The sequence below is a fragment of the Olea europaea genome, chromosome 12, assembly GCF_002742605.1.
Source record: "Olea europaea var. sylvestris chromosome 12, O_europaea_v1, whole genome shotgun sequence".
NCBI lineage: Eukaryota > Viridiplantae > Streptophyta > Magnoliopsida > Lamiales > Oleaceae > Olea > Olea europaea.
Genome location: NC_036248.1, coordinates 28,969,142 through 29,041,230, shown reverse-complemented (window position 1 = coordinate 29,041,230; position 72,089 = coordinate 28,969,142). Strand labels below are relative to the sequence as shown.

The following is a 72,089-nucleotide window of genomic DNA, read 5'->3' as shown; positions in this document are numbered from 1 at the left end:
TACCCCTATACTTTGTGTGAATCTTTAAGTGCTCACAAAACCACATGTTTTCTTATATATATGCATCCATCATAGAGATATAGGCTGGTGGTATATGAGAATAGATTCAATACTGCTCAAGAGAGAGTGTTGGATAGATTTAAGAGCATTTATTCTTCAATAATTCAATCGTATTGTCATATTGTAAAACTAGGGTTTAAGGTGATTATTGCATGGGAATTCGTGATCCTGGTGCGTTTAATTTTCATTGAATAAAATCAATTTGCGTTCCAACATTTACTTTGCATTTTAGTTTGCTGAAACATCGTTTGCATAATTTGTTTATTCCAATCATCACAATTGCACAATTAGTGTTTTCTCTAAATTAGGATTTTCGTAGGGAGAAAATTTCATTTTGGATAAATTGGTTTCAGTAAAGGCTACATTAGATAAAATTCAACTACTCAATCTCTGTGGGATGATATTCGGAGCTCTAAATTCCACTTTATTACTTGTTACGAACCGTACACTTGTAGTGTGTTAAATTGAAAGAATATTTTCGTAAACACCTTAAAAGCTTTTAAGCAATTTTGTGAGAAAGTTCAAAACGAAAAAGGTTATACTATTACACTTATTAGAAGTGATAATGGTGAAGACTTTGATGATGCTGCTTTTGATAATTTTTGTAATTGAAATGGATATGAACATAATTTCTCGACTCATAGAACTCCTAAACAAAATTGTGTAGTAAAAAGGAAGAATCATTCATTGCAAGACATGGCTAGAACCATGCTTAATGAAAATGACCTACCAAAATATTTTTTGGCCAAAGCTATTAACACCGCTTGTTATATTATCAATAGAGTTTTGATTAGTCAAAAGAAAAATAAAACTCCTTACGAACTTTGGAAAAATATAATTCCCAATATTAGTTACTTTAAGGTTTTCGGTCGCAAATGTTTTATTTTGAACACAAAAGAAAATTTTAGAAAGTTTGATTCAAAATCTGATGTTGGAGTTTTCTTGGATATTCATCGACGAGCAAAGCTCATAGCGTGTTCAACAAAAGAAATCTATTAGTTGAAGGTATTGATGATGATGTAGGTCTAGAAGTTCCATTTGAACAAATGGATATTCAAGACCAAGACAAGAAAGCTTCTAACAAAGAATAAATGGAGGAGCCCAACTTTCAAGAAAGTGGAGAAAAATTAATTGAAGTTCAAAGTGATCCCTTACTACCAAAAGAATGGAAGTTTGTTTCATCTCATCCAAAGGAAGTAATAATAGGCAATCCATCCAAAAGTATAACCAATAGAACCCATTATAAAAATCATCTAAGTAGTTGTGCGTTCATTCTGTAAATCGAAACTAAAAATTTCAAAGAGGCCGAGTTTGATGAATTTTGGATACTAACAATGCAAGAATAACTAAATCAAATTGAAAGAAATCATGTTTGAAATTTAGTTGCTAACCCAAATGATCAAACTGTAATTGGTACAAAATGAGTTTTTAGAAATAAAGAGATGAAAATGGGATTATTATACGTAATAAGGCTAAATTAGTGGCCCAAGGTTACAATCAATAAGAAGGCATTGATTATTAGGAAACTTCTAGTTGCTAGGTTAGAACCCATTCACATGATTCTTCCCTTTGCTTTTCATAAAAATTTCACTCTTTATCAAATGGACGTTAAAAGCGCCTTTTTAAATAGATTTATTGAAGAAGATGTTTTTGTTAAGCAACCCCCAGTTTTAAAGATCACAAGTATCCAAATCATATTTTTAAACTTAGAAAAACTCTTTACGATTTAAAACAAGCTCCTAGAGCTTGATATGGACGTTTGAGCCCATTTCTACTCACAAATGGCTTCTTGATTGGAAAAGCAGATACTACATGTTTTAAAACTCATAGGGGAGACATGTTTATCATTCAAATTTATGTTGATGACATTATTTTTTGTGCAATTAATATTTGTCTTTGTGAATTTTCAAAATGCATGAGTATGAAAATTGAAATGAGTATAATGGGAGAACTTAAGTTCTTTATTGGCCTTCAAATTAAACAAACAAGTGGTGGAATATTCATAAATCAAAATAAGTACATATTAAACATACTCTAGAGGTTCAAAATGGATGACCTAAAGCCAATGAACACTCCGATGAGTACATCCATAAAGCTTGACAAAGATGATCAAGGTACTCCCGTTGACGTAACTAAATATTGAGGTATGATTGGATCCCTTCTTTATTTAACTAGAAGTAGACCCGATATTATGTTTAGTGTATACTTATGTGTTAGATTTCAATCAAATTCGAAGGAATCTCATCTGAAAGCAGTAAAAAGAATATTCAGATATCTCAATGAAACTCGAACTTTAGGACTTTGGTATCCAAAAAAAACTCACATTGACCTACTTAGCTATTCGGATGTCGATCGGGCCGGTTGCCAATTTGATTGAAAAAGCACTAGCAGTGCATATCATTTTCTAGGTTTTATACTAGTATCATGGTTTTGTAAGAAACAAAATTTCGTAGCATTATCTACCGTTGAAGCCGAATATATCTCAACCATAAGTTGCTATGCACAAGTGCTATGGATGAAACAAACCTTTAGTGATTATCACTTATCTTACGATCATAATCCCATTATTGTAATAACACTAGTGCCATTAACTTGTCCAAAACTCTCGTCTTGCACTCTCGAACAAAGCATAATGAAATTGGACATTATTTTCTTCGAGATCATGCACAAAAGGGAGATATTACATTAGAATTTATTGACATGAAAAATCAATTCGCCGATATCTCCACCAAACCGCTAGCCCTTGATTGATTCTTATACATTAGAAGAGGTTTCCACATTATTGACGAATTCAATGTGCATAATTAAAATGGATTTATGCTATTGCCTTTGCATAATTTAAAAAAAGGTGAACATACAGAAGAGTCAAGACTAGTCCAGACAGCATCGTTCGGTTTAACAGAAAGATTAGATCATTTTGAGTTCTGTCAATCCGGACGTCTGGATCAACACGAAACCAATTCTCTTAAAATGCATACTAGTTCTTTCTTTTTCAATTTCTTCCACTTCTCTCCTTAGATCCTCTCTATATTCTTTATTTCTACCATTAAACTCGTCAATTGTGTATCTAATCCAAAAACCCACTACTTCTATATCCTCTCTTCAACAACAATTTAAAATTCTGTCTATAACACTTCAAAACCACAAAAATTTGAACCCTATCATCTTTTTCTCCATTTGATTAATCTTACATCATGACGAGATCCAAAAGGGTTGGAAAACAAATGAAACAAACCATTAGACGCTTCCTCCACCTTCCTCTGGCAAAGAAATGGATTTGGAGCTCGAATATCAATGAACCCGTTGGAGAAATCACCCATTTTGATAGGTAAAAATGTTGCTTTTGTTGATTTTTTAATGAAGCACCTGCATTTCATCTAGAAGATTTTTGAAAATATGGGGTGGGTATCGGTCGCCACTATGGAAGAACCCGTATACCCATGCCTAATGAAAAAAAATTATCAAAAAATACACGTTGCGCCTCATTTCAACGAGATTACATGTCAAGTTAAAAATGTACACATCACGATCACGAAAGCATTAACTTGTGATATTCTCGAGCTCGAACCGTGTGACTTACAAATCTTCTTTATAAAGCTCAACCTACTTTAGACGGCTATAATCCTTCCAAGGTATGTCGTCAAGTCATCGGGAAGAACATTGAAAATATCACCAAATTAAGTGCTAATCAATTGAGTCTTCCATGCTAAATTTTACAAAATATTATCCCACATATCAATTTTCCATGAAAACGTCATTGAGACGAAGTGAATAATTTCAATCTCTTCATTCTTGATTCATTTTTCGTTGGGCAAAAACTTGATTTTCCAACTAGGACTTATGACACTTGTTCATTCATTACGTCACGCTAAAACTTTATCCTACGAAATGCTTCTCAAAAATTGTTAAACATTTCAACGTCACACTAATTGACGAAACTAGGAGCTAATTACCTAGATAGTCACTAAACTTTGCCAAAAGTTCCTAAGAGGTCACTGAACTTCAAAACTTTCCTAAATAGTCACTGAACTTTGCCAAAAGTTCTCAAGAGGTCATTGAATTTTAAAACTTGCCTAAACAATCATTGAACTTCGCAAAAATTTCCTAAGCGCTCACTCAACTTTAAAAATTGTGACCTCATACATCACTGATTTGGTGATCTTCTTGAAATTTTTTGCAAAGTTCAATGATTATTTAGGAAAAGTTCGAAGTTCGGTTATCTTTTGAAAACTTTTGGCAAAGTTCAGTGACAATTTGGGGAATTAACTCGATGAAACTAGTGTTAAACTTTGCCCTATCGATACTATCAACATCCAAACTCTTAAATGGATGAAGATTTTGAGGAACATGGGCAACGGGTGACGCACCAGAAGGGTTCGACCTCTCCTTGGGTCCCTTGACTCTACCTTTTGAGGATGATGAAGAAGAGGAAGGAGATGATGTACCACCTATTCCGAGTCCTCCTCAGCACATATCAGGCTCTAGTGCTCCTAGTCCCTCGGGTAGCGGCTTCACGTTTATTGAGGATCAATATAATATCCTAAATGGGCACATCAATTGCTACAACTTTAAGGTTGCAAACCCAAGTGCAGGTTGTCACAAGTAGTAAATCTCGGAAGTCCGAGGTCGAACCACAGGGAATTGGAAGGAAATAAACTATTCTGTGAGTAATGAACGGTTGGTGAAAATACGATTGAGACGAACACTAGAGCATCGGGGATTCACTTCGGATAAATGAGTAGAAATTGCACTTGATCTTTAATTTAACTCATATGAAAATCAACTAAGGAGTGATCTCATATGGAAGATAAAACATTAACCACAAATATACTAAAAGATAGATCTTGATAATTGTTTGAGAGAATATGTCAAAATAAGTTGTTGGTATGTAGAGATTATCTAAGCATTTATTGTGCCAAAATTGTCAACAATAAATCAAAGTCTTTAACAAACCAAAACCATTTGTAGAACATATACTTCAACCAAGTAAGAAGATGAACATTGAAGAACAAAATGAAAGATCAAAGACAATACTAAACATTCATCAAAGTTTCACCCTTAGCTCTAGCTAAATGTTTAGAAATACATAGTGAAATGTTACAAAGAAAATGAAGAAAACTAGAATATGATGGAGAGGAATTGATGCTTCAAAATCGTGGCCAAGGTCCCCTTTTATAGGCAAAGGAACATCCAAAATTCAAGTAGGCAATGCAACTTGTTTCTGTCCAGCTTCAAGACAGCTGGAACATACAACTTGATGCCAATTTTCAGATACATTTTGCAGCTAATTTGGACTTATGATCAACAGAAAAATTATTACCACTTGAGTTAGCTTTCCATTGGTTCAAATATCAGGTTCATTGGATCTATATAACTCCAGATATGACAAAAACAATAAGTGCTGCTTCACAGGTAAAGCTGTATCCGGCAGGTAACAAGCTGGACATTGCACGATAATTTTGGCTGCCTTGTGTTACGAATTTGACTTCTTTCAAAACATGAAAGTTGTAGAAACGTTCCTTATCTTTCCAACGCAACTTGAATCACCTCGATCCAATGTCTGTAGCTCAAGTTATAATTATTTTACCAACAGCTGCTTCTTGCTTGAGGCAGTCACTATTTTTGACTTTTCAACATTATTTTCCTCCACTTGCTCCACTTGTAATAAATTAGAAATACATGTGAAATACATCAAATAGATACTCTTTCAAATGTATAATACTCATGCCACCATGTATGTAAATACGTATTTCAATTAATTGCATTTTTAACCATGTATTTATGGAAATTGAATTTACGGCATGAGAATTGGAATTAGAGACTAACATTAGTGTTTTTAAACAAAGTGAATGTAAAATGCCTTGTAAATGATATATCTTTGAAGCACTTTTAGACACTAATCATCAATTCTCTCACATCTTCGTGGACAGTCTCCACAGTTTATTTCATTAGATTCAGGCACGACAGAATGATATCTAGGCCCGACAAGTGGAGTGCAGGCACAACAGAAATCTTTTTTCGTCGATTTCTACGCTCGTTTCTCACCACCGCCACCTTCAACACCTTAGTTTTCTTTTGTTATTAAACATATTTTAGTCGTACTTCAAATATATTTAATTTCAATAATATTATTCTAATGCTTAATGATCCGTGTCTTAATTTCATTGCTATGGTCGACTTCCTTCAATCTCTATTCTCGCATACATTTTTTTCTTATGACAAAAGGAAGAAGATAGATAGATGATTATGCATGGTAGGAAGAACATATGACTTATCACATGTATGTAAATTGGGGGAATATATGTGAAAACAATAGGGGGAATATATGCATCAAATGCTAAATATTAAATTTTAAATTCCTTGTCAATTTGTTCAATTCCTTATCAAGTTGTTATATTGAGGATTATCTTTTTTGTCATAATCAGAAAGGAGAAAATTGTTGACCTATGGTTAACTTCTCGTTTTGATTATCACAAACAAATTACGTTTATTTCTAATAAATTGAATTCGAGTGTTTATAGCAATTATTGCAAAATCAATAAAAATGAAGACACGAAGATCGAGATCAGGAGACTTGCAAATTGAAGATCGATATAGAAACAAAATTGGCAACTGATGGACATAAAAGACAAAAACCTTGCTTTGAAGAAAAAGTCAAATGTCAAATACGGAGACATTAGATGTAGATGCTTTGAACTCGTTTGTAAAAGTGAAATGCTTTAATTCTTAGCATCGAATCAACAATAACTCAAAAAGAATTTTTATACACGAGAAAAGTTCAAGTTACAAAAACGGTCACATAAAAGTTATTTTTCAAAAGGCAGGTATTTCAACTCGACGATCCAATTGTTACAAAATCACTTACTTAGAGAAATTAAATAAGAAAATCCTTCAAAGGCCTACATTGACCAAAATTAACACAAAGGAAAGCGTCTCGGGATACTCTGTCTATCCGGAAGTCCGAATCATCAACCGAACATTCAGATTCTTCAACGGTCAAAAAATTGTCCGCTTTGAATCTGACGCATAACGACTACTTTTGTATTGTCCAGTTTAGATCCGGACGACCGGATCACTCGTCCAGATCAACAAAATTACTCGATTTGAATGGCATTAATGTTATGATGGGTGATTTAATTTGTATATTATAAAAATTGAATATATGATTATTGTATAGGGTAATATGAATTTTGGTAAAAAGGAAAAAGTATTTGAAAAGTTAACATAAAAACATATCTTCTTACCATTAACAAACTCTAACTTATTATGCATCTTCTTCATTCTTTCATCAAGAAGATATTATTATTGGATTCATCATCCATTTTAAGAGGTTAACTATTAGAAATTGTTTATATTTTTATGTATAGCTTACTATTTTGTAAATGTTAAATACAATATGACCATATTTATTTGAAATTTTAGAAACTCTTATTCACTAATTTGTTTGGTTTTTGAAATAGTGCCATACACATCCAAGAATTTCATGATATCAGTATTCGGACTATCGTTTGGTCTTCCAAAAAATTGCAAGACATTTTGGAATATATGGATTACTTCTATCATCAAGTGGAAATTCGCATGCCTGAAAGCCGGATAAGCAATACTTGACTGATTCTCGACCACTGGTGGAATCATATATTCATCCATGTCTCTCATTCTCATTAACAATCACATTAGTCAAATTTTTTGCATTTTCATTGATTACCTAGGCACCTGGATGTGTTATATCCTCTGCCATTATTGTTTCTTGCTATTTTTGATGCGCTTCTATCTGTTCTTTTATTTCAAATGAGTGTTTGTTCGACTTTTGGAGCAAATAGAGCAAAATCACCTTATTCGAAATTAGCATAAACTATCTTGAAAAGAAAGAAAAGGGACACTAAATTATTTGTATATGATAAAATTAGAATAAAGCAATAAAGATTCAAATTAAAGATATAATTAACTAAAACTAAGTAAGTACTATAGTCCCATGCATGGCACAAAAAACTTGATCTTCAAAATCTCACAAGTTAGAGTATCATAGATAAATAATAGAGGTGTGAATAAAATATCGTCTCACGGATACTTTGTACTTACTCTAGTTCTAATCAATAACAGTTCTAATTGAATTGCCATGTTTTGATGATGGATTTCCGAAACTAATTATCTAACTAAAATAATGAGTAATCAATAAAGCTTTGCATAGTTGGTAGGGAATGCCATGTGATATTTCAGTGGAGGTGTGTGTCTCGAATGCATGTCTACCACCCTTACAGGAGAAGGCGCAATGTATATGCCTTCATCCTCGTCCTCATTATTATTCCTACGATCTTTGCATGGCACTGCCATGCATCCGTGATAGCACTTGTGTGTTTGAATGAGAAAATTGGTGTAAAATTTTTGGAGATCAAGGAGAATTTTCTATGATATATCTCTACAAAGAAACCTAGCTATATAAGGACAGCTACCATAACTAAACAATGACTCGTGCAACCAACGATAGTGTGATACGTGGATTAGGACTACATGCCTAATATCTAGTCCACAAGTATCCTTCACGTATAAATACAACACATGGGTAAAGGTATAAGTTACGCTTTAGATTTTACTCTCTGAACTCTGGCCAAAACTCTGCTTGCTTGTCGCTCCCACACCTGATCCTCCATAACTTTGTATCAACAGTTGATTAGACCATAGAAGTGTCAACGGTCACCTGTTCCTTTTCTCCTTAGCTTGGTGATCTTCGACCCTAATAGTTTATGCACGTGTGTTCACATAACATAGTTTGGAAGAGGCGTTGTTGGAGATCCACTGGTAATCGGATTCTAATGAATTTTTAGGTCAACAAAAATTGAAAAAAATTAAATATTAACTATGAAAAAGTTTGCACATAACCTAATAGCTTTAAAATAATAATATAACTTTAACAATATTGTAGGCGGTTTTTTTTTTTTTCAAATCGTCTCAATATATTGACTTAGCAAATTGAATTGTAATGCAAAACGAAAAAATTTAAAAATTATATCACTAGTTAAATAAAAATTAAAAAGATAATTACGATTTCAAAGGAGAAGTATTTCAATAAAATTTAATTTTTCGGTGAAATAACCTCAATTAATTAGGTAATTTGAAATATAAACTTAAATATTAATGAAGAATAATATTGTTGGGAACACTATAAAAATTGTAATAATATAAATAAATTAATAAATAAATAAAAAGAAATCTTAAGTTAGTGATAATATTAAAAAGAATAAGAAAATGGGAATAAAGAATAAATTATTCTTCTTCGGGGAAGAGGAACCAAAAAGGACCGTCTGTGACATCGATGGTATTTTTGTGTTTAATTCATTTGAATCGTCGAAAATTACAGGTTTTTGCTAAGTTCCATAGATAACTCTGGCTGTCCTTATTTTTTTTTCATTCAAATTATTTTTTATTATTAATTTTAATAATACCACCTTAAGTTGTTTTATCTAAAGCCATCAATTATTTGACTCGCTTCCAGCGGTTAGGCCATTGCTTATAGAGATTTACAAATACTTGAAAGAGATCACCGTGGCGTTGCTACTTATTGTAGAACATCATGAGAATGCATATACACAATCAACAAAAGTTTGGAAATCAATTGTTAAAGAACACAAAATACTTTTTTAGCCTGATCCCCAGACGATCAGTGACTACTTTCAACATCTAACACCTATTCAACATCTACAAAAGTGAATAATGCTCATAGCACAGTAACCAAGCCACAACGGCAATGAAGGTACAAAAATGTCCAAGATTATAGATCTTTAGTCACTCAAATTATTCTCTAAACAACCAAACAAACCCTAAAGCTACTATTCACAAAGAACATTGAAAACCTAATATGTGCGCTTTTTGTATCACAAAGATCATAGAAAAATGAATTCTCAATCTATCAAAACCAAGTAAAACCAGAAAATTAGAAAAATACGAAGTAAAACACATAAAAATTAGGGTTTCTCAAATAAGGTGTTCGAGAGATAAGAGAGAATAGAGAATAAAAGTCTCTAAAAAACATGTTGATCCCAAAGGCGATGCAAGATTGAGATTTAATGATAATAATAAAATATTTAAGATCGCATCATGAAAACAATATTAAAGTAACGTAGAAAAAGAGAAACTAAGCAAAGGAACGATGAATTTTATTATACTCGGAAATATGGAGAGAATAATATAGGACAGCAATAATACTTCATCTAAAACTGATAAATGAGTCTCTAATTTATAGGTCACGTCCATAAATTTAATGGAGTCCTAAAAGGCAAGAAAATATACTAGAATTAAGTTAAACCACGTAAAAGGAAAAAATCTTAGATGTAATTTGATTTCTTTTCAAATTCAAGCCAAACGTAATCTTCCAAGATTTCAATCCAATTTTGAGGTATTAAACCTAACAATCTCCACCTTGACTCAAAATTCCGGTGCAAGAAGAAATTCCAAAATTTCAAATCCGTATGCTTTGAAATAAATTGACCAATCTCCTCAACACAGTAACCAAAATCTCCATTACCAAACCATCGTCCTCTACACGGCGTCCCAAGCGACACCCGAACCCAAATCCTGGGTTCCCAAAATTTCACCAAGGAATTACTGTTGACCAAACAGGGTTGACGCACACCCTATAGCGGAAACCATACCACATACTGAATCAGAAGGCCCCTTAATAGAACTGTCGCCTTTAATATCTCCTAAAGCATTCGAAACATTATTGACACCACCGTACCTACGCTCTACGAGTCCAACCCTAGCAACTGAACAGAGTGTATCTGCTGAAATTGGTGACAAAGTAGAATCACTAACGCTCTCTCTAGCAGTGTTATTAACAAACTCAGAGCTCGCCACAAGAGGTATTGCACAAACTGAATTTCCACCATGGTATTGAACGTGTCCAAATGTCTCTTAATTGTTTCTGCGTTCCCCTGCAAGATGTACAACTGAGACTTCTTCCATCCCTCTAGTATAACCCGAACACCCCTTCGGACCTTCAAGACTCCACCTCCACCAGAGAATTTTTACCCTTTTGCATCCAGGGTACTCAGCGATATAAGATTCTTTGTCAAGTCTAGAACATGGCGAATTTGATCAAGTGTCCTCACTGTCTCAACTTGTAGCCTCAATCTGACCCAAACGATTCCTGCAACCCAATAAGATTAGTTGTTTCCCATGACAACTCCACCTTACTTCACCGTCTCATATGTCTGAAACAAAACCCTATTGGGACACATATGATACGAACATGCAGAATTCAGAATCCATTCCTCAGGTTTGGATTCCCCATCAGATACAGCCAACATTACGTCTCCATCATTCGAAAAATTCTGAGTAATGTTAGTTTCGTTACCTGATTGCCACGCATGATTTGCATGTAAATCACATTTACTCTGCAACTTGTCTCAATCTTTCTTAATATGTCATTTTCTCTTGTAGTAATAACAATACACATTGCTATACCTCAACTTCAATCTACCCCTTCTTCGATCACCATGAATAACTACAGCATCTCCACCCTTAGATGTAGGATCTCCAACCAACAGCTCTATCTTCTCCTTTGAGAGCAAGGCGTCATATACCTCCTCATTAGTCAGCGTGTCACGACTATACAATATAGTATCACAAAACGACCAAAAAGAATTGGGCAGCGAATACAACAGGATCAAGGCCAGATTCTCTTCATCATATTTTACCACCAACATCTCCAAATCTGCAACAATCTCCTTGAACACAACAAGATGGTCCTGCAGTGACCCTTCTTCCACCATGCGATGGAAATACAACTTCTGCTTTAAAGTCAATTTGCTCGTCAGAATCTTTGTCATGCACAACTGCTCCAGCTTGAGCACAAAGCAGCCGTCGTTTTCTCCTTCAAGACAACCTACAGAATATTGTTGGATAAGTGATGATGAATCTGTGCTAGAGCCTTTCGATCCCTCCATTGTTTCTCCTCCATAGACAAATTTGCTGACATTCTCTCAAGACCCAGCAAAGCATCGTTAAGATCCATCTGCGTCAACATAACCCTCACCTTTACTTGGCACAACGAAAATCTTGTATTGCGATCCAGCAGCGGAATTTCATACTTCAACGAATTCATCCTTGAAAAATCTCAACCAAATCACGAAGAACCTGCAATCCGTGCTCTGATATCACTTGTTGATCCCAAAGGCGATGCAAGATTGAGATTTAATGACAATAATGAAATATTTAAGATCGCACGAAGAAAACAAGATTAACGTAAAGTAGAAAAAAGAAATTAAGCAGAGGAACGATAAATTTTATTAAACCCAACAATATGGAGAGAATAATACAGGACAACAATAATGCTTCATCTAAAACTGATAAATGAGTCTCTAATTTATAGGTCACGTCCATAAATTTAATGGAGTAAAAAAAAAATACTAGAATTAGGTTAAACCGCATTAAAGGAAAAAATCTTTGATGTAATTTGATTTCTTTTCAAATTCAAGCCAAACGTGATCTTCGAAGATTTCGTCCCAATTTTGAGACATTAAACCTAACAAAACAAAACCAACATACCATTCAGATGATCAGATCAAAAAGGTTAAGCCAACAGAAGAATCCAGAAGCCTAATCTAGTGGCCAAAAATCTACCACGTGTCACAATCTCAACCATTAAAAAAAGTGTCGCTTATAAATATGACTTCTCCAATTTTTGTAGCACCTCTTGACTACTCATCATCTTCAAAATTTGATACCGAATAAGTTAAAAAATCATATGTAACTTGTAAGGAATTAGGCCTTGTTTTAAATTGGAGGCTATTGTTTGTTTTATTCAATTCATAAAAGGATATAGGCATCGTTTCTCTTCTGTGATCAACATTCGCTCGGTTTTTTGTTAGTCTTGCAAGATTTGATCATGATAAACCTGTATTCTTCTCCCTTTTTGTGTTAGGCCTCATGAGATTAAATTCGTGGCTCCTCCTCTAGTCTATATGTAATTGAATTACGTTAATGGATTAAATAAAGAATGTAATGTAGCAAACGGCAGAAAACGGACAATATTATAGGCTCTAAGCAAGAAGGATTATCCATTGTCAACAACGATGACAAGTCTAACAAAATGAGAAAGTGGCAAACAATCAAAAACCAATCATTAGTCAAGAGGGACAAAAACAAGAATCATCCATTTTTTTCATCTCAACTCTTCAGGTGGTTAGCCTTTGTCACATAATTTTTTCCAATTATATATTTAGTCCAACGTATTAAAAGTAGTGTTCTAAATAGAGCGCCAATAACACTAAGCAAAGTGGTTGACACCTTATTTGACGGTCAACTGATGCGAGGCGTAGCTAATGTGCCAATGTGCGCCTAGGCGCGCATAAGGCGCACATTATTAGGTTTTTTTTCATTTTTTTTATTTTTTATTTTTTTACAATTCTTTTAAGTTAAAACATATAATTATTAAAAAAAAATTTATTGATTAAAATTTTAAAATAATATTAAAATAAAAAAATGTTTTTTAACGCTTTGTTACACATTTGTCTCGTCTAATCTCGCATTGCCTTTAACTTGGTATCAAAGCATCGCCACGCATTACGCCTTTTAGAACACTGATTAAAAGCATATTAACTTAACTTATGTTCTTTAATTTATCAAGGCACTCCATTTGAGTGCACTTCTCTTTCTGTCCCTTGGAATGGCATGGATAAAGATACTGTCTCCAAAAAAGGTCGGTGCATAGAAGAATCTTTGTATCTTTTGACCAAAAACAGTCCTTTCCTATGGTTAATGGGACCTTAAGGTGCTAGTAAATAAATATGATTATTGTTAATTAGACTCACGTGAATTATGATGAATAATCTCTTCAATAATATATCTTCATAGGCACGCTTTACACCTTGTTAGCAATATCAATTGAAGCTAGCATAGATAAACTGTGACAAGTGAGAAAATCTTATACATGGTATAACTGACTAAGCTTAAAAAATAGAGTGCTATATGTATAAAAAATAATAATAATAAAAAAATAAAATAAAAATCTAAAATTTATATTAAAAAGTAAGTTTTTATATTACAAATCACAAGAAATTATTTTTTAAGTACAAAAGGACAAAATAATCACTTAAAATTAAGTCCGAACATATATTCTCAAGCTCGAAATATCATGAGTGAATTGAAAATTTGATCTATATTAAAGTTCATTGAAACCCCTTATTTATCTTCCTAAAAAAAGGTTAGGTACTTCAAATTTATCTAATATTATTATCTTTCTCTCTCCATTGTACATCATTCTTTAAGTACTCTAATAATAACACCTGGTTCTTAGAAAATATTCAAACAAAAGAAAGAAATTAGTGTTCCAAACAATTTCTTTTAATTCAGATTATTTATTTATTTATTTATTTATTTTAATTGAAAATTTGATCTATATTAAAGTTCATTGAAACCCCTTATTTATCTTCCTAAAAAAAGGTTAGGTACTTCAAATTTATCTAATATTATTATCTTTCTCTCTCCATTGTACATCATTCTTTAAGTACTCTAATAATAACACCTGGTTCTTAGAAAATATTCAAACAAAAGAAAGAAATTAGTGTTCCAAACAATTTCTTTTAATTCAGATTATTTATTTATTTATTTATTTATTTATTTTTATTTTGTTGGGGGTGGAGGGTGCAGGGAGGATATATGGTCAGAAATCATCTAAACTCTTTATTGCATCAAAATATGAAGCATCTCGAAATAAGGAATTCAAGCGAAAATCTTAAAAACCCGAAATTTGGAATCCACCAAATTATGAATGAATATAATCTTACGAAATTTTATTAATAAAAAAATGAACAAAACAACGAAATAACCCCATATTTATATGGTTTACATGAAAACCTAGTTTAAGATGACTAATATAAATGAAAACAAAGTTTAAACAAACTAAAATTGAAAAGAATTCAAAATAAATTAAATGGCAGAAACAATGTTAAATTTTAAAATTAGTTTTTGAGTCCTAAATGAACTCGAATGACTAAAATTCATCATACATCATGGCAGAGCAATGAGTATTACTCATCTCGTCGTCCTCTTTTAGAAATGGTATTATGAACTCAAACTGCAATTTGAATGTTCTTTCTCCACCATTACTTTTTTCCCAAATTTTGATCTAGTTCTTCTTTCATCTATTCAATAATACGTTATACGTTAGTTCCTTCAACCTCCGAAAAACTCGACTCTTAGTTATAATTTGAATACAAAGGCTCATCATCTTTATGGAACTCTGTGACCTCAACTTGCAAATAAATAATATTGATGATAGGTAATTAATTAGCGTCGCATGAATTTTAATGAAGAATCTCTTTAATAATAGATCTTTATAGCACGCTTTACACCTTGTATATTAAAGGTTGAACCCCAACCATAAGGGTCCCCCACCGCCCCTGTCCTGGAGTATCGTGAGGGAGGTAAATCGCAGGTTATGCCTCCAAGGGTATAGGGTGGAAGGCTGCTTGTACACTTGCACTTACCAAAGAACCAAATTCATATTTCAGGATTCGAACCCTTGACACGACAGCCTCAAGTAAAGTTGGATTTCTCCACCCTCCCCTTTTACCACTTGGAGATGTGCCCTGGGGGCACTTTACACCTTGAATATTAGTACTATCTCAACGTATTGGTGAGATTTTTAATTTTTCCAATTGAAGCTAACTTAGATAAAATGTGATGATACAGAGAAAAAAATTACACGTGACATGATTAATTAAGCTTAAAAAAGTGAAAGTACTTTATTTAAAAAGCAAGTAAAGATTTAATTAAGTTTTTCTATAAAAAATCTCAAAAAATTAATTTTAAAATACAAATTAACAAAAGAATTACTTAAAAGTAAGTCGAAACATATTCTCTCAAACTATTAATATTACGGGTGAATCAAAAGTTTAATTTATATTAAAGTTCAAGGGAATCCCATATTTATCTTACCAAAAAGAGGTTAGGGACTTCATATTTATTTAATATTATTTTCGCGCTCTCTCTCTCTCTCTCTCTCTTTCTTCTTCTTCCTTTTTATTTTTTTTAATATCATTCTTTTAAGTACTCTAATAAAAAATATGTATTTTAGTTGTATTAACTCGTAAGATCACTTGCTAGTTATGCCGTCTCCCCCTTCCCTTTTAGAAAATTAGTATTTCCTATCTCTTAGCCAATATCGCATCCTACAATTTTTTAAGAGCATATTTGATGTACAATATCAAATGTTAACCTCAAAAAATATACGTCCAACATGGTCAACAAACCCCAAAATCACTCACATCCACGGAAGCCGTACTCATGAACACTAGAACAAAATGTTAGTCACAACTCACACAAGTCCTTCTCTAGTGGGGATGGAGTTGGTCGCGCGTACTCCGACAGTCAAATGAATTGGCGGAGAAGATATATAAATATGGGAGGGTTTTCAACGTAAGGCTTTAATAAGAAGATGGTTGCTTTTGGAGAGTAAAGTAGTGCTATGTCTAAACTATAGTATAAGAGACTAAACTTGCATTACCCTGAAATGAGACAAATTGTGAGCTTTTATAGTAGATGAAAGTGAGTAAGAATTGTTTGATGGACATTTGGCCTTATCTTAGTGGCTATGACTTCTTGTCATAGACATCAATTCATTTAATGCTATGACCACTTACATCCGTAGGTTTGATATGTAATACTAGGATTGACTCATTGATTGATTAGAGCAGCCTATGCAGTGTGTTGTCACATCATTCACTTGGTAAGAAAACTTGTATGAAGATATTCCCTGAAATGCCTCTACCAACCTTACCTCATCTCTGGGGGCTCAATCCTTTATGGGGTTTGGTCAATAGGGGCTCGATCAATTTGTCACTGCAGAATGATGTGGAGTGTGAGCCGAGGGCGCTGTGCGGCTGCCACTTGATAAGATCCTGAGCCTTATTAAAATAGACGTAAAACCAAACATTAACAAAATTTCAATCACTTTTTTAATTTAATATGTTCTGTACTATTCATCTAATCTATCAAACGTGTCCTTCAAGTATTATGTTAAAATGACTGCCTTCAACAATCATTATTAATTAATATGTTCTGTACTATTCATCTAATCTATCAAACGTGACCTTCAAGTATTATGTTAAAATGACTGCCTTCAACTATCATTATTTTCTCCTAAATAAAGCAAATAAAATCATTAGTTAAAAGTTGCATAAATCTACCAAAAAGTTTGTCTACGGGTTGGTCAAATCTTCACAAGATATGTACATGTTTTAAGCCTATGTAAATATAACACATAATCATTATTATTTAAGACCTTAATTAGAACATTATTTTGGTCGGGCTCTTTTAATAATGATTATACTCATATTTTAGAGGTTTGTCTGTCAACGTGGCGCAATGATAATTGTGTTTTGTGCATTAGAAAGTCAATGAGTAAAAAAACTGCCCAGAATATCTTGATAAGGAGGAGGCAATTTTTTGAAAGTCAATTATTAATGAAATCTTACGAAACATTACTCGACAGGCACTATTTGTTGTCCAAGGGTATCCATTGATCATGACCAATTAGTATCAACTTAATAAGGCATGTTTGTCTAAGTTTAAAAGTTTTACTCATAAGTGGAGAAACATGTTGTAGAATAACTAATATTTTTTTGTGGATGGTCAAAATTGAAAGGGGGTCAAACTTCTTGCAAACTTCTTGAATTAAAAAAAAATACAATTTCAATTAATTATATTAATAATATAAATCGCCCCGAAGAGAGTCTCTCGCCACACCAGAATAAATAGAGTTTTCCGAAAAAACCTGCTAGTGGAGGAAGACCTCCTAGGGATAAGAGACATAGGGCTAAAGAGAGAGCCAAAAAAGGATCTTTCGTAAAAATAGCAAACTTTTGTATGAGTTAAAAAGTAACACACACACGGAAATAGAGATTTACTTCTTAATTTACTTATAAGCCCTCATTGATTCCCTCTTTGAAAAAATAATACATTTTAAATAGTAGATTGATGGAGAATGTGTGGTTAAAAATTAGAAAAGTTTAGAATTTGCGTACAATATTATTTTATTGAAAATAAATTTTTAAAAGAATGAGATTCAAACAATGGTTAAATTTAGCCGAACATATTATTTTAAAATTTTGGTCAAAAGTGTCTTTTTATTGGCTATTGAAGTTTAAAATTTCAATTTTCAAATATATCTTTAACAAAAGAGACTTGCTCGACCAACTTGACCAGTTAGCCATCTGAGTATTTGATTTAAATTGCCGTTATATATAGTCTATTATTTTTATTTTTATATTCTTTCTAATGCAATTTGAAATCTACACCAAATTTTGATCTCTTTTTTTAACTTTTTCTATCCTTTCCAAGTTTTAAATGGAAAAAAAAATTATATAGTGTTTCAAAATTAATTTTTGTCAAAGGCGCCTAATCGAAAATATACCAAGATAGCCTTAATAAAAAAGAATTTTTACAATCAACTTGACAAACTGCGTATTAATATATTTTTAAGGATTCATTTTGTTCATTTGCATCTTGCTTGGGCCAAATGAAAGTAGCTCATCACTTTTGTAACATTGAAACTCAAATATTTGTATCCCTAAATTATGAAGAGTGAGTGCACTATTCAGCGATACATAATGCTCTAGCATTACTTTCGGATGTATTTCTTGTGCAAATCGATTTTTTTTTTCAATTTTAATCAACTTTTATGTTCAGAATAAGATTTTATTTAAATAGACAATGAATAATAAACCTGCGAAAAAGCTTTATGCACAAACTGTCAAATTTATTTGTGACTTATAACAAGATAATAACTTTTTTTCCTCCTTTATAGGGCTGTCTGTTTGACTAACCCCAATTTTAGCCACATTTCCACAATAATTGATACGTGTTTCCGGCAAGTTTTTCACCTCTTGATTTCCTTTTTCTGGGTGGGAAACATGCCTTTAATTAAATTTTATTATCTCCTCAATTGTGATTATTATCATCTATCTTCAACGATTCTCCTCAAGAACCCAATAAGCCAAAGCGAATGATAGATGTCGCAACAAAAATGATGACTAATAAGACAATGAGATAGTTAAAAGTCTAATTACATTCAACACCCAAAAAATAATAATAAATAAATAAATAAAGAGGAAAAATTGTTTAAGTTAGAAGCCAAACTCTAGCTTCGAGATGTCATTGAGATACAAATTTGCAACTTATAATTAACTTAACACTTGTGGATGGCCATAATGGTTGACTAGAAATCATCTTTACAAGATCAACAGAACATCAAGATAATGCCTGAAATAAAAACAACATATCATCTCAAAACTGTTCAGTTTATCCCCTATTTGGTATTTTAATCTAATTTAAAGTCAACAATTAATTTTAACAACATATTTTATAAGTCCTAGAACTTTTCGACCGCACATTTCACCAACTTATATTAAAATTTATTAAAAATTTGATTTTAATCCCCTCCAAAAGAGGGCTTCAAAAGTATAAGGTCTTTTAGCAGAATTACATTTACACAAGACACATGTCCTCTATATACATTTTAAGTCGTCATTTAATTAATGTTTTACCCTCATTTTTTTAAAAACTTATTATTATTATTTTTTTCAAACTCATTTTTAATTTTACGTTTAATATGATCCACAATTTTTATCAATTTTTTAACATATATTTCAATAACTTCTATTAAAATTTACTAAAAATTTAATTTTTATCCCCACCAAAAAAAGACTTAAGAAGACAAACATACAACACAAAATTGAGATTAAAAAAAAAGAAATACTGAACGAGAGGTCTAAAACACAAAAATAGCATCATTCATTACTCCTAAATCAAGTATCAAGATTCTTTGATTTTGTTAAAAATCAAATTTAGTAAATTTTGATAAGTTGATAAAAATTATGTCTCAAAAAATATGTGACTAAAATTGATTTTTGACTTTAACTTGATTTTTTATTAACTTTTTTAGTTAAAGTAATCAAAAACTTTAAAGTTAACTTAAAGTCATAAAATAAATCAAGGATTGAGGATATAAATTTTTTCGTTAATATGTGGATTGAGGGTAAATTTTTCGTTATCCCCTGAAATGAAAATTAAAATTAAAATAAAGAAATCTATTACGTTTTACTAGCTTATATTTATAGAATAAATAGCATTAACATCGTTGCGAGTTCAAATTTGTCGCTTATAGTTTATGTTTTAACCATTCAAAATTAATTTAACACGTTGCAAAGGATTGTTTGCACTTTTCTGTGGAATAAAACAAATTTAATGCTTAGAAAGTTTTAGAATCTAATCTCCACACCAACTAAAGTCGACACAGGATTTTGACTTTCCTATAAGAACATCTATAAATGCATCCATGGAAACCACTGCAAATCAACCCCAAGTATTATTCTACTTCCAAATGAATGACAATTAATCCCTCTGCAAGTTATAGAAAACCAAAAATGGCAGAAGGTGCCCAACTCCAAGAACAGAGCCTCTCCATACAGGAGGATAAAGTTGAAAGCTCCAAACCAGAGATCAGGTACATGAGTATTTTAAGTTGAGATTTATTTTATACAGTTCCAACTTCGTGAGTTTAAAGGATATCCATTCTAAAGATAGTAAGGAACCTACCAACTGCGAGATAAACAAATAATTGCCCTGTTTGATTTAAATAAAAATTAAATTTTTAATATATTTTGATAAAAGTTGACGAAACGTATGGTTGAAAGATTTTGAGTCCTATGAGATGTATGAGTTTAATCATTTTATTTTAATTAAACCAAACAGGAACAATATATACCGTATGGACATTATATCTAACGATCAAAGTTTCATCGATAAAAGTACTACGGATGTTGGTTAAAAGTAAAATTATGTACGTATTGAGATTTGAGGTGCATGAAAATTGCATACTAGAGGAAAAAGCGGTCTTAGTTCAGTTTGGTAGAACGTGGGTCTCCAAAACCCGATGTTGTAGGACCAATCTCCCTCACAGTGGGAATTTTGGCATCAATCCGATTTCCCTTAATAGACGTCCTAATTCTCCTTCTGATGATCGATTCAACCTCTGATCAAATAGATATACCTTGGTTATATTTCACCTCTTCAACAAGTTGTATGCATAAACTAATAGTAAGCTTTTGATTTTGATTGATTTTAAAGGTCAAACTTATTGAAATGAGCTCAGAATATTCCTAATTAGGGATGACAAAAAAATCCGTTCACCCTGATACCCGTTGGGGCCCATCTCGAATGGGACGAATAATACCCACCTAACCGAGTACATGAGATGGGAATGGGACGAGAATCATTGCCCCGGAGCGGGTATAGGATAGGTACGGGAAATATAGTCCCTGCCTCGTATAATATTAATTTCAAATTTAAATTTTTATCAAACAAAAATAATAGATTTATCATCCTTTTTAAAGAGAACATAAGTTATTTTTAACAAATTAGTAAAAAATTAATACTATTTATTAATTAAGGGCATAAAAAAATGAAAGCAAAAAAAAAAAAAAAAAATGGGGCAGGAGATTTGCCCCGCCCCGCCCCGCCCCGCCCCGCCCCGCTCTGCTTTAACCGGATATGAATATAGGGCAAGATAACAAAAATGCCGGACCAGACAGGGGTGGAAATGGTCGACCCATCTCATACCCTCCTCATTGCCTTTCCTATTCCTAATTATTGTTTTTAATTTTAATCTATTTTATTATATCACTATAAGTATCTTGTTTTATTAATATTGAAATTAAACATAGGGGGTCATCGATGATGATTAAAATTAGATTTTTTTAGTAGGTTGTGATAGAAGTTTTTGAAATATGTGGTCGAAAAGTTATGGGATCCATGAAAAATGTGGTCAATATTGATTTTTGACTTTGACTTTAACTTTAACTTAGATTAAAATCAGATTTTTATCCGTACCAAATGGACTCATAATATAGATCTAGGAGGTAGCTCGATCTAACCTTCAACTATAAGTGCAAAAGAAAAAACATAAGATAAAGATCTACACTAAAGAGACATATACGGGTGTTTAGGAGAGTTTTAAGTTATATTTAATTTATAGATCTCTCGGATTGTGTGGATGAAACAAGATGTAGTTTTCGGTCTTGTAAAATATGTGAATAAAAAGTATTTTGATCAAAAGTGATTATAATTTAAATTCACTCAAACAAGCACGTAATCATACTCTTCGTGATAATTCATTGAGTGTATCATTTCTTTACCTCCTAGTCATTTTCATGGCTTCCTCGTAGTCAAAAGTGTCATCAACATATTCTCTAACCATCAATTACAAAGATGGTAATTGTGCCTCTATTCTGAAAGATTTCATATCTAATCTCATATTGCTCAAATTATTAATCAGTTCAATATACAATTTCATAAGAAATACGTGAAACTTTAATATAAAAGAATTACATATTTAGTCATAGTTGTTTTCTTATCGTTAAGATATACACATTTTAACAATGAGATAAGAGTTTAAATGTCTACATGTAAAACCAAAAAATAAAAATAATAATAATAACCCGTTAGTTTTTCTTAAGCTACATGTAAATAATTATAGATAAACATGCAATTAATAAAACATTTGATATGTTGTATAGAAATAATTCTTTATGCAATTTCAATTAGGAAAGTATAAATTCAACGAGTGCTATTTGAAAAAAAAAAAAAACATGTAAGATTCTCTATTTAATTTAAGGTTTTCCGTTTAAAATTTGAAAATTCAACAATATATGTAAACATGCATTAAAATTTAATAAATTTTTTGTTAGTCAAAATTAAAATAAATGACTTATATTAAAAGTAACGTCCATTTAAAATTACCAAATAATGTTTATTTGTAAGTAAGAGTAAAATTAACATATAAAAGTATATTTAAATAAGCTACTTTAAATTAAAGTTAGAAAAATAGTAGTTGGGATCCTATATTATTGTTCGTGTTACATTTTTGAAAAAGCAATAGTTCGACCCAACCAACATCTAGAGGGGGGTGAATAGGTGTTTATGCGGAATTAAAATAATTAATTAACTGATGCAACAAGTCACATCAATTATGCATTACCTAGATTCGTTCACATACTTTATCTACCTAAGTTGAATTACCGGTTGAAAAAATAAATAACAGAAAGCAGTAAAAACACAACAAAATGTTGACGGAGAAAACCCAACTGGGTAAAAACTCCGGACACAAGCCAGTAGAGATCCACTATAGAAGATATTGACTTACAGTACGTCAGACATTATTGATTCTAACAATATTCTGACCTCCTTACTGTATCGACCACAGCTATCCTGGATTTTGCAAATCTGTGCCAAAATCCCAACTTTGAATATCTTCTACCTCCTGTGAATCACCAAGCACTCCAGCTCTTCAAGAAATTTCCTTCCCGGATCTTCAAACAGATGATCTTCTGGAAATTTATATGGAGTTATGAAAGGGTGTTTTGGTTTTGTGAGGGTTGATGTTTTTATTCAAAGAACCATGAGAATCAAAGATGAAAGGAGTGAATTTATTTTGGCTCTTGATCCTTTGTAAGTTGAGAGGAATTGTTGTTTTAATGTTTGCCAAAGGTCACGTAATGAAAATCGACGTTTTGTTTATATAGTAGGTCGAATTTGGTAATATAGAGCGTTAAAACTTTGAATATCTTCTACCTCCTGTGAATCACCAAGCACTCCAGCTCTTCAAGAAATTTCCTTCCCGGATCTTCAAACAGATGATCTTCTGGAAATTTATATGGAGATATGAAAGGGTGTTTTGGTTTTGTGAGGGTTGATGTTTTTATGCAAAGAACCATGAGAATCAAAGATGAAAGGAATGAATTTATTTTGGCTCTTGATCCTTTGTAAGTTGAGAGGAATTGTTGTTTTAATGTTTGCCAAAGGTCACGTAATGAAAATCGGACGTTTTGTTTATAGTAGGTCGAATTTGGTAATATGGAGCGTTAAAAATTCGCGAGGCATTAAAATTACCAAAGGCCAGATAACACAGTCGCTCAAGCGAGGTCCTGGCGAAACTCGAGCGACGTACCTTCGCTCAGGCGATATATCAGCAAAACTCCAGCGAGGTCAGTTCTGAAATTTTGGCTCTAGCAAGGTCAGGGCGAAACTCCAGCGACATCAACGCGCCGTTTGCATCTTCAAAGCATCCCACTTTACCCTAGACCTATGCTATGACCTTTACTAAATTGCAACTTTAGTCCCTGAACTATTTGACCTATACAATTTAGTCATTGACTTTACAATTTTGACAAATAGGTCCTTTGATCACAGATTGCCAATTACACATTTTCCTAACAATTTTTATTCTCAATCTTTAAAAAGGAATTTGTTCCACCCTTTAACTTCTCTGGCTTGTATAATACCAGTATTGAGACTTGGAGTTCAATTTTAAAAGAATAATCTTGTTAACAAAAGTTGGAAGAGTAACTCTAATCCTGTATATTGACTAGAAATTTGCTATATGTACACGGACAATTGACACTCTCATCACATGAAGAGGGGCTATGCCCAATAAATAAATAAATAAATAAAAGATCGACCCCCCTCTTGTGAGGAGAGTACGCCAATTTACACATATCACGGCTCATATTAACTAATATAAAGTTAGATTGTCCTAGAAATAGACTACGAGAATCCTTTTGATCTACCTCAAAATTCTGAACATGTGATAGCGAAGTAAAATAAATAGCACAAAAGATAGAGCGTCAAAGTAGAAGCCTAGGTTTCTTCTATGATTTCGTATTCAAACCAAGTGAAAGTCAACCTTAATGTGCTAGTTTGTCTAAAAATGGTAATCTCATTTAAATCCAACTGATCTTCCCAGATTTTAGACAAATGCTTCTTCAGCTTATAAACCCTAATGAGTTTTGATATTCCATATTACAAAGTCAACTTTATTAAGAAAAAGTCAAAATCTTTATGTTTTGATTATTATTTCTTTTTAAACTATGTAAAATTTAACAATAAATAAAAAGGTCGAAATCGTTCAAAAAATTTCATCAAAATAGCATGTGAGACACGTGTACATGCTCCATAATACGAAAGCTAATTTGAAAATGCTAATCCTGAAATTTGATTCACATTTTAAATTTAGATGGATTGAATTCACTCAAGATTTTACTACTTCAAAAATAAATGAAAAAGGTCAATATAATTTTTTGATAAATATCGAGAAAAAGTACTAGACATAATAATATTTTTCCTTTTGAAATCTCGTTGCAAATAATATTCAATGGTATATTGTCTCTTGGATTCCATGTCTGGTGATGGTTCACGATAGAATTTTATATGAATAAACCGATCAGAGGTTGGATATGGAGTAGAGAATGATCCAACATTGTAGACTAAAAATAGACAGCCTTAGATGCCAAGAACATCAAATGAAATCAATCAATCATGTTCGCTTGTACAGTCCAGCAAACTTTTCAGAATAGCCAATTTTATGTTGGCCAGTGCTACAGTACGCAGCGTCATGTACAGCCCTTTCACAATTCGAGGGATTCACGCACAATAAAAAATTTGTTAGCCCCTCCCGCCTCCCCTCACTCCCACTTATGAGGAGGTCGTAGCCCGAGTTGTACAACTCGGACTGTACAAATAGCATTTCGATTTTATGTTTCTAAGCCTAGGTTTTTAGCCCTTCAGTTAACCCCAAAGGACTGTTGGAAAACCCAAATTATTTTTGCCCCATTTGGTTTAGATGAAAATAAAATTATATTTATAAATTAAAATCAATCATTAATTTTAATCATAAATTTTATGAAATTCAAAATTTTTAATCATATATTTTATCAATTTTTATCATAACATAATAATAATATAATTTCAATATCCACCAAATTACACACCAAATTAAATTATATAAAAAAAAAGTTATATATAGACCATATGTACATCAAGAGAGTGAATTTTTATATAAACAATGCCACCGTTTGATCTCCATTTGTTCCAAATTTTAATGGTTTGAATAATGTTTTTTTTTTTAAAAGATGTGTTTAAAAAAGAATGAAATTTTTTTTATTTGCGTATAATATTATTTTACAAAAAATTGTGTGGTTGAAAATAAAAGAGAAAGAAAAAATAAGAAGGAGAATGGGGGTCAAACGGGGGCAATATTTATTAGCTTTGATTTTTTGTTATACTACAAACAACAAATTATAAATTCTCAATTAATATAGTAATATTTAAAAAAATAAAATGATTTCCTAGTATTTGGGTCATTAAAACAAGGAAAAATTGTAGTAATGATCTCAAACTTTTGAATTTTTATCAAACTTTACCCTAACATTCAATTTATACCGTTGGAGATCCCAAACCTTTGAAAAATATCAACTAAAGTCCATTTAACCATGAGATAATGATGATGATGATAATACCAATAAATCAAAGAAAATTAAAAAATAAGGTTGCCTCCTTCATAAACCCCACTCCACTTTCCCACCAGCATCAACACCTAACATAACCACCCGACGTCGGCACCACTCCTGACAAACAGATACAATGCACTTAGAGATGGTAATTCGAACTATCAAAATCAAAAATCGCGGTTGACCAAAGTAAATGGGGCCAAAAAAAAAAGTTGAACCGATGGCACAATAAGATGGATATGGTATTTGATTTTAATGTTTCGGTTCGGAGCGGGATGGGTATGGTATTTACGCCGTTGTCCCGTCCTGAACCAATTACACGTTAAAATAAATTAATTGGACAATTGGGTTTTCCATTATTCTTTCTATGATTTTGTCCAACCCAAAAATCTGGCCTATTATCAACCTGCTAGATGCAACTAACCTAACCCAGTAAACCTACACCTTACTACACAAATATTAAACATATATGAAAATTGTTTGTTAAATTCGAATTTTACATTTAGGAATTGAAATATTGTTTATGTTTTTATTTCAAATATTATTTGCTAAATTAGCTTAGTGTCGTGTTTTTATTTTCATCGACTTCTTTTTCCATAATTTTTTTTTTCAATTTCATGGCTGGACCTATAAAAAAATATTTTATTTTCATAGCTATTAACCGTCCGAATTGAACCAACTTACGTGGTTATGGTGCGGTTATGATATAAGAAAAAAATTGATGGTTCAGTGATGATTTTGATCGAACGGATCCTAAACAGAACCGTTTGCCAACCCTACATGCACTTCCTTCAAGCACACTTACTCCAAGTACCTCCGCCAATGAATATTCGCTTTTCTTTGACAAGTGTGCTCTCAAATTCACTGTTTCAATGGATGTCCATGCTAAGCTATACAATTTTGACAATCGTGATCGTGTCAAGGAACTTTTGTTTGCAGAACAAGCAATCAGTTCATCGAAATCCATTACTATTTATTCTTTAAAAGCCTGAACAGCGAAAGGCACTCTATTCACACCCAATTCCAATAACAACTTTTTCGCTCAATCAAAAGTGCAAGGGTCCATTTCACTGATATTTTTGCATTAGCATACAACCCCAAATTCCAAACTCAAAGTGTCGAGAACCAAAGAAACAAGCTTTGGTGAATAAAATTTAATTACAGTAGTGTCCTTCCCACTTGCTAGTTAGTAGCCAATGTTCTTTGCTTTACTTCTCCATTTCTTCAGGGTTCAAAATCTTCCTCTTATGGTCGATTCTACCACTTAATTGGAAATGGGTTTTGTTGGGATATTTTGTTTGTTGACGAAATTTCAAACTTAAAGCGCCAAGATTCTTGATTGAATTGAACAGCTATAAAGGCTCTAAACTACAGGTGCTAGGGCTTTTTAATTTATGTGTTTACCTTAGGCAATAGTGATGACCTCATGAATTGGACCCCATACGTGGCCAACCGAGAGCTATTACACGTGTTCCTTCCTGCGATCAATAACTAACGGTCAAGAGTATATGGTCCGTACTAGCGGTGGTGGTGACGACCACATACACTCCGACAATCAAGTCAGCCGGAGGTGCCGGAATGCACAATCTCAAGGGGGAGGAGAAAATGTGAAAGCCTGATTATGGAATGCTTACCTTTGTTTATGGCCAAGTCCTTAGTACTTATAAGCAAATGGTACCGCTAGACGTGAGAAACGTGTGCTCATCCGATGGTGTGAGACGTCTGCTCGTAGGCATCCATCAGCCGCTTCCTAGGTAGGCGGGTAATCGATTCTTTTGATTATGAATTAACATATGGTAGGGATGTCACATAAATCAATCCTTAAAGATACAGAGCGAATTCTGACCAAAAGATCCATTTATAAAACTAGAGACGAAGAGATGTTTCTCCTCTTCTTCTTCGCATAACGCCTCGGCCACCCCCACGCTTCGAAAGTGATGCCTCGGGATAAACGAACTTCGAACTACATTGCTTAGGTGATATCGCACCTCGGCCAACCTGACGGTTCGGACTAAGTGATATAATTCTGATTCATCCCCTCTCTGACACACTTCGACTGGCGTTTGAGCCATGTGCCGAGGTGATGGATGTAACAGTGGTTCCCCCAAATTCAGGGAGAAATATTTATATCATTCGTTGACTTTAAGATCGGTTATGGGTACATGGTTGCCGTTGCTCTCAACCGAGGCGTTGACCTACAGGGAATAAAGCATGGAAGTTAGCAAAAACTTTGATAAACTGATCGGCTGCTCTCAACCAAGGCGCTAACCCACAGGGGACGACTAATGGGAGTTAGCAGAAGCTTTTAAGTAGATAAGCTCATCTTAACTAATGCATTGACCTACAGTAGACGACGCATGGAAGATGGCCAAAGTTTTTAAGTAGTTGAGCTTATCTCAACTGAGATGTTGACGCACAGGAGGCAACGCCTGGGAGATGGCCGAAACTTTTAAGCAGTTAAGCTCATCCCAACCAAGGCACTGACCCATAGGGAGTGATGTGTGGGAGATGGCCGGATCTTTTAAGTAATTGAGCTCATCTCAACCGAGGCGCTAACCTACAAAGGATGACGCATGGGGGATAGTCGAAGCTTTTAAGTAGTTGAGCTCATCTTAACCGAGGCACTAACCCATATGGGACGACCCGTGGGAGATGACCGGAGCTTTTAAGCAGTTGAGCTCATCTCAACTGGGTCATTGACCTACAGTGGACGACGCATGAGAGATGGTCGAAATTTTAAGTAGCAAATTGGAATGCGTGTTGCAATACGAAATAGACAGTGATTTGAAAGCTCTCGCATGTTTCCAAGAGAAACAGTTGGATGTGACGCCTATTCCTTAGAAAAGGTTGCTCCTGCTAATTATAGCAAACAACTGTTGAGGCTTGAAGCGACGCATCTTGGAGGTTTGTGAAAGTCACTGCTAGATCGTAGACGTTAATTAAATCTGACATTTGGTTTCAACGGTTTAGATTTGGAATGTGATTAATGGTCCAGATCAATTGTTTTTGAACTCAATGGTGGATATCGTCCAAGTTTCCTATAAAAGGTTTGTTTTCTCATTTAAATGCTTTTACTTTGTGGCAAATCTTCACTTTGTCTTGCTCTCAAACCTTTTACAAATTTTTGGCAACCTTTTTGTGCATTGCAACTTTCTTTGGTGACTATCATCAACATCTCTTAAGTTTTCGGCGGTCTCAAGCGCTTCCCATCCATTTTTGTAAGTAATTTCAAAGTGTTTTCGCCTTCATTTTTCTTTAGAAATGGCTTCGGAAAGAATTGGGGTTACTGGTAGTGAGGTTGAGACAATTAGGGTAGACAAACCAATTCTGCTTTGTTCAGTCGAAGTGTCAGGGACAATAATAAGGGGAGAAAATATCTGGAAAAAGGCTAGATAGCCATGCAGACACTTCGATGCATTACGGGCTGTAGATTACCCGTCAAAAGTAACATTTGCTGACCTGATAAGGCTCCAAACGGAGTATAGGATTCCGAGTAGTGTGGGTTTGATAGTGCCTAACCTAGATGAGAGCAGCATGCTACCAACAGCCGAGGTGAGTGGCTGTGAACAAAGCCATCCTTAGGGCAGGGCTAAGATTACCCATTCACCCCTTCTTCCATTATGTCCTTAGGTCTTACGATTTAGCCATGACCCAACTTAACCCAAACTCCTGGAGTCAGATCGTGGGGTCCTAAATGTTGTGGAGGGAGGCGGTATATGGGGTTGAGATGCCTTTCTCCATTTTTCAGACCCTCTACATCTCCAAGGTAACTGCAACGGGTGATAAGACAAAAGGGGTGGTATTATCTGACGTTATGGAGGGATCTTTTGCTTTTCTCGTATAGTTCATTCCGCCTTTCAAGTATTGCCCCCCACACGAGGGCCTTCGATGATTGTGTCAATTTCACAAATCGGCTTGCCCTTGATGACTACAGCCTGATCTCTCCTTTGTCTGGGCTCTTCTTAAGCCCTATTCTCTTTTTTCCCTTCTTCTTCGAGATGTGTGGTCCCTCTGACATCTCGCATCTCTGTTGGGTGAGGTAGACCGTGAGGGGTTCTCAAGATTCTAGTCTACTCTCAAGGACCGTGGGACGTCCCAGCATTCACTAGTGTCATGATTGTAGAAGCGATGGAAAGTGCAATAATTTGCCCCTCTTCTCCGGACTGATTTCTAAATCTTCTCTTGCCNACTAGTGTCATGATTGTAGAAGCGATGGAAAGTGCAATAATTTGCCCCTCTTCTCCGGACTGATTTCTAAATCTTCTCTTGCCCCGACCTCTGGACATCGTTTTCCTTGACGGTCTCCTTCGAAATTTGCATTTAGATCGGCATTCTCATATGCCAACATTGGTACTGCGTCCAATGTAGCAAAAGCTAGAGCTTGCCCAGATGTGGGTGCCACAACGTGTTTAGCCTAGGTCCACTACTGGGTGACAAAGTGTGCTGCGGGTTCTCGCCTTACTTGCCTCTAAGGCGGTGGGAATCTCTGTGCTGCACGGTTCCTGTGGTCAGTCATCTTTAATTGATGATCTATACCCTCATTATCTCCACCAGTTCATCATAAGTGGTTGGGCTCTTACTCTGCACATCTCGCCAAAATAAGGTGTTCATATTCAGACCTCCTTTCAAGGCTAAAAGGGCCTCTTTATATATGACTTGTTCGCAGTAGGTTATCTCATCGGTGAATCTAGTGAGGTAACTTTTGAGTGTCTCTCCAGGGACTTGCCTCATGTCTTGTAAGCGTTAATAAGATAAATAAGTTCATTCATTTACATTTATAATTTAACGCACCACTTTTTTAAGGAGCAGGCATCATCATCAAAAAAGACCCAAGAGAAATAACACTGAATTCATTTTCAGAAATTAATAAGAAACAACACTTGATTTTCTACAAGTAGGCCGTTTGATATACCTATTAGAGCTATAGTTTTATGAGGAAGGGCATTTTTCCCACTAATTTAAGGAGAGTATTTTTCTTATTCTAATTTTATGCGAAAGAGAATTTTTCCTTGACAGCATATTATGCCATATTCATGCAGATCACTTAATATATTTAAATAATCTCAAGTAGAATAACTTTATGTTACAACTTCTCCTAACTCGTTTGAAATAACTGTATTTAATTCTTTAATTCAATTTTTTTTTTAAAAATTAAAAATTGGCATATGCTAAACCCCCTTCTCTTTCGCTCTTTCAGATTTAATTACGTAGTAATCCCATATTTATTTTCTAGTTAGAAGTAATAGAGAGAGAATAATAGAGCAAAATTGCTTATCCAGTAGGAAATATATTACTAATTAGATATTCTTGTTAGGACTTTTATTATACTTCTAAATCTTTGAATAATTTTTACTTATTTGATAATTAACATGATTATTTTGTACAATTTTAATATTCATCATGCTACTTTTTTCTTCCGACAACTCTATCCCCACCTCAACCTTTCTTGTTTCGCTATGCAATGCAAGTGAACCTACGAACACTGTAGATGTACCTATATTGCTAGGCCTCTGTGGATGCATATATTGGAGATGTATCAAAAGTGTCATTCTGTGTAAGGTGAGAGAAGGAATGATCTTTATTGGGGAGATGGAAAAGATGGTAGAACTATAATTTGCAAGTGAAGAGAAAATATTTTGCCGTAAGTTTAGATAATAATTATAAAATTTTATTTCGAGAATTGGATAAAAATGAATAGGCATGAATTCAAACTCAGTTTTTATCACACAAGGAAGTTGCTTCCATTTCTGACCATTTAAGGGGGCAATTTTCAAACTTGAAATTTTGTGCCTTAGAAAGCTTCTGTGCATGTCAATATAATCTGTTTCCCATAGTATTCATTTGAAAATAAATTGTCATTTGTGGAATTGTCAAATTTTATCGTTAATGCAAGTATTGTGAGTAGAGGGGTAAAAAAAAAATAGGAAAAGTTTGGAGGTGTAGAGCGAGATTTTTTAATCTTTGAATTGGGTTCAAATTAAATACTGTTTCTCAATAATTTGGTTCCCAATAATCATTGTGTAGTACTTCATAAGTCGACTTTCCATAGAATTAGGATGACTTTGGTCCGAGTAAAGAGTATTGTGGAATATCGACATCTTGAACCAAGTTTAAAGGTCAGTATGCTTTACCTTTTTATTTTTGGGTTGGTCCAGTTTGTCTAGCCTAGTCAAAATTAATCGCGTACTGCACATTATCCTAAAATACATAATACATAATAAGTGTTGTAAAAATAATATTTTATAAAAATTTTGTTGGGAGAATTTGAGGAGTTTCAAATGAACGAAAGAAAATAAAATTTAGCTTCTATTTGAGCCCCATTTTTTTCAACAACGTATCTTTTCAAATCTCATTATATATGCATTTCAAAAAAAAAAAATCTTACTTTTTAGCCAGACATTCTCAAAAAATCAGTATTACATAACACATTTTACCTCAAAAATTGGGATCAAACAGGGGCTTAAGATAGAATTTTAAGAGAAAAAATTGTACTCTCAAAACTCAACTTTTGTTATTCAATTTTTTTCTGAAAATGAAATATTACAAATGAACAATATTTTTATACTACATTTGGTATATAAAAATTAGCTAATACATAAATATAAACACCCATTAAAATTATTAGAATATGAATAGAAATAAATTCATCTATAATAACTCTACATTCATGTGATCAAGATTCATTAAGTCAAAATTCATTAAGTCTAGAAGATTAATTGTGAATTAATAATACGGAATTCATACATGATAAGAATTTTATAATTTTGAGCTGTCTATTAACTTGCACGTGGGCGTAATTCGATTAAGTTAAGATCAATTGTAGGAGCAGTGGACTCTTAATGAGCTCATTTGTGTGTAAGATGAAAAAAGTCTAAAGTAAGAGAAAACTGAAAGTACTCACTTGACAGGTACTTTTAAGAACAAGTTAAAGAATAAGAAAGTTGCATTTGATTTAGTCAAAAAGAAACAACAAAACCCTGAAAATGATTAATCATCTGGCTAATATTTTTGTGAAAATTTGGAATACATAAAAAGAAATTGTACTAATTACTACGCTTAACGTGTAAAGTTAAATGCATTTATCATTTCGGTCCGTTTGGAGGTTAATTTAGTTTCAGTAACTAAATACATTTTGTGGATAAATTTTGATGTCAATATTCAAATAAGCGTATCTATGCGAAGTTGTCTAAACAACCTCAAATCAATTGATGCTGAAATATTCATCTATTTGGGGTGATGGTAAATCAGTTGAAATTGAGACTATAAGGACTTTTAGGTTATTACTAAAGTCTAATTATTATTTGAATTTAAAAGAGACATTTGCAATACTGTCTTTTTTGGACGAAATTTGGTTTCTATTTCTAAATTAGACAAATGCTGTTACTTTTGTTTAATTGAAAATAGTAAGTGTATTCCTTTTCTTAATTCAAATATTACGGGTTCCAATTTTTTATCCGGTTATGATACACTATATCTACTTAATACAATTGCCTCTTATAAAGAAACATTGCATGTGAATTCACATGATATTAAATATAAATTAATCAATGAAAATTCCACTTTGTTATGACATAAGTGTTTTCCTTTGGCTTCTGACAATGGTCTGCAATAATTCATTATGCTCATAAACGAATTTTTCTCACTTTGGTTACCTATATCTCATCGATAAGAAATCTCAAATACTAAACATGTTCAAGGCATACGAGACTCAGGTTGAAAATCAACCCAGTAAAAGTATTAAATAAGTCAGATCTTGCCATAGTGTTGAATACTATGACAGATATGATAGATCAGAAGAATAACTTTTATGGGGCTTTTGTTAAATTCATAAAGGAATGTGGAATCATCCCACACTACACCGAATCTATCTATAAAGTTATAAGTAAAACAATTGTTAAGGAGTTACAAGTTTTAAAAAGATCCCACCATTAGGCAAATTCTTGAAATGAAAAATGTTCGATTTTTTGAGAATGTAGAGTTTGTGGGGAGAAGATAAAGTTTTAAGGTTAAGAATTTTGTCTGTTGCAATTGACAATGATCAGGACCAGAAACAAATTCTCGCTCCAAATCTTGTTCAAGAAACAATTTCGAATCAAGACAATGTTACAAAACCTCCCATACATAATCAAAAGATTGCTTCAGAAAAATAAACTCAACAATCTCAAGAACAAATGCTATGAAGAAAATTCAATAAAGAAAAGAGAGACAATTCGGATAATTTTATTGTCTCTTTTCAAGAAAATAAGTATGACATTGGATTGTAAAAGAAGATATGATCAATCAATTTTCATCAAGCTACCCAAAGAAATAATTCTCAAGAGTGGATTGATAACATAAATAAAGAGATAAAGTCCATGAAAGATAATAATGTTTGTGAACTCATCTGATTGTCTAAAGGTGTGAGAGCGGAGAAGCCCATTGGTTGCAAATGAATATTTAAAATTAACATGGATTCGAAAGGGTGATGTGGAGAGATATAAAACTTGTCTTGTTATGAATGACTTTACTCAAAATGAAGGCGTTGATTTTAAAGATATCTTCTCTTCGGTTTCTATGAAAGAATATTTTGGAATTATTATGACATTTGTCACATTTTGATCTCAAGCTACATCTGATAGTTTACAAATTAAATAAATCTATCTACGAGATTAAGTATATTTCCCGTCAATGGTAGCATAAATAATATTACACGTAACTCCAAAATTTTTCTTTAATTTTTAACCACACATTATTCATCAATCTACTATTCAAAATACATTATTCCCTCCAAAATGTGAATCAAACAAGGGCTAAATGGGGATCAAACATGCCCATAGTTGATAATTGTGTATTCCTCAAGTTCAGTGTGAGTAAGCATATTTTTCAGGTATTGTATGTCAATGATAAACTATTTGCCTATAATAATATAAGCATATTGCACGAAACTAAGAGATTTCTGTCATAAAAATTTGAAATGAAAGATCTTGGTGTCGCCTCTTTTGTGTCAGATATACAAATACATTGGGATCGTTCTCGAGGTATATTTGGATTATCAATATCGGTAAAACTTTTAAAAGATTTGGATGTATGAATATAAACTAGGTGATACCCTATTTTAAGGGAGATAAATTTAGTTTCAATTAATGCCCCAATGGCAAACTTAAAGAAAAGAAATATAGAAAATTTTACGTGCTTCAACAGTTAGGAATTTAATGTATGCTAAGATTTGCATATGTCTGGATATGAAATTTATTGTTTGAATGCTAGACGGATATTTTTGTAACTCTAAGATGGTTATTTAGAGAGCAGGCAATTAAGTTAGTATTTATAGAGAATTAAGGATTATATGATCACATCCAATAAATCAGAACAATTGGAGATAATTGAATATTTTAATTTTGATCACGGAATACTGTAAATTTTTGTTAATGGGTTGCATATTTTGGATGGATTTGAAAGACCATTTTAGTTATTTTGTGACAATAGTAATATTGTATTGCAACAGAAGTTTGATGATGTTAGAGTTCGTAGATATTAAGTTTTTATTCGTCAATGAAAGAATTCAGAGTATTTCAATGAAAGAATTCAGAGTATTCAAGTGTCTATGGAATATATTAGGACAAATTCTATAACTGCGAATCCACTGACCAGGAGGCTATCACCCAAGATCTTTCATGAGCATACTGCTTACATAGGTGTTGAATATTTTGACGATATACCAATTTAGTGGGAGTTTTTATTCTGATATCGTCAATTTTAGACATATATTTTTATCCATGGATATTTGATTTATTTCAGAAATAAAGTATTTAGTTTAATTTCACTTTGATTAAAATTTATAGTTGATCTCATTAAAAAAACTAAGGTAGGACTAGTTGAAAATATGCATTTTTTGATCAGATTGCATGAAATTATCATGCTACATATTCACACTTGATCTATTTATTTGATCGTGTTGATATATGTGACTAATGGGGGTTTAGAAATGATATTTATAACGAAGACTGCTTAATCATATATTCACATAATTGATTGATGAGATTGTTCGGAGATGTTTTTGGGTATGATAGCAAAAGTTATGACTTCATAAAATTATACACATTTATTCGGTAACATATGTTGTCCAAGTGGGAGATTGCATGAGGAAATTTCAATTTGTAATATGGGCCTACATATGTAATTAATTATGCACAAGACTATCTTAAAGTTAAGCCCAAAATTAAAGTGATCTAATAAAAGAATTAAATTATTGGGTTTAGGACATGTAAATAAAGTGCGGGCTGAATTATATGTGTAGAAACCAGATTCTTTTAGAATTGAATATCATAATAGACGAAAAACTTATGAATACATATACGGGGTTATGGTCTCTAATAATATGCAACTTTTCATTCTTTGTGTCATTCCATCAATACAAGAATATAAGAGAAAGCATATTAAAGAATGAATATCCAATATCCACAGTCAAAAATCTAGAAGGAATTGAAAAATGAAGTCTATGGACCAAGAAACAAAATTAAGAATAAGAATTAAAGAATCAAATGAGGCAAAATTCAAAATTAAAAGTGAAAAAGTCAAAGATGAAAAGATTTCAGTTCAAGTTAAGATTCAAAATCTGGAAAATAAAAATTTATTTTCAAAGAATTAAAGATATGTTCCGTATTATTAATTTTCTTGGTGATTTGATATAGAAATTTTGGAAATGAAGGAATTTAGATCTTCAATTTCTAAAATTTCTAATTTTTATAGAGTTAAGAGTTTCTACATTGAGTTCATTAAATACATGATTAAAATTAATTGGTGATATTAATTTAAGATTTAATCCTAATCAAAATGGGACTATAATGTAAATGCTGTTTAGAAAATATTAAAATATGATCTAAAGATGAGGAATACTAGGACTACTACTAAAAATTCAAAAAACAAAACGATGGAAGTACCCGAGTAATTAATAATGGAAACAATGGGCCTTACTCTCAAGAATTGAGCATCTCTTCTCACCGCCACCCCCACCCCCACCCCCGCTACCATCTCTCTCAATTCATCAGACTCTGCTAAAAATCCAGCACATACGTAATATAAACTACCTTATAAATTTAATGTTGTCGGGTTAGAGAAGAAAAGTGTTACCTTTTTGATAGTTCTTGTGATTTTAGAGGGTCATATGGACGAAATATACGGCCTTCATTCGACGTGTGACTACGCAGACAAGGCGTTGATGTCACCGGATAATCTGATAATACCGGCGGAGTACCATCAGCACTACTATGGCCTTATTTCTTCTTCAGTTGATCATCAATATCATCATACAGAAGTGTTTGGATCCGAGGATTTTGGTGGAAGTGGGTTCCATGGTTCTTTGGTGTCAGATGTGGCGTCCGTTAATATTCAAAGGGAAACATGTCCTGGAGATGTTGAAGATGAACAGGGTTTGAGCTTAATCAAGGCTAAAATTGCTTCTCATCCTTCGTACCCCAAGTTACTTGATGCTTATATTGATTGCCAAAAGGTTTAAGCCTTCAGAACTGTCACTCTTAAGTCTTTTCTTTTTGTTTGATTCTTTGTTTTCTTTTCTAGTACGAGCTATTGCTTATGATCATATATTAACCTAAAACTTCCTCCTCAAATGGGAGTTTTAAGTTATTCTTGATCATTAACACGAATTCAGCTGCATAATTTTTTCAATTTCAGGTTGGAGCACCCGTAGAAATAGCATGTCTGCTGGATGAAATCAAGCGAGAAAACGACTTATGTGATAGAAACGAATCTTCTACGTGCCTTGGAGTTGATCCTGAGCTCGACGAATTTATGGTCAATCGCTCTAGCCAGCAGTTTTATATATTTTTCATTTTTATTTTCTGGCCTTAATTTCTCTCTTGAACTTTTGGTTTCTCATTCAAGAATTTGTATGAAGTATTGTATTCCTCTTTCTCTAGGAAACGTACTGTGAAATATTGGTTAAGTACAAGTCGGATCTATCAAGACCTTTTGATGAAGCAACTTCATTCCTTAAAGAGATTGAAACGCAACTTGGCAATCTTTGCAAAGGTTTGTCCCTTACTTCAGTTTACTTCACACAAACACAGTGCTTCAGTTTAGTGTCTTCTTCTTCTTCTTCTTGAGCAATTGGCAGAGAACTTCGGTGCAAGTTTTACAATCAAAATCCTTGCACTGTGAAATAATAAATCACCAAAACCCTAAGATTGAATGAGATCCTACTTCTTGAGTTACGGACTGCTTATTTCTTACAATTTTTACTCTGATTAAAATTGTGAATCTGAAGTTTATTGTTTGGCTATTATTCCGAGGGTCCTTCCTATTAGTATTGGAAAGAGTTCCTTAGAACCAAAAAGTCAAGGTAGTCTTCCTTGCAACAGTGGTGAAACCTTTCCCTTTTTTCAGTTTAGCTTCATGTTGATGTAGGGGTTGGTTCACTGCTGTTAAAAATATAGAAATAATTCCATGATATTCTTAGGATCATAAGTTCTATCTTTGGTAATAATTTTATTACATTTTCTGTGATATTTCCAAAATAGTTTCGTTGTGTGCTTAGCTAATGGTCTCTTGTCCTTTAGGTGTGTGTTCCTATTATAATCCTATCTCCGGTGCTCACTCTTTTATCGTACCAAATTTTACGCGAATACATGCCAAAGAAGACATTTTAATTATCCAAAATTGGATATATTCCATCCAAGGGTGGATGAAATATGCAAGTCTCTTAAAAAAATTTCGGTTTCATTTTGAACTATCTCGACCAAAGCTTTTGCCAAAATGATTTATGCTAGTCAAAAATCATGATGCATTTGAATAATCACAGACGGATGTTCATTTTTTTATTTGAATGATCACACTATAGTCAATTTTAACACTTCTCCTTTAAATTTCTTCATCATTTTTCATATTAAGGACTTGTTGATGAAGATCTCTATGTTTTGCTTAATGGTATGTTCATATTGCACCACTTGTCCACTAATTATAATAATAAATATAATCTTCCAGTTTTGAAGTAATGGAGCTTATCTATTTCTTCGAATGTGATGTAAAAATGATGTCTGATTACTCTAAAAGGAGTTCCAATTTCCAATGAAGCATGTATTGGGTAAGTGTGGATGCAATATATATATGAAATAAACATTGGAATATGTCTAATTTCCAATCTGTTGGCAGTTAGAGCTATGTCTTCTTGTAAGAAAAGTTACTTGGGCAGTTATAATTTATAATAAAATAAAAAGAGAAGATTGCATCTGACTGGTCTCACGTGACATTCTTGATCTTGTGCATGCGCTAGGTTTTGCATGTTTTACATCTAATTTGCTATTTTCTTTTATCTTTATGATCTCCTTAATTTTCTAGCCTGGCATCGTTTTTACAGTTAAATAATGTCGACAATCTGTACTTTTAAGACTGCTATTCTGCTAAGTACATTTAGGAGATATATTTAATTTGGGTGCTTATGCAAATCTTCATTTGGTTTGATCTTTTGATCTTAATGAACCGTGTAAAAGTTGCACTGTTTTATGCTTCTTCCTCTGAAAGAAAACTGCCATTTTTGTCTATTGTCGATTAAGGTATAATTAAGGCTCTTAATGTTTGACAACTATAATCAATTCCTTCTGTTTTAAAGTACAAGTTAACTTCTCAGCCAGCCTCATGTGTCCAGTTTTTGTCCCCCGTAATCTTTATGCTTTAACTTGTCACCTTTACCATTTTAAATTTTATGTGCAAATGTAGATATTCACTGAATGTTGATGTACATGTTCGTGTGAAGGTTGCATAATTTGGGTCTAGGCTGTGGTTCTACTTTGGTGGTCTTCTAACAGTCGATTTATTTTAGAAGCTTTACGATCTTGTGGTTACAACATGTATCAGAAATGTCGTCTTAATATTCATTAATTTGCAATATTTTTGCTCTTCAATCGACTGTTGAGGAGAAAGCTTCGGAGGGATTCTTATTGTAAGACTATAGTTCTAAGGATTTGGTGAAAGTTGTGAGTTGTTGAATTCAACATGACATGACCTTAATATTGCTTTATTTATTGCATGATACCTTTTATGTCCTCTGAAGAAGCTAAAATCTTTGAGGAAACTAGGATTTACTGGCAAGCTCTTGAAGCAATGCCAAGTCCATTAGCCAAAATTTTCCTTGTGTTATTGAATCATGTTTAGACGATCCTCTAGGATAATTGTGTTACTAAGTTTCGAATTTCACAAGGATATGATCATTGTTTTCTGCACAAGTTTCGCTCAGGCAAGTATTGTTTTCAAGCATCAAACAATGCATGTGAGTGAGAACTGCAACAAGAAATATTTATTGATACGATATTAGTCAAGTGCTCGAAACCCATTAGAGTAGTCGAATTTTCTGCTGTTAATCATGCTGTTAATGAAACTGAAATAAACATGAAATACCTGTGCCTATGGACTAGAGTGGCTGATTATCATCTCTGAATCAATGTTTTTGTTTGCAAATGGGTAATTGGAAGTTTGTTAATGCGACTAGAATTGTGTTTGTTTCTCATTTTTGTAAAAAGGAGAATGAAAGATATAGCCGTTATGGGTCCTATACAAGTGATAGAAATTCAAATTTGTTGGCTTGATGTGATGGATAACGATCATATTTTTCATTTTAATGAGAAAAAAATGAAAACAAGCAGGGGCTAGGTATTTGTTGCAGTTACAAGCTCAAGAACATGATACTTAACCCCCCCCCCCCCCCACCCCCCCCCCGCCGCATGTGTGGTTGAAAAGAAGAGAGAGAAAAATGCATTTTGAAAAAAATGGATATTAAACGGGGGGCTAAATGAGTTTTCAAGTTTTTTTGTAGTTATTAATTTTTGTTTTCGTAACTTCATTGTAATTTAGAGTCGGTTTCTCAAACTTTTGTTGGTTTGAATAATCTATACATCGATTTAGTTAACGAAGACATATTTGGTGTGCCGTTGACAATATAGTGTGTTTGAGCCGCATTATTTTGAAAAAATGTATTTTGGAATAGTAGATTGATGGAGAACGTGGTTAAAAAATAAGTAAATTTTTTGGATTTGTGTGTAATACCATTTTATTAAAGAATGCATGGTTAAAATAATGTCAAATTAGTATTTAAGAATGTATTTTATTTTTCAATAAATGCGGCTCAAATAGGGCCATAATAAATAAGATCTACGCTTAATTTTTCTCTTCATATAGTCGGGGTGCAAGACTGGAAGCTTTTAGTATCATTTAATCATTTGTTCTCTCAAGAAAAAAAAAATTCAATTGTAAATCAAATTTGTAACTTCATCCATATGATTTATACTTGTAACTCCCTCTGTGATGGGTCTTCCATTTGTTTTTATCGATCAAATTGGACTTATTTTCAATCAAAATGTAAGTATTAACTAGCATGTAAGCCATACTTCAATGTCAAAATAAGTGACTTCTTTCCACTTCCTTTCATATTATGAGAAGTATAAACTTTTTTAAGTAAAAAGCCAAATATGTGAAAGTAAATAACTTATTTGATACCCCACGTATCCATATTATTCTTTTTTGGTAGGAACGATGAATTCGCCAAAATCATCAAGCACTTCACTGGGCCTTGAGATAAAGAAACTCAGTGGGTCCATAGAGGTTATGGAGTTCCAAACAATTAAATTTCTTTTGCTGTCACTTTGATAAGATTTATCTTACAGTCTGCCCGGGCAAGGCATAGTTTTCTAAGAACTGACGATATATGACTGACTCATAAAATAGATAATTAAAATTACAAAAAATAAAAAAATAAAATAAAATAAAATAAATCTGCCGAATAAAAAAAAATTATAATATAATTGCTGATACAGTGACTCAACGTGGCGGCTAGTAGGCAAGTAGTTATGGTACGAGAAAGGGTCCTAAGCTTAAATTTTATCTTCTCTTGTTTACAAAATTCGTGTTATGTGTAAATAGTTTCGATGGATTATGATTTGTGCATGGCAGTTCAACAATAATACAACTTTCATAATTTAAAATGTATGCAATGATAATTCAAACATCGTTCAAATAAACTTGAAGAGGAGCTCGTGCTCCTCTTGGAATCAAATACATGTTATTCATAAAATGTAATGTTTTTAGCTCTTTCATTATTTTTTCATATTTAGCCCTTGTTTGAGCCTCATTTTTGTGAAGAAAATGAGTTTTTGAATAGTGTATTGATGGGAAATGTGTGGTTAAAAAATAAGGAAATTTTTTTGATTTGCGTATAATATTATTTTATTGAAAAATGTGTGATTGAAATGATATCAAATCATTGTTGAAAAATGTATTTTGGTTTAAAAATGGGGCTCTAAGGGCTTAGCTGGAGGTTAAGCCGGGCCCTCCCAAGTATGTCTAATAAAATGTGCCGTGCATATTGGTTAAGAATTTATCTTTTTCAATTATATGGCCAGATGATGGTGGTTTATCCTCGGACGAAGAGCATAATGGGGGAGAAATAGAAATACAAGATACACAGGCGAAAACTGAAGACCGGGAGCTCAAGGATAAGCTCTTACAAAGGTACGGTAATCACCTAAGTAGCCTAAGGCTAGAATTTTCAAAGAAGAAGAAGAAAGGAAAGCTACCTAAAGGGGCAAGGCAAACATTACTTGAATGGTGGAATTTTCACTATAAATGGCCCTATCCAACCGTGAGTATTTTTTCAATCTTGCATTTCCATCCACCAATCTGATTCTTACTCTTTGGCGAAATGCAAATAATACTTTCAGGGCATGTTTGGATAGGACTGAACAGGATTAAGGCATTCAACAAAACTTTGCAAATGAGTTGTCTCGACCTATCTAGTTTAATTTATTAAACATAGAACTACTCATGTTGTTATGTGGTTTTCTAATGACAAAAAATAACTCGTAAAGTGAGAGTCCTACACCATATGTAATATTGGTCGCCATGCTTGTTGAATAATGTTCATGCAGATGTTAAAAGTGTCACTATCAATGAATAAAAATGTATAACTGCTCGATTAATTCATGAAAATGGGGGCAAATTATCAATTTTATTAAATTATACATAAGGTATAAAGTATTTTATTAAATTATACATAAGGTATAAAGTAAACAAGAAAATAATTATTCAGTCTAATTCTTACAAGCGAGGAACACAAGGTTGTGGGCAGGTAAATTCATTTTTCCTTTGTATTGTGATATTATTGATTTCTATCTTTTCTATGTATTTAGACTTGTGATCCATCTCGAAGAGTAATAGTGTATTGTTTATTGTTTTCATATTTTAAACGATATGAGAATTATACCCCATCTTGAACTTGAAATGTTTGTTTGGGATTTTGGGTTCTAATACTATATTGAAACTTGGGGGTTAAGAGGACTAACCCAAATTGTTGATTATTGTTTTCATTTTTAAGTTTGCAATGTGAACTATTTTACCCTTAATATTTTATTACGCGTTCAAAATCATATCCAGGAGGCAGATAAAATTTCATTGGCAGAATCAACGGGTTTAGACCAGAAGCAAATCAACAACTGGTTTATAAATCAAAGGAAGAGGCACTGGAAACCTTCAGAAAAGATGCATTTGGCCGTGATGAACAGTCTTTCTGGGCATTTCTACACTGAAGATTGAGCAAACATGTTCTCATTTAACTGAAAATATATATGGATTCTGATGTTTGGCTCATGTATATTCCTGAATAAATTTATCACCAAATAACTGATAGAAATGTTATGCATCTGCGTCATTAATACTTGGGAAAAAGGCTTTTCAGTATCTTCTTGATGAATTTCAATTGAAGCTTGACTCTTTTGACGAGTGGTGCTTTGATCTGCTTCGAAAGCTTTTTCGACCCTATTTGCATATTTCAGTGTCCTATGTTAAGAGAATTTGTAAGAGATAATTTGTAAATAAGTAATTCACTTAATTTACTATGATCATGAAATTCTTTGAATTCAACAAGCGTGCACAACTATTCCAGAAAAAGAAAATTGTTGAAAATAATTTTACAACCAAGATGAAAAACGTGTATAAAATGCGTCCCTTGACATTTGTTAGGGTCCACCTTTCAGAACCCGAACTCTACTCTTTACTGCTACTCAAGGTCTCTCTTGTCGCTTGTTTTTGATTAATCTCTGTAAATTATTAAGTTGCACTGCTTGAGAGTGTTAATTCGTGGAAATTGTTTAAATGATTGAATCCTTTGTATTGGAATTTACAATATAATTTTTATGTGTGAATTGGAAATTTTTTTAATTAATGCATTGAGTTGGGACTCTTCAAATGTGAAGGGTGTATGTCAAAGAGTCATATTGTTTCGTACAACTTCTCGAAAATGTATATTATGAAAAGTCATGATCTTTTGATAGAGTACAGTTTATATCATTAAATATGGATTTTATTTTTTATTTTTTATTTAATGGTTCATATTGATTTCTGTTAAAAGATGTAATTATTTTGAAAAAGACGCTCAAAAATTTATAAATTGGAATCTCTTAATTTTAAGATATAAAATGCAAAGGCAAAAAATAAAAAATAAAAATGAAGAAGAGTAAGATAAAACTATCCCTCTAGGATGGACTAAACTCATCCTTGCACTAATATAATTAGATTAATTTTGAATTTGTTGTATCTCTAGAAATCTAATTTACAATTCTCATGTTGGAGCTTGATAATTGTTCACGACATAAATATTGGTTCATTTACACCACTACTTGCTCTCTCCCTCTTTCTGGATCATTATTTACCAACTTGGGGCAATAATAAAATGTGTGTGTGTATATATATATTATGGTCACCAACGAGAGAATTTTCTATGTCAAAAAATAATAGAAGTTTTCCTATAAGTATGGAGAACTTCAAATCTTTGTGGTCTCAAGATAACAACAATGAACGTTTAAAGCAAGAAAATAGGGTCTAAGGATGATACAAATTCCAAGGGAAAGAGTCATTCCTCTCTAATCCACAAGCGCAAGACTCCAAAGGAAGGAAAATGAAAAAGACAGGAACCTTTTGAGGGTGAAACTAAAAAAAGGCAAGAAAATATTTCAAAACCATGGCCTCCAAAAAGTTCAACTCTTTCTCATTTCTTCTTCTGACTATAATGGCATCTGTTTTCGTCCAACGTGCCGTAGCAACTCGAATCCAGGTCAGCCCTTTTTGCAGAACTGCACGGCGAAGCAGAGCCCTTTGCAATACCGTGATCAATGGCGCTACCAACTGGCATGACGCCATAGGAAATGCAATTAATGCAACACTATCTGTGGCTAAGGAACTCCAATCAAGGAATGAGTTGATTGCACCAGCAGTTGCTAATCTGTCACCTGCAGCCAAAAAATCCCTTCAAGGAACATGCAAGGAGTCTTTCCAGACCGTCATTGATATGCTAGAGGAGGGACAAGTTGCTCTTGCAGCTGGTGACATTGCCACCTTGCAAACTGCCGTAGCAACTCGAATCCAGGTCAGCCCTTTTTGCAGAACTGCACGGCGAAGCAGAGCCCTTTGCAATACCGTGATCAATGGCGCTACCAACTGGCATGACGCCATAGGAAATGCAATTAATGCAACACTATCTGTGGCTAAGGAACTCCAATCAAGGAATGAGTTGATTGCACCAGCAGTTGCTAATCTGTCACCTGCAGCCAAAAAATCCCTTCAAGGAACATGCAAGGAGTCTTTCCAGACCGTCATTGATATGCTAGAGGAGGGACAAGTTGCTCTTGCAGCTGGTGACATTGCCACCTTGCAAACTAAATTAAGCGCTGCCTTGGATACCGAGTGTGATGATGAACTTTCTAACTTTGGTGCTACGTTCCCTCTAGCAAATCTGTCTAAGCAACTTACAAAGAAAGTGTCCGTCTGCTTGGCTATAACGGCTCAAAATGTGGTTGCATAAAAGTTGTAATTGTGGATCATATGTTATTTTATGTAAGCGTGAGAATCTGGATTTGTTAGTGTATATGCATGCACAACAGATTTTGCACTTGAATAAAAAGTGTAGAAATGAGTTTTAAAGCTTCATCATTTGTCTAAACATTTGTTTTTTTTTTAATTTCGCGAAGTACTTTTTCTGAGTATTCATGCACTATGGCGGACCAATATTACTTGCTAATTTCTATAGTTACATAAAGAATTAATTTCTTTTTTGATAAAACATTCCAATCTTTGAGTTTACATAATCGCTTGCACACTATAACAAAAATGTCATTTTGCAACATATAAAATGCAACATTTGTTAGTTGAATGTTGCTAAAGGTCTCTATCGTAACAAAAATGTAGATAAATGTTGCCATTGGTAAACATAATTGAGATTTGACAACATTTTTTAAAACCATGTTACTAATATAGCCTTTTTGCAATGTTTATTGAGTGTTGCGAAAAGTTTTATTTTTCGCAACGTTTATTAGCCATTTTTAAAAGTTCATTCTATAGCGATGTTCAGTGACTATTGCAAATACTTAGATATATAGTTTTTCACAACATGTAACTTTTTGCAGCATTTCTTTTTGCAACGTTTAGTAAGCGTTGCATAAAATAGCAGGTAAAGTAATTTAAAAAAAAAGTTAAAAGACGTTGCAAATTAATTAGAAAAACAACAACATTCAATAAAACATAGCAAATAAGTTAAAAATAACGTTCAAAAAATGTTGCAAAAGAGTAGTGATAGCATTTGGAAACATGAAAATAAAAGTAAAGACAACATTCGAAAAAATGTTGCAAATAGGATAAAGGCAACGTTGAAAAAATGTTACAAAAAGATTAATAACAACATTTACAGACAGTTTGAAAACATTAACACAAGTTTCGGCAACATGTTTAAAGTGTTGCTAAAAATATATTTTGCGAAAAGGTTATTAGTAATAGTTGAAAAACGTTGCTAAAAGGTTATTAGCAACAGCCGGAAAATATTGCGAAAGTGTTTTTTTGCATTTTAAACATTGTTGTATACTTCTACTCTACAACAACATCCATATTTATAACATATGGCCGAACGTTGCAAAAGGTTTCGACACGTTTTTTGAACGTTACAAAAGGCCATTTTTGTTGTAGTGACACATAAGAATTAATTTATAACTAATAGGGATTTTCTATAGTATTTCAATTAGGCTTGAAATTAACCAATTAGATGATTTTATGTTTATCTTTTTGGCTAAAGCCACTCCAGCATGGGCATCAATTTTTAAGCATCACCTTCAAAATTTTGTCGACTTAGGATACCCTCATCATTCTTTAATATGAAAAAAATTACACAATGAAATGAGAAGACTTTAGAGCCTTTACCTAGATTAGGCTATTAGGCCGACCCCATTCCTTCTGAGAGGCTGATCGCCAACACGGAAAAAGATGGAAGACTATAATTTATATCCAACACTTGGCAAAAAAAGTGTAAAAGTCAATGGCAAGAAGCCTGGGCCAAGGACTAACCAAGGCCTAGTCCTATGCCCTTAAGTTCATGCTTAACAAACCCACTTAGATGATCGCCTGGAGAACCCTTAATCAAAATCCTCAAAATTGATAGAACTACAAACCCCGCTATACCTAGGAGCCACTATACCAAACTTGCCTTTTGTAGCAGTGAAAAAACGTTGTCAAAACCCTTTTGCAATGTCCAGGCGCATGTTGTAGGATGTGGTGTTTCCGTAGGGTCTTTTGATACTGCAACGTTCATTGTACGTTGCTGTTAATGTTCTAGCAACATTCATTGCACGTTGTCATCGATGTTTTAACAACATTCATTAAATGTTGTCGTTTACGTTTTAAAAACATTCACTGCAAATTGCCATTGATAATTTTAGCAACGTTTAGAGTGCGTTGCCATTGACTTTTTAGCAACGTTCATTATGTGATGCCATTGACTTTTTAGCAATATTTATTGCATGTTGTAGTTTTCTATCTATTTAAAAAAAATTATTGCATGCATTATTATATTTATATATATTACTTTACATATATAAAAATCATTTTACATTAGTCGTTAAATCTATTTATGCAATAAAAATGAGTAATAAATTTGTCATCATTTTATGAATATTAAAAATAGGAATTTGAAGTTTCTGAATAATAGCGAAAAGTTTTGGACAAATCTATGTTAAAATATACATGTTTGTAACTGTCAGATAAGGTAACAAACTAATAGTGAGCAAAATATAAAAGACAAAATCTTGATTTTGTATAAGTTCATGCAACTTAAAAGCCTAAACACTCATCCATGCTTTCATTATCAGCTACATCTGTATGATCTTGTGAGATTCGTAGCCTTTCACGCTCATCTTTTTCATTTGCCTCCTTCTTACTATAAGAGTATGCTACAAACTCCAAAGGTCGAATGTAGGTAAAAAGTCCCAAAGGCATGACAGAGAATATAAATAGAGCAGACATGAAATTGCATAAAAACACACAAGCATCTATAGGAATGCAACATGCAGGCATCAACATATAAACATACACAGTTACACACATGTATCAGGTATAAAGACAAGAGGAAGAGTTATCACACCACTTTGGCAGGAAGCTAGTCTCTATTTATTGTAAGAGCCTTGCCAATTTTTCTCTGTCTAGGCCTTCCAGTTTATTTATTTTCTTCAAAGACTCAAGATAAAAGAGTGTGTTAAATGGGACTGTGGACCTAAATTGAACCGTTGATAAGGGCCATTTTACTATATCACACCAAAGTAACATTTTTTTTAAAATTTTTAAGATCCAGAATCATCAAAAAAAAAAAACAAAAGAAGAGGCACAGATACTGGGGAAACAAAGAAAACATAAAGCATTAAAGTGAATACTAAATTAGAACATTAATTTGTTAGGAAGAGAGACAATGATTTTATAAATTTCATTAAGTCCCAAAACATCAGGAAGGCATAATATTTCAAAAGATGTTCTCTTAATAAGGAAGAGAGAGAATGATTTTATAAGTTTCATGAAGTCCCAAAACATCAAGAAGGCATAATATTTCAAAAGATGTTCTCTTAATAATGAACTATGACCTAAGACATCTCAAGTCAAGTTAAACATTGATTGGAATTCTAGTGAAATAATACTAAAAGTTATGATAGTCATATATAAGATATTACATATATCATTTTCCTTTTATACCTAGTTACTTTATTTGATAAGTAAAAACATATACATATATTAGTTCTCAAAACCAAATGAGCATGTCAAAGATTAAACAAATTGAGATAAACCAAATGAAGTTCTGTTGTTAAGCTCACAAATATCATGGATGAATGTAAAGTTGAGAGATCATAATCAACTTTTCCTTGAATACAAAACACAAATTGAGGTAATTCTTTAAAAGATTAAATCATTTATAAAGATGTTGTCATCATTCATCTGTCACTTTTCATAGTATCTTTTGTAAATGTTATGCCCTAAGTCCAATCAACCTTGGACAGAAATACTTTTAATATATAATTAATGCAATTTAATGGCAGATCTATTATTTAAATAAATTAAATAATAGAGTCTGTAGATTCAAATTTTTGTTATTTGTTAATCACAAGGCATTGTGATTGTGAGATACAAATTACATATGATTGCATCTTAAATTATCTGTGGTCGTAAGTAATAACGAGATACGAATATCGTTATTATGGATAGACCATCACGTGTGACATTTCTTACTTGAAAAGTAAGTCGCTGATCTCACAAGCTAATGTGTGGTGACACTTGAATGAATACGTGGATGTTTTGTTATAGAACAAAACATTGGAGACTCGCCTAGAGATTCCACATAGATAACTCTCTGAGTGTCGGTGGTTAATCTCTAACGTTCGATAGTGAGAATGGTCTTTTGATTTGAGGTCGTCATATTACCTTATATGAGAACAATCATACTTTAACAGTGCTGGATGTTGTCCTGCCAAGGGCCGCTGCATGTCAAGAATCGTATGATGGTTGTGAGTGACCAATAGAGAATTTGCCACTCTTAGATAGTAAGAGATTATAATCTGCATTTCATTTAATTAAGTCGATAACGAAATCCTTGGTCAATGTGTACTGATAAGCTGAAAAGGAGTTTTCGATTTATATTGACTTAATAGTGGAGTGAAAGATATTATCGATAATCGGGACTGATACACTTCCATATCTCGTAATTGATTGGATTATATTGATGAAGGGATTATACTTTCACGGTAAACGAAAGAGTTTGATTTTGTCATACTACATGACATTTCCCGTCACATGTATTGCCCTCACACATTGTTAGATGTCAATCTGGGACGGCGAATGTGAATTTGTGATAAATTAAAATGGTGTTTTAATTTATCAATTTTGATTAGATCAAAATAATATTTCACGTCGTTAGGTATCGTGATCCATTGGAAGATTGCAATTTATCAATTAACTAATTTAACAATCATTGGATAAATTAATTAATTGGATTGGTTATTTATAGGCCCGAATTAATTAATTGGATTAATTAATTCACGGATCGAATTTAATTAAATGAATTAATTAAATGTTGGATCAGGTCAGGCCATGCCCATTTTGGCTTATATAAATAACTTATTATGGTTTACAATTTGGTAGAGAATTCATTATTCTTACCAGCACAAGAAAAATTCTAATACTACAATCTTGTTCTCTGTGTGGATCACAATTGGAGGTTAGACAATTAGACAGTTGTGGGAGACAGATCCAAGTTGCTGGAACAAAAATAAGGTAAAGGAGTTTATAGATCGTGAAAATGTATCACTTTTATCACTATTTCTATCTAAACACAAAGACGATTCCTGGTGGAAATTAAAATTTGTTTTAATTTTCTGTTGTGCATGTTAAGTAGATTCCCAAAAGTGGTATCAGAGCCTACTTTGTGTTTGTTAGAAATTGTTTCACGAATTGAATAATCAAAAGTTGATTTTGGTAATTTTCTTGTTTCTAGAAATAGAAAATTTTGATTTTCAAATTTGATTTTTGAAATCTGATTTAACACAAAAAAAAAATGGTTTGGAACATGGCAGGCGGCGAGATACAACTCCGACGATCGTCACGTCGCTGCATATATTACAACGCGCCTACGGGGCACTACCAGCAGCGACAGTGGGGTAGCAGCGCTTTCGCCTTGTTGTGAAACGGGCTAAAGCCCGCCACCTCTAGGCGGTAGGTTTTACTGGGCTATAGGGCGGCGTCGCCAGCCAAAAAGAAAGTAAAAAAATTATAGGGTAACAGTAAACGGTTGAGGGAAAGTTGGAGGCGGGGGGTTGTTGTGCAATTTGTGAAATTGCAAGCCCCCTGCTTGCAATTAAAATCAGGGGTCAATGGGTAAATTTTAAATGTAGGGCTGCCATGTAATTTCATAAATTGGAAGGGCTTGCTTTTAATTTTAAACTTGGGTCAAATTCCAAATTTTGAAAGTATTTAAATTTAAATTTTTAAATGGTTTTAAATTTGAATTTCAAATGGGTTTGACCCATAATTTTAATTTTGACCCAGAATTAAAATTTTATTTAAAATTGACGACTTTTATATTTTCTTTAAAATTATATTTTAACTTAAGTATTAAACTTTGACCCCAAATTGAATTTTATTTTACTTAGCAATGTTATCCTAAATTAAAATCTTAATTAAATTTAAATTAGAGTTTGACTCTAATTTAATACTTAGTTAAAATTTGATTTTAATTAATTATTCACCCGAAATTAAATTGTCTTGCCCTAAAATTTTTCTTGAAATTAGAGTTGGACTCTAATTAAGTATTTAATTAAAATATTATTTTAATTAAATTGTCTTGCCCTAAAATCTTAGAATTAGAGTTGGACTCTAATTTTGATATTTAATTAAAATTTGATTTTGATTAAATTCAACCACCTTGAATTTTGAAATTAGAGTTGGACTCTAATTTGATATTTAAATAAAATTTGATTTTAATTAAATAGTCCTGCCCCATTATTGTGGAATTAGAGTTGGACTCTAGTTCGGTATTTAATTGAAATTTAATTTTAATTAAATGTGCCTGTTAGTTAAATAATTGATTAATATGATTAATTAATTATTTAATTGTTTCGATTCATTTGTCTAAAAGAGTTTAGACGATCTTAATTGCTAGAAACTTAAAACATGTTTGCATATAATATTAGATATTATATAGGCATACGTTTATGTGATGAATGTATTAGTGGACGATTATAGACTCGACCATGTGAATGTGTTGAATGGTTAATTTTACTCTTGTCGTTTTATGAGCCTGCGAACTCTTAATTATTTTGGGCCTGCAAGCCAGTCGTTATTGTTATTTTGGGCCTGCGAGTCCAATTTCATCTAGGCCTGCGTGCCAACTAGTATAGGATAAAGGTTGCAGCTAGACTGATTGAAGAAACAAGAAGTGGAGGAGACCATGGAGATTGTACATCGATACTGATCGATGAGATACCCCCTAGGAATTAACCAACTAGTATTCCTTATGGCTCGAGAAGATTAGATAGTAAAATCCATAATCAGCCACAGTATTACGTTATATTATATATATGTTTATTTGTATGGTAAGTGTAAAATGATATATATATGATTGTTACGATGAGACCTTTGAATGCAAAATCCTTCAATAAAATATTAAGTCATATTTATAATCGCCTTCCATCATTATAGTGAAAAATCAGAGTCTTAAATCGTCTCAACTTGTTAAGTAAACTCAAGGCTGGTCTATTAGAGATATGTTTGACACTATAAAATATTTGATATTTCTGAATGACGGGTTTGACTTAACTAAAATTTATCTTTTGTTGAGTACACTCAAGGAGATAAACTTTAGAGGCATGTTAAGCTAACACATAAGATGTGTGAAGATAAAGAGTTGTCAGCTTAACGATCTGGGAGTTGTATGGAGATACAATTGATAATAGTATCCACCCAAATATTATATTAAGGCTTGTTGAGTACACTCAAGATCTTAGCATAATAGATGGGATCCCAGCCCACTGGAAGTCAAGTATGGATTCCATAAATTTATGTGAAAGGGTCATAAATTTGAATTAAACAGTAGGAGCATAATTAATTTAATAAAAGTCCATGTTAAATTAATTAATACATTTTATATATTATTCTTTTCTTTTTTGTCATTTATATTTATTGAATCATGAATAACCATGTGTATTTAAGAGGCATACTGGATGTCAATAATCAAATTAAATCCTCTTGATTAGCACTGCAATTTGAGAATTATTCTCAAGCATGGGAAATTTGGTTATCCTTAAGTAGCCATTTTCCAAAAACACCTGGTGATGACTCAACTAAGAAAAATGTGGCTATTGTAATAAACATAGTAATGACGATAGTACTGCAACATATGTGATGTTTGTATTATGTCACTTAAGTTACAAAAACAACTTGAGAGTATAGATGTTAACACATAGTTCTTCACTACAAAGAGCTGTGTGATAATAATCATGTGTGGAAGGATATGAGACTTCCAAACAACTATACCGATGTAAAATGATAGATCAATCTTCGATCGGGGCTTATGTACTGAAGATGATTGTCATCGAGAGGTTGTCTCAATGAGATTCAGTCGTGAACTACAAACTAAGTATTGTCTTAGCTCTGCAATCTCTGTCAGAGAGTCATTCATACTAATTATGAATTATGATATGAATAAGTTCGAATGCACACCCATTGAGTTGCTTGACATGCTTAGGATTGTTTTGCCCAATATCAAAGTTACAAGTGGACAAACCATTGATTCCTCTAAGGATATTAAGAGAAAGTCTAAAGGAATTTTGGGAAAGCATCCAATATGGCCGAGACTGTCAAAGAGAAGGATAATACCAAATCTAATGATCTTTGGTTTCATTACAAAATGAAAGATCATTAGAAGAAATATTGCATGGCTTACGTCTACTTCACGAGTTTTTTTTTAAGTATTTGATACCAAGTGTAGATATCATATTTATACAAATATGGAGAAACTAAATGAAAGTAGACCACTGCAAGAGGGAGAAATTAACCTACACGTTGAAGATAAGTAAAGATTGCTGCATTGCCTGTAGAAACACACTTCTTGTCATTACCTTTTCGCTTAGTATTTGAATTAGAAAAAATATTGCTTTGTACCTACCAAAGCTAGAACATTAAAATGAATTTCATGTTCAGACATGAACTATTTTAACGTTAAGGACAATTGTTGTTCCTGCTTACCTTGATTAAGATCTTAATAATTATGGTAAGCTACAAAAAATAACATTTACATTCTAACCACTAAGCATTCTATAATGAGTATGAAAATTAAAAGGTATAAAAGTGATAATCTAAATAATTCCTAAATCTGACATTGCGAACTTGGTCATAGAGATGATAGGAAATTTCAAAATTACATAAAGATGTATACATAGAGTCAATTGATTTTGAATCGTTTGGCACAATGAACAGATCTCCTTTTATTTGAAAAGGAATAAGTCTGCATAAATATTGGCATAATACATAGTGATGTATATGAACATATGTCAATTAATGTTAGATGAGTTTTCTCTTATGTCATCAATTATCGTGATGAAATTCAAGCATGAAGTTCTTAAAAAATTCAAAGGATTCAAGCTAGGAATAGAGAAACAAATAAATAAAGATACCCTCACATTAAGATTTGATCGAAGTGAGAGTATCTTAAAGATAAAATTTAGATTATTTAAAAGAGAATGAGATTCTCTTGCAGTGGACTCTTCCATATACACTGCAGCATAGTGGTGTATCTAAAAGGATGAATAGTTAACTATTAGATATAGTGTGATTAATAATGAGCTATGTAAATTTCCCAAAATCATTTTTGGAGTCATGCACTTATTGCAATGTGCTACACACTAAATCATATCTCATCTAACTTGGTTAACAGAACTCTGTACAAGCTATGGAAAGGCAATAGTCCTAACTTATCTCATATGAAAGTTTTGGACTGTGACGCTTATCAAGTATTACTAATCCAAGATGATGAAACTACTAATTACACAAAAATAAAGTCAAGTGTTGATTTAAAAGAGACAGCAAGAGGTCATGAAACTCGAGATGGACTCGACGTATGTGAACAAGGTTTGGACCTTGGTCGACCCTCCTGATGGAATAAAATCCATAGGCTGTATATGGTTTACAATAAAATGTTGCCATAGATGGAAATATCCATACATACAAAGTAAGGTTAGTAGCAAAACGTTAAGTGTTGACCTTAGTGAAACTTTATCCTGTAGCTTTGCTGAAGTCCATTCGGATTTTGGTTGCAATAGTTGCATATCGTAACTATGGGTTAAAGCAGGTATTTTGGAGTTGAAATCTTCAATTTGATGCAAAATCAAAATGTTTGATTTTATCAAATATAAAAATGAATTGTGTGTTTACAAGAAGATAGTGGGAGTATTGTCGCATTCCTAATATTATAGGAAACGACATCCCTGTATTTCAATCGTTGAAATAATGGTTGTTGAAGAATTTATTTATGAACGATATGGGGAAGCAACTTGATCTATAGAGATAGATCTAGAAGATTGTAGCTCATCCCAATCTATATAGAGAAAATCTTAAGAAAATTTTATATGGAGAAATTGGTTTACTCTTAAACGGTGTGTTGGAAAGGTTCCAAACATGAAACAATCGTTGATTCAATAGCAGAAATCTAATACATGATTGCTTTAGATGCGGCAAAGAGTTGCAATGTGGATCAAGATGTTCATTAATGAATTTGAAGTAGTTCCTAATATTGTTGATCACATACCATTGTATTGTGATGACAATAGAGCCATCGCGAAAGTCAAGGAACTAAGGTCTCATCAATGATCCAAATATGTATTAAGATGGTACAATCTCATCTAAGAGATAATACATAGAAATGACTAAAGAGAATAACGAATTCCCACATTTGACAATATTGCAGATTCATTGACAAAGAGTTATCGTAGCATAAATATGATCGTCATGGAGACTCATACGGTATTAGATACATAAGTGATTGGATCTTGTGCAAGTGGGAGTTTGTAAGTGTTATGTCATAGGTCCAATCAACCTTGGAAATAAATACTTTTAATATATAATTAATGCAATCTAATGGTAAATCTATTATTTAATTATTATTTAACTAAATTAAATAATAGAATCTGTAGATTCAAATCTTCATAATTTGTTAATCACAAGGACTTGTGATTTTGATATACAAATTAAATATGATTGAATCTTAAATTATCCATGGTCGCAAGTAATAACGAGATACGGATATCGTTATTATGGATAGACCATCACGTGTGGCATTTCTTACTTGAAAAGTAAGTAGCTGATCTCACAAGTTAAAGTGCGGTGACACTTGAATGAATACGTGGATATTTTGTTATAGAACAAAATATTGGAGACCCGCCTAGGGATTTCACATGAATAACTATCTGAAAGTCAGTAGTTAATCTCTAACTTTCGGTAGTGGGATTGGTCCTTTGACTTGAGGTCCTCATAGTACCTTATATAAGGACAGTCGTGCTTTAACGGTGCTGGATGTTGCTCCGTCAAGGGCCGCTAATACGGCATCGTTTAGGTATGTCAAGAATCATATGAAGGTTGTGAATGACCAATAGAGAATTCGTCACTCTTAAATAGTAAGAGATTATGATCTGCATTTCATTCAATTAAGTCAATAACGAAATCCTTGGCCAATGTGTACTGATAAGCCGAAAAGTAGTTTTTGATTTATATTGACTTAATAGTGGAGTAAAATATATGATCGATAATCGGGATTGACATACTTTCATATCTCGTAATTGATTGGATCATATTGACGAAGGGATTATAGTTTTACGGTAAGCAAACGAGTTTAGTTTTGTCATACTACGTGGCATTTCCTATCACATGTATTGCCCTAACACATTGCTATATGTCAATTTGGGATGGCGAATGTGAATTTGTGATAAATTAAAAGGGTGTTTTAGTTTATTAATTTTGATTAGATCAAAATAATATTTCTCGTTGTTAGACATCGTGATCGGGAATCTGATGGGTCACACACAAAAGGGAATTGGAAGATTGCAATTTATCAATTAATTATTTAACAATCGTTGGATAAATAAATTAATTAGATTGGTTATTTATAGGCCCGAATTAATTAATTGAATTAATTAATTCACGGACCGAATTTAATTAAATGGATTAATTAAATGTTGGATCGGGTCAGGCCAAGCCCATTTGGGCTTATATAAATAACTCATTATGGTTTACAATTTGGTAGAGAATTCATTATTCTTCCTAGCATAAGAAAAACCCTAATACTGTAATCTTGTTCTCTGTGTGGATCACCGTTGGAGGTTGGACAATTGGACAGCTGTGGGAGACAGATCCAAGTTGCTGGAACAAAGATAAGGCAAAGAAGTTTGTAGATCGTGAAAAGTTACCACTTTTATCACAATTTTTATCTGAACACTAAGGTGATTCCTGGTGGGAATTGAAATTTGTTTTAATTTTTCAATGTGCATGTTAAGTAGATTTCCAACATCTTTATCACCAAAAAGGAAGTCAATAATTGATTTACATATCAGACCTTTTATCCTCACCCTCAAATGTCCTTCACATATTTGAATGCTCAAATTAAAAGGTAAAGAAGAAAAGTACCTTGCTAATATTCAAATAAATACACTCTGTAAATTACCACAAATCTTACAAAAGGACTTCTTTCATCTATACAGTAGCTCAGCTGTGGCAAAGAGAGTAAATCACTAATATATCCTCACCCTAGCTTGAGCTAAGAAATCCACAAGATTTCCCAATCTATTCATTTTTGCTCAGCAAGTGAATAGAGTCAAATAACTTGTAGGGACATTTATACCACTTGCCTCAGAAATTAACTGATATGAAAATGAGTCATATGCATTGAAGATTTCAAAATTTAAATAAAAATGCCTGGAAGTTCACCTGCGTTTTGTGGTAGAAAAGACATTAAAAAGGATACTTGTAACAAACATTCGACAATCATAGTTAGTAGCACAAGCTCCACAGGTTGATGGAAAAGTCACGACTTGTCCATAAAGGGATATCATAATTCTAAACATAAGTTTAACTTTTGCATTAGACAAAATATACCTCATCTGGAGGAGTATATCAAAATATAGCTTCTGCAATTTCTACACTATTACCTTGAGCAATAGCCCGGCGGCCAGCTCTTGCCCCAGCAGAGCCATGTGGTTCTCTTTGCATTTAATTGGAGAAACTTTAAGTCTCTTCTTCTAATGTCTCGTCACTGGGTTCTCCCATAAGATTACCCAACGAAGCAACTTGCTCATGAGTTTGCTCAAAGGCTTGAATAGTTAATAATGGAATCAGTGACGGAGCCAACCTATTTAAGATCAGACAGTTCTTCTCAACAACATTTATTACAAATATGAGCATATAACATAATTTACTGCATAAAATGAAAAAAAAAATCTCCTTGTTTAATAGTTGTGCATGATTTTTAATTTTAGTTTCTGGATAACATATAGCACTTGAGAGATTCCAGTCAACAAGTGAAAAACTTGTAGGATTTCATTATAAAAAATTTATATTTGGATAAAGAAAAAGAAAAAGGTCTCTTATGGATTCTCAATGAAGCTGTTAAAGTTCTCAATGCTATAGTGAGTAGCGAACACAACTCAAAACTAAACTTTGATTATGACAAAATTTGCAAAACTATCACATAAATCTCACAGTGGCAACAACACATGCTTACTTGAGTATATGTAGATTTGAAATTAACATGATAACATCAAATTCTTCCCCTTTTTCTTGCTCATAGCTTTATATGTGAACCCCTCTAATATCATCATTTATGTGAATCTTAAAATCAAAATTCTACAGCTAGCCAAACTTTTAATTAGATATCGCCGAAAACTAATTGGAATAGTTGATTAAAGATTCACCAGCATTTGAAGTTGCGCTCCAACTGGGAAACAGATTTAACTCCAAAATTTTCAAAAAGACCCTTCATATGCATAGAAATGACAATTGAACTAAAAACAATTAGAAATCTAAAAATTACAGCCTTGCTTTAAATTCCAAGCAAGCAATTAATTCAACACCTAACCATACAAAATTGAACCAATTATTATACTAAAAAAATAATAAATAAAATTCTCACACATACCCGCAATATATACATGTAAAGATACACACACACACACACACACACACACATATATATATATAACAATTATTATACTAAAAAAATAATAAATAAAATTCACACACATACCCGCAATATATACATGCACACACACACACACACACACACACACACACACACACACACACACACACACACATATATATATATATATATATATGTATGTATGTATGTATGTATGTACACACGAGTGACTTAGCTGCCTTGGTTGCAGGTAACGTGAAATCAGGTGCAAGGGTTAATGAGATTTTGATCCCAGCCCTGAAGCACGTTATCTGAGTCGGACAAGCTCCAACAAAGTACATAAAGCACGTTGCCTTCAGAATTCCCACGGGCCATCGGCACCACTAGTGATAAAGAAATTACAGTAACTGCCACAAACAAAAGTAAATCCCTCCCAGCCATGGCTTCATCTGAACTAGAAATTTTACAGTAAATTGCTCTGGGAAAGGAGAAATTGGGGTTAGATTTATGCAGTCAAATATCGAAGTTCAGGGGCGAGCTGGAAAAACCCCGACAGCGCAGATTATAGGCTTGCAAATGCGGCAGCCTCAGCCTTCGACCTTGTTGTGGCGGTCCTTGGCGGGAGGCTTGCAAGCCATCGTTAGTCTACCATTAAGGGGGAAAAGAGTTTTGAAAGAGAGGAAGTGAGAAAAGTGAGAGGCGAAGATGAGAAAAGAAGGAAAAATTAGGGCTGATTTGATTTTGCTGAGTTTTTCTTTTTGTTTGGGTCGGGTAATTTTTAACAACGTTCAACGTTCATTGAACATTGCTAAAAGTTTCACTTTTTGCAACATTCAAATGAACGTTGCTAAAAGGGGAACTTTTGCGACTTTTCGCAACGTTCAATGAACGTTGTAAAAATTGAGATTGGTAACATTCATTTAAAAATTGTTGTTAAAGCTCAATAAAGTTAACCAATTGCAACATTCACTTATTAGAATGTTGCCATAGACTCTTTTAGCTACATTTAATCAATGAATGTTGCATTTTAATTGTTGCAAATGGACATTTTTGTTGTAGTGAGAATAAGCCAAGGCTAAATGCACGAGCATGAGTAAAGCCTCATTAGATCCAGAAGGAAAGTAAATAAGCATGTTGACGAGAATTGGGTATTAAGTCAAAGATACTTTGTTGTACAAAATGTAATTAAAAAAACAGCTAAGTATCAAGAAAATTTCGAAATATGGCGTGTGAGGCCATCAATCCGAGGGTCCTATCACCCCAATAAGGAAAAAACAAATGATTGGATGGAAAAAGGTACGATGAAGGGGGCTAGCGCTTCCTGATAGTTGCTATTAAAGAAAGGGCCATCAATGGCTCAAGCGGAAGTGACATCCATCAAACTACCCACTTTGGATAAATGATGTGATAGTTGGCCTGTCTAGCATTAACTTCTAGGCAGTACAGAATGAGCCTAACCAGGATATGGAGACTTTTTTTTATCCTTGAACTCTATAAATACCTCTCATAAGCTTTCAACTGAAGTATGTTGAATCTGTCATGGACAAAACTCTGTCAATTTGTCACCCATGAACAATACTCTATTTGACTTTATTGTATTCTAACATGTGTCCCTAGTGTGCACATATTATACATGGGGACAAAGGGATGGCCAGATTCTAGTGACTTTGGGGTCATTTAGAATTTGATGTACACAAACATCCACCATGACTTTCAACAAAAAAGAAGCACTCATATTCTCCAGAAATCTGAACCCCAGAACCCCTTCCCCCCACCCCAATCTGTAGGATAGCAATTTTTCCTCCAAGAAGTCCAATGAGTTTGTTTACCTTAAGAAGAATCACCTAACAAGAAGGCAGGAAAAAGTCTCTCTAGCTCATAAGCATACATATGGAGGCTTGAGAATTTGAAGGAGGTGGACAGGCATAGAATAGAGAACTTTCAAGAATGGAGATTCTTCCACTAAAGTTAAAGGCTCTCTTTGGTGACCTCAATAAAGAGGAATGATAAGTGTGTTTTTTACACACTTATTTAATATCTAAATATGTTATTTATCGATTAAATGAATGAAATTCTACTGACAATTGTGTAATATTTGCTTTTGTAGATTAAAAATCACCTAAGTAAAGAAAACAAGGTAAAAGGAAGTGAAAAGGGACCAAAAGTGTACAAAATTGTGAAGTTGGGTACCAAAATGCATAAGTTCCAAAGTTCAAGGACTTGAGGTTGCCATTTTTGGAGGGCGTAATTGAAAGAAAAGTCAAAATTTAAGGACCAAATTGTACAAGATCAAAGTTGAGGGATCTGACATGCAATTATCTTAAGGACTTAGCTACAAAATGATAAAAATTAACAGAGCCTGGGCACCTAGGCGCCACTGTTACGATGCCTAGGCCCCACCTTTAATTCAAAAAAGGGTTTGGGGACTATTTTGCTCACTTTCCAAAATTTCGAGGACCAATGCTACAATTTCCCTAGGGTTTAATACTTAAAGAAAAAAAAAGAAGAAGGGGGCAGCGGGGGTTCCTTCATTCTGCTGGCCCTTTTTCTGCTTCTTCTTTTTTGTTTTCTTTTTCTTTCTTTCTTCTTTATTTTCTTTTTCTTCCTTTAATTTTTCTTGGCATTTGGAAAGAGAAATGAAGAGCATAAAGGAGGGTCATTCAAAGAGGTGGAGAAATATTTGGGAAAATCAAAGTTAAGCTTCAAATTAAGTTGTATCTATAACTTTGTATTTTCTTAATTATTTTGCCATGTTTGTAATGTATTGTGTAAAATATTCTCATTTTTATCATTTATACAATATGGACTAGTTTATTGTGTTAGGATTAGTGGTAATAGTTTAACCTAGGTTTAATTAACTTTAATATTTGCTCCTTAATATGTTAAGTTACTTATTTTCATATGTTTTCATTATTGTTATTTGTTGTATTTTCATTTATGTAGCTAATAAATAATTGTGTTTCGTGAATTGTACATCGTTCGAGAGAAGATTGTACACTTTAGAGAGAAGATTGTACACTTTAGATCAAATAGTAAAAATCCTTGGTTTGTTTAGAGGATAGAGATATATCCCTAACCCTAGGTGATCGTTCAAGTTATTTTCACAAATATTTAATGCGATTGTTTGATTTTAATCGACATAGAGATATGGTAGGTTAAACCAATTAATTGGGTTAGTTTCACTTGAGAGAGGCAATGGACTAAATTTGGAAAATTAGGTCTAAAATCGTAAATGAGTAATTTGTTAATTGGTTTGTTGAAAAATTGATTAGGCGATGGTTAAGCGAAACCATGAATCCCAACTATGTTTGCTTCCGAAAATTTCCAAGATTTTCATATTTTGTAAATTTATAGTTATTTTCCAAAATCATAATATTTATTGTGTGTGTTTCTTTTTATTGTTAGAATTCAATTAATTACTTGAACGCGACTCATGCACTTGCACTGTAGTATTTTAGCGAATAAGTTTTTGACGTCGTTGTCGGGGAATGTTTTTACTTTAATTACCACTTTAGTTAATTTTAGTTTTAACAATTTTTTATTTATTTTTAATTGCTTTTATTTTTGTATCTTTTGGCTAACCCCTGTATTATTAATCTACCTTGTATTTGTATTCTCTCGCTGTACTTTTCAGATATTTGCAAGATTCTACATTAGTAAAGTAACAAAATTCTTGCAATGACAAATCTCTATATAGACACTCAAGATATGTTTGGAGGATGTCCAAGTTGTGAAATTTGTTACGCGGTGCATTGTAATGGAAAATGTTTGTTCTCGTACAATAACTTACACACGCTGAAACTTTTGAGATTTCGAAAATATTTGATGTGTCGAAAACAAGCAATTGACAATTCTGATAAGAAGTGCATGCCCGTTGGAGATTATGTACTTGACAAGTGGGATGAGGACATCAAGCTTGTGGGAGATAGTCCTCTTCTATTGAACGAGAAGGTCCTTGCAAAGTATTTTAAAGAACTTGCCAAGTTGGATGAAAACGATATGCTTAGGGGAGATGCCTTGTACTGGGATGGATTTCAACAATGGGGGTACAATCCACTTGATGGAGTCAATGAGACTGACTCCTCGTTGCCTGTAGATCTTGAATGTGGATCAATCAGTCAATCCGAAGAAATTTCAACAATCGTAGAAGAGTTTAAAATGAATGATAATTTAGTCACAAAGGAATCGATTGAAAATGTAGAAATCAGTGAAAATGAAATCAACATACAATCATCTAACTTCATTGATTGCATAGAAATTGATTTTTTGATTATGTCTGAATAGGAGGTAGAAATCTACATCGTTGAGTTTGAACCGAATGGAATGGAAAGGTCCTACTACATTGATCAGGGCAACGTCGAGGTTTGGAGAAATGATGAAAAGTGGATTAAAGCCAAACGAAAAAAATGGACAAGGCACCCAAAGCCTTCTTTATGTGTCCATGATTCAATTACCAAAGTCGAGCTATCGACTATAAAAAAGCTCTTGTTGGGAGACTACCCAACATTTTAGTTTTTAAGCTTTTTATTTACTTTTATTTATTTTTATGCTTTTATCTAATTAGCTATCATTTTTTGTAGGAAATTTTTGAAGTCCCATACAAACATGGTTCCTAACAAGTTTGGGGGTAAATTGTTGTACAAGAAGGTCACTACCCCAGATTCATCAAGAGCATCACAAGTCTAATTCAAGCATCAGTGCCTCTTCACAAATATACAATCGGGAGGTTTCGTTATCCCCTCTTTTCTTTATCTTGTTATTTACACATTGAAGACAATGTGTAATTTAAGTTTGAGGGTGATTGTGCTTAAATTGGTGATATTGTGTTGACATGTTAGACAGCCTTGCCAGCTTAGGATTGCTTAATGTTTGAAATTGTTATTGGTTCATGAGCTATGCATGACCAAATATGTTATTTGTGTCTAATTTTTTTATTTTTTTTTTCAAAAATTGCTTATCCATTTTAAGATTTTGAATTACTTTGAGCACAACAGTCATAATTAATTGTTATCTAGATGTGGAAATTTTTTTATGAATGGAGAGAGTTTTGAATTGATAGAACTAGGTTGTGAGTTGTTTAAAATTTTATATCTACCTATATCATTTTTCTTTCACTTAACCATATTGTGAGATAAATTTGGAAGTGGTCGAGTTGGTAAAGGATATTATCTAGAAGTGTGTGATTTCGTGCATGTTGAAAATATTTGTGTGGAGTGTCTTTTTCCAAATATAAGTTAGGTAATAACCATATGCTAGGAATCTAAGCCCCATTTTTTGTGCTTAAAAGAAATAACAAAAAAAAATGTGATCGCACTTGTTGAATCTTGGACTTCAGTTTGTAGCCTTTTTTACTCGAGTTATTAAGTCTGTAGGGGTATCTTGAAACACGGTACCCTTTGGCCTAAACAACCAGGGATTATTGACCTAAATCTCGTTACATGGGTTAAGAAGAAAACTTAAGGAGTGAGATAAAATATGAGACTTGACTAAAAAAAAAAAAATTATTGTTATGAAATTATATTTGTTATTTGGGTTTAGATAATTAGTGGATTTGAATTACTTAGTAAAAGCTTAAATGTAGAAGCATTAATTGGTAGAGAATCATTACATGACTAGATATTGAGATTGTCAGTTATACCCAACCAAGCTAGAGCAGAAACAGAAATGAGTGATTGAGAACAACCTTAGATTTACACCTCAAGAAGTAAAATATATACCTATTTTAGTGCGAATCTCGTGAGTGAGAAATGAAATATTTGACCACAAAAGGTCGGGTTGAAGCCAATTTGAAGATTTTTCCGTCTTGACAACTTTTTCCTAGTTTAGATAATGATTGAAAGTGACATTGTGCACACATACCGATCGAACATTAGATAAGTTCAAATTATTTTTGATAGCATTATGTTTGCTAAAATACTACATGCTGCAAGCGCACGAGTCGCGTTCAAGTAATAAAGTAGACCTTTTAATTCCAAATTATCGATCTCTCAAAAAATATATACTTTCGATTAAACAACTTTAATTAATTTAATTCTAACAATAGAAATAAACATACAAAATTAAAAATATGATTTTTAAATAAGGAAATTAACTAAAATCTACAAATTAAGAAAATATGAAAATTTTGGGAATTTTCGGAAGCAAACGTGGTTGGGATTCATGGTTTCATTTAACCGTCGCCTAATTGATTTCTTCATGAGCCAGTTAACAAATTATTCATTTCCTACTTTAGACCCGATCTTCCAATTTTAGTTAATTATCTCTCTAGAGCGAAATTAATCTTAATTAATTGGTTTAATCTACTATATCTCTATGTCGATTAAAATCAAACAACTGTGTTAAATATTTGTGAAAATAGCTCAATAGGTCACATAGTGTTAGGAGTATATCTCTATCTCCTACACAAATTTAGGGTTTCTACTATTTGGTCTAAAATGCTCAATATTCTCTCGAACGATATACAATTCACTAAACATAGTAATTTATTAGCCACATAAATGAAAAATGCAATAAAAATCATAGTAGAAACACATGGAAATAAATAATTTAACATTAAAAGCAAATATCAAAATTAATTAAAAGTTAGGTTAAACTAATACCATAAATTCCAACACAAATATTTAGCTCATGTTAAATATATGATAAAAAGGAGAATGTTTTATACAAAATATTGCAAGTTTGACAAAATAGTGGGAAAAAAATACAAGGTATAGATAAAACCCCTTTTTGAGCTTGCTCTTGATTTTCCCAAAACCTTGCCAAATCCTTAATTGAGAATCTCATTTTGTGCTAGATTGTACCTCCAAAATACCAAGGAAAGGAAAAGAAAAGAAAAGAAAGAAAGAAAAAAAAAAAAAAGAATAGAAAGAAAGAAATGAAGGAAGGAAGAAGAAGACCTAGCCCCCCAAAATCTAGAATCCCTAGAAAATTTACCAAAAATCAGTATTAAAATGGCAAAAATCGCGTCAAGTGAAATTGTGAAAGAAGTCCCGAAATTTTATGCGAAATAGGCAAAATTCGCCCAACCAGAAAGCAGCGCGTGACCATTGGCATTCGTCCCGCGCGCGTACCGTGTACCCCTTTTGGTCTCGATAAATCAAAAAGGGTCTCCCACGCGCGCACCAAAATAAGCTTGTGCGTGAGTGCATGCTTTCTTCATTTATTTTTCCAACTTCGTCCTCCATTTAATTATACACAAGGCTCCTCAACTTTGATCATGTACAATCTAGTCCTCAAAATTTGATTTTCATATCACTTTTCCCCTCCAAAATTACAACATTATGTCCCCAACTTTTGGCACTTGTGCACTTTGTCCCCAACTTCACATTTTTGTGCGCTTTTGGTCCTTTTCACTCCCTTTTGCCTTGTTCTCTTCCCTTTGGTGATTTTTGGCCTACAAAAACAAATATTACATAATTGTGAGTAAAGTTTCATTCATTTAATAAAAAAAAATAACATATTTAGATATTAATTAAGTGCGTATAAACACACTTATCACATTATTTGGAGTATATTTGTGAATTGATTATACAATTTTACACTCATGGATTTTTTTGGCAATAGACAGTTAAGCGAAACCATGAGTCCCAACTACGTTTACTTCCAAATATTTCCAAGATTTTCATATTTTCTTATTTTGTAGATTTTTAGTTATTTTCCAAAATCATAATATTTATTGTGTGTGTTTCTTTCTATTGTTAGAACTAAATTAACTAGAGTTGTGTAATTGAAAGTGTACATTCCTTGAGGGATCAATAACCCGTACTCAAAAGATTCACTTTATTACCTGAACAAAACCCGTCACTTGCGGTGTAGTATTTTAGCGAATAAGGAACACCACGATGTAGGCTGGTGGAAACCTATAGCGTTTGCTACTATCTGTATTTGTCTATATGAAGCATGTTGAGAAGTATAAGCATGTTTGGGAGCGATTTTTCATCCAAAAAATTAATTTTTTGATCTTTATTTTACTGTTCCAGCCGTCATATTTGACTTTTTCTCTCATGGTGAACTCCACTTTTCTCCTAACAGTCAAAAAATCAATTCTCAAAATTACTTCCAAACAGGCTCTATATGAACTTTTGGGCATGTTGTTGAGTTGGCCAGAAGTTGCTTCATACTGCTTCGTTTAGATGATGCATTTTATATTGGAATTATAATTGTTTGGATTAATGGCATTTTAAAATTTTTCAATATTTCTAGACTTGGCTTGCGTCGGATCTTTTATCTCTATATAACTTTTTCCCTCTATATTGATGTCCTTAATCAATCAAACAAATAAATGGTGAGCGACTTTTCTCACATCCTTTGATTTATTTATGAATTGAACTTCACTATACTAAATTAATTAATTGAGTGAATAAATTTCCACTTCAAATAATACATCCTAAATATAAATTCACCTTCATTCGCTCATATATCTTTTGAATTTTGCCTTATTTAATCGAATTAGTACAATTACATTTCTATTTTAAGGTATATATATGTATTCTAAAACATGTTTATTAACACTACAACAAAAATGACCTCTCGCAATATTAAAAAGACAAGATTCATTAATTGAGCGATGTTAAAGAGTTTATCGCAATATTAAATGTTGTCATTGCTTAGCATAATTGAGTTTTGACAACATTTATTAAATACATGTTGTTAATGTCACATTTTGCAATGTTCATTGAACGTTGAGAAAATTTTCATTTTTTGTAAAGTTTATTGAACTTTATTAAAAGCGGGTTCTATAGCAACGTTCAGAGCATGTTGTTGAGAATTTTAATTTATATCATTTTGCAACATTCATTAGCTATTGACTTTTTGCAACGCTCTTTGAGTGGTGCGAAAAGTTTTATTTTTTTCAACATTTATTGATTGTTGTTAAAAGATGATAATATAGCAAAATTCATTGCATATTGCTAATGTCACCTTTTACAATGTTTATTAATTGTTGTGAAATGTTTTATTTTTCGTAAAGTTTATTGACCATTATTAAAAGTTCGTTCGATAGCAACGTTCATTTATTGAATTATTGTTGCTGATACTATGATATATAGGTCTTCTCAATGTTCTTTTACTATTGCAAAAAGGTCCTTTTTACCATACGACAACACCGAATGTTACAAAAGGTCTTTCAAAATATTTTTTTAACGTTGCGAAAAACTATTTTTGCTGTAGTGGTACTTCATTACTTAAAAAAATGAATTGTCGTAACCACTGCAAACATTGTTAATCGTGACCACGTCACCACAATAACGGTTTTCTTGGCCTTGGCATTTGTGTTTAGCTTTTCTGATTATGATAGAAATTAATGATAACAAATATAAATTTTGTGTCGATTTTATATTTTAAAGTTTGGTTTATTTGACGAATTGAAGCTAATAGAAAATTATTGTAAATTTTTATAATTATAAATTCAAACTACAAGTTTTTTTCAGTTAACTACCTTTATTTTCAATTTATGTCCGTGAAAGTTCAGCTTTTATTTTTCTTTCTAGCAGGAATAAGTTAATAAGAAAAGTCATAAGATTAGGGATGACAATGAAATGGAGACCGGCTTTGAAAAAGGTGAATTCTAGAATAATTTGGGAATTGAGCTTTGGGTCTATTTGATAGACCATTATTTTCTATAGAAAATGAAATTTAAATTTCAACTTCCACTTTTTGGTTGTTTGATATCATATTTTTTTTCAGGTAATTGGTTTTCTTGCCACATGGGCATTTTGAATTTTTTTTTTTCGATTTTTTGATAATGGAAACAATTTATATACCTAACTATAAAAAAAATATTTTTCTTTAATTGACAATTTCTACGTAAAACAAAATCAAACGAACACCAAAAGATAGATGATTTTTTTGACTTTTTTTGGGGAAACGGAAACAAATTTTATCCCCAATATTAGTAAATTCTATAGATTTAATTGACAATTTTTATGTAAAACAAAACCAAACGAATACAAAAACTCTTTTATTTCAATATTTTTTACGTGAAAAATTATACCAATCAAACACAATAATTGACAATTCCCAACAAAACAATATCTAGGCAATTCAATTCTTTGAAATTCGTTTTCTTTCCACTCAAATTTCATCTTTACAATCAAACGGACCCTTATAGTCTTGAGTAATAAGTTCAAGTTTGGGGAAAAAAATTGAGATAAGTGAATTTAAACAAAATTTGAATTTATTTTAAATAACTAACACCGTGGTACACAAATCATGTCTCGAAACCACCTCACTACTTGATTGTGGCAATGCATTGTGGGGCTCGGATTTGACGGTTCAAATTTCCATCCCTATACAAGTTAATCTACAAGTGCTAGATGTCCAAAGAAAGAAAAAAGAGAAAGAAAGGAACCCTTTTGAGGGTGAAACTAAAAAAAGGCAGGAAAATAATTCAAAACCATGGTCTCCAAAAAGTTCAATTCTTTCTCATTTTCTTCTGACTATAATGGCGTCTGCTCTAGTCCAAAGTGTCGTAGCAGCACAAATCCAGGTCAGCCCTTTTTGCAGAACTGCATGGTGAAGCAGAGCCCTTTGCAATACCATGATCAATGGCGCTACTAACTGGCATGACACCATAGGAAATGCCATTAATGCAACACTATCTGTGGCTAAGGAACTCCAATCAAAGAATGAGTTGATTGCACCAGAAGTTGCTAATCTGTCACCAGCAGCCAAAAAATCCCTTCAAGGAACATGCAAGGAGTCTTTCGAGACCGTAATTGATATGCTTGAGGAGGGAGACGTTGCTCTTGCAGCTGGTGACATTGCCATATTGCAAGCTAAATTAAGCGCCGCCTTAGACACCGACTGTGAAGATGAACTTTCTAGCTTTGGTGTTACGTTCCCTCTGAACAATCTATCTAAACATCTTACAAAGAAAGTGTCTGTCTGCTTGGCTATAACGGCACAAAATGTGTGTGCATAAACATTGAACTTGTGGATTGTATATTGTCTTAAGTAAGAGCGGGAATCTCGGTTTGTTAGTATAAAAAAAAGGTTGAACTCCAACCTTGAGGGCCCCTACCGTCCTGCTCCCGGAGCGTCGTGAGAAAGGTAAATCGAGGGATGTGCTCCAACACGTTAGAGAATAAGAGTTTGCTCGTACATTGATACCCACAAAGAGTTCAATTCAATATATTAGGAATCGACCCTCACATTGTGGCTATCAGCAAGGCTGAAACTACTTCACTCCTATCCTTTGTACCACTAGATTATATCTCGAGAGGCCTCGATTTGTTATTATAATATGCATGTACTGCAGATTTTGCTCTGTGAATAAAGTGTAGGAAAAATAAATAAAATAAATTTAAAGCCTCATCATTTATCTCAATAATATTTATTTTTTAATTTAATGAAGTACGTCTTGCGACCATTTTATGTAATATGTACGGACCACTATTACTCACTAATTTCTATCGTTATGTATGGAACTAATTTCTTTTTGATAAAAAACTTAATAATTATTTTGTATTTCATAATCTACACATAAAAATTCTGTTACAACAGGGATTATTACAAAACAACTGAAATTAAGGATTATAAGATGATTGTTGCATTTTCTTGATACCCAAGCTTTATTAAATAATTTTTTAATCGAATATATTTTACGTTATTTACATCATTGGCTAATAAAGTAATAGAAAATAGACATGAAATTTCGGGTCATGACAAAATATAAGGCTTTTTAAGATTTAAAAATGTGTTTAGTATGTGTTTGAGCCACATTATTTTTAAAGAATGTATTTTTCAGGTCATGACAAAAATTTTGGATTTACATGTATTATTTTATTAAAAAATGTGTTGTTAAAATGATGTTAAATCACTGTTTAAGAATATATTTCTTTCAAAATAATGCATCTCAAACAGGGCCTTAATTTGTTATTTTGAATAATTATTTTTCAAAATAAAAAACAAGAAAACATGTCTTGTTTGAGATTTTGAAAAATTATTTTATTATATTTTATTCCATGAAATTTGATTATTTAATAAAAATAAAACAATTTTATGTTAATATATTATCAAGTAATAGATACATTTAAAGTTGGTAAATCTTATATTTCCTTTTTTTTTTTTTTTTGCCTACAAAAGTAAAATAAAAATAATAAGAAATTGAGTTCAAAATGTGGAAAAATAAAAATAAAATTAGTGACGTGAACTGAAAATATTTTTACATTTTTTTTTTTATGTTAATATTCATTAAGAGCTTGGACTGTTTTTATTTTTATAGAAATTTTTTATTTTTTTAGAATTTTACTTTTTAAACTTTTAAAATTTTTATATTAAATTTTATTTTCTAAACTTATTTTTCTTGTATTTATTTTTTTAAATATTATTTATTAGAATTTTTTCTTCTTATTTTTTAAAATTTTTAGTTTTTGAGATTTTATTTAAAACGCTTGTTTTCTATGTTTTGAGCGTGTTCAAAATTTTTACTGAAAATATTCAAAACGTCAAAAGTGTGTTTTGAATTTTATATTATAAGATATCTTTGTTTTCAAAATGCATCTTCAGTAAAATTTCAAATCAAACACGTTTTCAATATTTTGCAAAATTGAAAACTAAAAATAGCAAATCAAACGCAATCTAACATTTTTAAGGTGCATTTTGAAAAATTGCCACTTCTACAAAACTTTGGCCAAACTTGCATTTTTTTTTTATTTTTTTTTGCTGTTCTT

General features: G+C 32.6%; 3 protein-coding genes across 3 annotated transcripts; all 3 read left to right on the top strand.

Annotated features, from left to right (window-relative positions):
• Positions 1 to 37,334: 37,334 nt before the first annotated feature.
• Positions 37,335 to 44,133, top strand: LOC111406326 (homeobox protein knotted-1-like 6). The gene is made up of 5 exons (XM_023035710.1): positions 37,335 to 37,890; positions 38,073 to 38,192; positions 38,318 to 38,429; positions 42,788 to 43,026; positions 43,818 to 44,133. Exons 1-5 carry the CDS (start codon positions 37,546 to 37,548, stop codon positions 43,974 to 43,976), a joined length of 975 nt encoding a protein of 324 aa, XP_022891478.1. The 5' UTR covers positions 37,335 to 37,545; the 3' UTR covers positions 43,977 to 44,133.
• A 1,157-nt stretch (positions 44,134 to 45,290) lies between these two features.
• Positions 45,291 to 46,377, top strand: LOC111407062. Its single transcript, XM_023036396.1, has 2 exons — positions 45,291 to 45,492; positions 45,805 to 46,377. The coding sequence occupies exons 1-2, from the start codon at positions 45,400 to 45,402 to the stop codon at positions 46,237 to 46,239; spliced, it is 528 nt and encodes a 175-aa protein (XP_022892164.1). The 5' UTR covers positions 45,291 to 45,399; the 3' UTR covers positions 46,240 to 46,377.
• A 23,578-nt stretch (positions 46,378 to 69,955) lies between these two features.
• LOC111406877 lies at positions 69,956 to 70,978 on the top strand. Its single transcript, XM_023036241.1, has 2 exons — positions 69,956 to 70,329; positions 70,921 to 70,978. Exons 1-2 carry the CDS (start codon positions 69,956 to 69,958, stop codon positions 70,976 to 70,978), a joined length of 432 nt encoding a protein of 143 aa, XP_022892009.1.
• The last annotated feature ends 1,111 nt before the right edge of the window (positions 70,979 to 72,089 follow it).

Coding starts and splice junctions, on each gene's coding strand:
- LOC111406326 (XM_023035710.1), top strand. CDS start 37,546: ATGGACGAAATATACGGCCTTCATTCGACGTGTGACTACGCAGACAAG. Junction 38,193..38,317: donor CTGAGCTCGACGAATTTATG/GTCAATCGCTCT, acceptor CTCTTTCTCTAG/GAAACGTACTGTGAAATATT. Junction 38,430..42,787: donor ACTTGGCAATCTTTGCAAAG/GTTTGTCCCTTA, acceptor TTATATGGCCAG/ATGATGGTGGTTTATCCTCG.
- LOC111407062 (XM_023036396.1), top strand. CDS start 45,400: ATGGCCTCCAAAAAGTTCAACTCTTTCTCATTTCTTCTTCTGACTATA. Junction 45,493..45,804: donor CCGTAGCAACTCGAATCCAG/GTCAGCCCTTTT, acceptor ACTCGAATCCAG/GTCAGCCCTTTTTGCAGAAC.
- LOC111406877 (XM_023036241.1), top strand. CDS start 69,956: ATGATCAATGGCGCTACTAACTGGCATGACACCATAGGAAATGCCATT. Junction 70,330..70,920: donor GCTATAACGGCACAAAATGT/GTGTGCATAAAC, acceptor CTGTTACAACAG/GGATTATTACAAAACAACTG.